Here is a 56,943-nt window from a genome sequence, read left to right on the forward strand (position 1 = left end):
AGAATACTGGAGGGGATTAATGAGTGATCATCAGTACCCACCTGAGCAAGCCTCTGTTACCCTGACCATAAAAATGCAGAGGATGTTAACACATGTTCCTAACACATACCCTCACCTCAAACTGCCAGCTCCTCTAAGTGGTGTTTGATAAGAAGGAACCCCACGAGCTCACAGTAAGATAAAGATCAGCTGCCTCCAACCACAGGAAGCAGACACCTGGCTGTGGTCTGAGCTATTCTCATCCACCCTCCACAAGGCGTGTTGCACAACTCCCAGGGCTGTTCTAGGAAAGCTCTGTGCTCCAGCCTTCCCCAGCACAGCCCAAGTGCTGGCTGAACACCTCAACACACAACCCTGAGGATCCACAGCTCTAGGAGGAAGGAACACTATCAGCACTCCTAAGCAGTATGTAAGAAGGAAGAAGCTGAAAGCCACTCTTGTAGAAGCTTAAGATACTCAAGCAGAGAAAAAACCCAAAATTGGGTAAAGCACTGAAAACACTTGTTTTCTATATGAAGAACCACCCACTGCAGCTTTTGACAGTATACACAGCCTCCAGAAAGAAGCACTTGCAAGTGGGTTTTCCTTCACTTTTCTTCATTACTTTATTTACAAGCACCATAACAACTGACCAAAATACAAATCACTATGTGTATTTGCATATTTTCTTTTGTATTTAAGGAACAGCCTGTTATTAGGACTATGAAAGAAGCTACATTGAATAGGTTCAGTTCTTGCTGACAAGATATTACCTTTTAGTGGTAACAGCATAGCAAGTGTTCACACACAGTCAAATGAAAATGACTGAAAATGGCTTCTCTAGGTATAATCAGGCACTAGGATTTTTGGTAGTTTCTACAAATATACTCTCACTGGTGAATCCTTTAAATATGTAAAGCAACTGTTTCATAGGAATGAGGGTCAATTTAAATTAGGTAAGGAAGAAGTTTTTTATTATGAGGGTGGTAAAACACTGGCACATGTTACCTAGAGATGCCTCATTCCTGGCAACATTCGGGGGGAGCCACACCAAAGGCTGCAGTCTAAATTTAGAGCCAGACCACCCAGTTCAGACTCTTGGTTCTGCTTAGTCCTTGTTACATGAACAATCTCAGTACTGCATTGGGCATTAATTATTCTAAGCAGACCAAGTTTTAGGTTGGGATAGATCATACCACTACAACTGCAAGTAAACTGAAACCTACAGCACTAATCCAGGTTCAAACAACAGCTAGAGCTGTAGGCAGTTCTTTACAAAATAATATAGTGCAGTATTAAGAATTAATCCAGCAAGTAGTTCTCATTTCTGAGGCAAGACAGGAGAATATGTTGAATTAAACTTTCACCGTGCATTGATTTGCCACACTAGAGTATCTAAGCAGTGAGATTCAGAAACCCCATGCTGTAAAATCTAGCAGCAAATCCCCAAATTTGGGGTGAGGGACAATCTTCACCGTATTTTTTTACAAAGCCAGTTGCCTGTTCAAGTGTAAAAGAAATCCTTGGGTTTAGAATGATTTGTATTCAAAGAGACTTTTATAGCTCATCTCAATCCAATGCCCTGCCATGGGCAGGGATACATTCCACTAGACCAGGTTGCTCAACTCTTGCTGAGGGGCCACAGCTCCAGGTATTTGCTATTCCAAAAACCTTACAAAATTGCATGTGGACAGACTTGATGTAGACTGAGGATTACTAGATATCAGTTTAGAGAAAGCATCTAGCAATAGTGGTGTCACTGGACAAATGTCTATGTCCTCCAAAAGAAGCCAAAAATCTTAGAGATGATTTGTGACTCACGATAAAAGCCCAGCTCCATGTAATTTTTTTCTTTCAGCACCCACATTTACACTACCAAACCTCTGTGGCTTCATAAACCAAACACTCCAGCCTTGGATCAGCTAAATCCCTATCCTCTTACCAAAGATAACAGCTGTTTATCCCTCTAGACGAGAATTTGTACTTCAGCATTTTCTACATGTTCGAACAAATTGTAGGCATTGCCTGCCATCCCTGCAAACAGACCAATATTGAGTGGCACAAGTCAACCTGTCAGCTCGTTTTTCGAGCCACATAAAACTCACATTCACTTCCTGCAGGCAGAGGGAAGGCAGTGCTTTGCCAGACAGCTCTAAGCACCTGCCCTTGGACAAATGTCCTGGGTCAGTTATTTGCTGATCAGGTGTCCTAGATTCAAGGCAATGTGTATTCTATTTGCCATCTGGTAGAGGTGGGGCAGTTTCTTCTGTTAATTGGGCAGTTTTCTTGATCTCTTCCACAAACCAATCCTCCCTCTGGAGAGAGGTCTGCTGTTAATGGGCCATTGAGTGTTACTGCATGGCTGATAAAAATTACAGCATCCCCTTGTGAGAATACTCCACCCAGAGGGAGGAGCCAAGCATTCCTAACTGGATGTAATCTGAGATTTTGGGATACCAGAACAGCCTTTCCACTGGATTCCCAAAGCAACAGCTGCCTTTTCCACTGGATCTTCAGAGGAAGACTACACCCTTCTACAGGATCCCTACTCCAACAGAACCACATCTGCCACTGCAGGAGGACTGCAGCCACAATTCCAACTGGACTGCTACCAACACCCTGACCAACAGGGTTGGTCAGGTTGTGTTCTGACTCTGTCAGTGTTGTTTTGTTTTACTGCATTGTTTATTTTATTTTTAATGTCTTCCCTAATAAAGATCTTATTCCTGCTCCCATATCTTTGCCTGAGAGCCCCCCTTAATTTCAAATTTATAAAAATTCAGAGGGAGAGGGTTTACAGTTTCCAGTTCAGGGGAGGCTCCTGCCTTCCTCAGCAGACACTTGTCTTTTCAAACCAAGATAGGAAAGTCAGTAGTTACCATGGCCTGAATATTAGCATTTAATTCCCAGTTAAGAAATGAAAGATGCCCAGTAGCAAAGGAAAGGACCATGAGAATGGTCAGTCAACCTGGCAAGTTCATCAGGTCTACCTTTGCACCAAACCTGCAGGCTCCAGATTAACCCATTTCATCAACCAGGCATTTACAGACTTTAGTGCCAAGACAGTCCTTTCCAGACAGTCCTGAGCTTCTTGTTCATCATGTCTGACTGACACAACTCCCCAGGCAAGCCTTAACTCCTTTCAGCTTCAGTAGCCAGGAGGCATTTTTGCAAAGACCCTCCATGCTCTGGAGAACCAGGCCAGTTACTGGTGACACAGAGTGGAAGAGCTTTGACAAGTCAGCTGAAATGGGGGGAAGGGGGGGAAGGGGGGTGGCACTCAGCCACAGAAGAAAAATCCAACACTGACACTTGAGCTCAGTCCATTAGAGAAAATACTTCCTCCTAATGGCTCACCTGCAGGCCCACTCCAAGCACCTTTCACATATTAGAAAATCTATGCATTTTCTGTAGCTTTCAGGGAACAGATTATCCTTGTAACCTAGTTTAAAAGGGCCCAGTAGACATAACTATAATTTGTATACATTCCTATCAGTCTTCCCCCAAGGAAATATCCTGGATCCTGAAGAAAGCCAAACCCCTGTCTTCTGCCACTGAAGACAGCAGCTTACCCTGTGCTGGCCACACAGCACAGCCCCTGGGGCATTTTCCAGGTACCTGTCCCAGAACTGGAAAGCCTGACTGGGGAGCCTTAACCAGACGATCATTAGGATCCTTTCTAACCCAAGCCATTCCATGACTGTCGGGGTCAGCCTTGGCACACCACATCTACACAAGACATACTTTACCAAAGCTTTCCTGGTCTCAGATGAGCTGGTCTCCAGCTCACACTGCAGCCCATTCCCTGGAGTACTGATGGGATACTCCCTGCACTAAGCCATGCATGGCTCTCAAGGACGTTCCCTGTCACAAGGGACAGAGTAACAACTTCTCCAGGAGACTTCCTTGCTGCTCAGAGATGGCAGTCATCTGCAGCCTTCCAAGGAAGCTCAGGGACATTAGCCTGCTATCCTGCAACTGGTGATGGGCTCAGCATGTTTTTGTAATTTAGTTTCATCTAACATCAAATTCAGGGGGTGCTACCAAGGAGATCCTGGAATCAGCAAATGGTTTGATGAAGCATTCGACTGCTGCATTACGGACTCAGCATCCGGTGCTCCTCTACAACAGTTTATCTCAGATAAATTACACAAACAACATTTATCTAGGCAGGGAAGCAGAATCAAAGATCCCAAGAGTGGAAGCAAACAGGACTTCACACATGGGTATCAGAAAAACCCAACCAACATGAATTAATTAAATGCCAGCAAAGGAAATTAACTGAGAAAAAGTACAAGTGTTACATACAGTTAAAAATACACTGAAACCTTGTTAAAGCCAAGCTTCATCTGCCACCCTTTCCAGACAATTAGCATGTTAATTCTTGGCCAATAATTAACCTGCTGCACATGGCTTATTTAGAGGAAAACCATATTAGATCCATCAAAGCATAAGCTGCAAGTGGACATTTTGAGCCACATATTTTGCGAAGTGGAAATTGGAACAAAGATAGAGAAGAAAAACAGACCAGTACCAGAATATTCAGGAGGACTTAGCCACCCATGCAAGAGCAGGAGCCCACACAGCATTCAGGTGCACCTGTAAAACCCCTTGAGCAACACAAGTTTTTGGGTTGTGTCTTGGGTTTACTTGGGTGCCCCAAGCACAAGCATATTCACTATAGAGTAAACAATTTATTAAGAAAATAGTGAGTAATCAGTGCAGAGTACAGTTATCCTGCCACATACACAGCTTTAGAACAGTTTGCTCCTGTCCCAGGAAGCTACTTAATTACATATAATCTGCAGTACGGTGTGTCTAAACTGGAGATCAACAATATTTTGAACAGGGACGTGCAAATAAAAATTTTTATCAGCTCTTTTAGAAAGGAGCTGGGATTCTCCAGACTCAAGAAACAAATGTGCCATGATGACTTATGTCAGTTCTGGATTTACTCACAGCACTAAACTCAGCCCTCAGTCCCCACACCCACAGCAGTATGTATGTTAAAGTGATGAAACCACAAGACCCCACTGTCCCAGACCAGCCAATAAGCTTAAAGTTAGCAACACTGAAACAGGTCTGGACGAGAGAAAATGACCCATCCTACTGTGTCCAGAGCACATGAGAACTCAAACAGGGGTTTCAGATGAGGAAGCCCAGACCTCCACCTCCCAAGGAGCTCTGTCAAGAGACAACAGCTCCTTGCAGCCAGCTGTGATGCTGTTCTCCCAAAACAGGAGCTCCCAGGCTGCCCGCCCCAGAGCAGAACTCAGCTCTGGTAAACCTCACATGCAGTGTAAGACTAACTCCAAGGTAAAGCTGAGCAAGATCATCTTCCTCATCCCAAACTTCTTGCTGATGAAGTAACATTAGAAAAGACATTTCAGCACAGGACAGCCTTTCAAGGTTCCAGCCACACCAGCATCTTTCCTCAGGGGAGAGGGATGAGACAGACCTCCTTGCTCCTCTGCCAAACACAAGGAGGTGACCTCCTGGGCATCCAATGGCCAAAGTGGGGCAGGTCAAGATGAGGAGATCACAACCCCTCCCACCCAACCAGGTGTATCAGAGCATCATCCAACCCTAGGCCCAAGGTCTGCTCTGATTTTTGCAGCACTGGGTTGGTATCAAAGGACATTCCTCTGCATACATACAGGGATGGATATAGAGGCAGATGCCTGCACCTCTTTTTTTTTATTTTTTTTTTTTCGCTTGTTTTTGAATAGGGTCAGACTTAATTCAGCCAAATTTTACCAGCACCAGAGCAAAATTAGATGCCAGGAAAACAATAAGACTAAAGGATAGTACGAGCCATTCAGATGCTCACCTCAACATCAGCCCTATGCAGAAGCATGATGCTTGGAAAAAAATATTCAGGGACATAGGAAGAAAAATCTAGTGGGCTTGCTCTACACATCTGTACTGAGATTAAGTTGTCCAACATGATCGAGCAGTACATAAGGTCTCATGAATGAACCTCCACACCACATCACCTCTGCCAGTTTTGATCTGCAGGGTCCCACACCACTATCTCCATACCCAGTTCGAGCCAGAGCTCCTCTGGGAGGCACCTGGATTCGGCTTTGAAGCCAATCCTGCGCTCTCCTACCCATGCAGGCTACAGCACTGGCAAGGGGTTGGTAGATGCTGCAGTCACCAAGGCAACATCCCTTGTCTCCCCAGGCAGAAATAAGTTAAATTAAGTTAAAAAGCACAAATACCACTGCAGGATCCCCTCGAGGAGCCTCAGAGGAAAACTGACCTAAGGAGAGTTAAGACAGCTTTCCATCACTAATCAGGATTATCTAGAGATGAGGCCAATCACTGTCCCTAAACCACAGTCCATTTTGAATTATGCATGTGTCCTAGATCCATCATTAACATGCCAGTGCCAACAAGGTGGCTGCTGAGGTCTCAGGTCAACCCTACATATTTTACAGGTTTCCTGAATTATTTAGTCTTTGCACTTAGTTTGCAGTTAACTCTCAATACAACAGTTCAGATAATGCTAATTCCAATAACCTCTCTCAACTGAAAATATAACTTGTCCTCTGTTAGTCATGCAAGCAAGCGAAGTTATTTTAGGAAACAGATCTGAACACAGGAAACACATGCAGGTCTTCTCCCCAGTCAGTTCACAACCGATCCTTCAGATCAATCTAATATCCTGGCAGAGGTGAGCACCAGCAGCTCTGCACCCAGCACTGGACAGGACAGCACAAAATCAAGACTTCAGAGGTTAATTCACCAGGTTCGTGTCCTTACAGCTCTGCTAATGATTTGTTTAATCAATAAAACATTTCACAGGTCTCTTCATCCCAGGACGTATTAGCAGTTTGCTTTTTGAGGACAAAAAGCCTTTCACAACACAGAGCAATCGCTCAAGGATCCTCCACAAATCACAGGTTGTCCAACTGCATTCTCACCCGCTTGCTAATCCTGACCTTTCTCCAGACAAGCACCCTTGCAGAAGGGATACAAAACTCTTATCTAGCAAAACATTTAGAAGTGCTGAATTTATTCCTAGAAGATCCTTTGAGATGCCTTTACAAGCAGGCAAGGTAGCTTGTGGTTTGGGACTTCCTATACTCTCTCCAAAGCCTTTAACCAACATGTCCCGGCGTGCAGGGCAGTGTTCAGTGTCTGCAGCAGCTCTGTCCACGATGGGTGCCAGTCACTGACACCCATCCCACTTCTCCCAACAAGTCACTTCCCAGCACGGAGGGCTCCTAAAGGAAACCCGGCAGGACCGGCTACCACGAAACTCCGGCTGAGCACCCAATCCTCACCTCCTCATTATAAAAATAGCAACATGTTGCTATTTTTCCCCTCTCCCCTTGATGTAGGTGTGGGGAACACAGTATTACGAAACGGTTGGACTCGCTAACGAGGCCTTCTCCAAGCTAAATGAAATTGTACGAACGTGAAGCCGAGACTGAACTTTATCAGTGCGATAAAGCGACACTTCTCTTCCTAGCACGACAGAAGGAGGGGGCTGGGGGGGAAGGGAAGACTCGCTTATAGGCAAGTGCCCCACGCCCACATTTTGCAAAGGTGCAAACACTCACTGCAGTCTGCACCTCGGCAAAACGTACAAGGCCGACTAGAGCAGCTTCCAACAGCCCCAGGAGCGCACCCCGAAACACAAAACCTGCGCAGAGACCTGTAATCCTCAACCCAAGAAAAGCTACAGCTCCTCCCCGCCATTGCACATCGCTCTTCCCCCTCCTTATTCCCCTGCGTTCCTGCAGCCAAAAAAAAAAAAAAAAAAAAAAAAAGGAGGAATATCATAAAGCCGAGTGTTTCGGTGCTGCTCCCACCCCAGCCCCTGAGCCACCGGAAAGCTGCTCCGCACCGCAGCATCCCCCTCCGGGCACGAACACCCATCTCCTGCCCTTCCTTCCCGCCGCCCGTCCCCGCCGGTACCTCGGAGCACGCCGGAGTAGGCGGCGATGATGGTCTTCATGGCGGGGGGCGCGGTCACGACTCGGGCAGGGCCATGGGATGGAGGAGCCCCCCACGCTCCGCAGCCCCAGTGCAGCCAGCGAGCAGGAGAGACGGGAGCCGTGTATCCATATATAGCCCAGGGAGGAGGAGGAGGAGGAGACGGAGGGAGGGTGGAGGGGCGGGCCCGGCCCAGCCCGGCCGGGTTGCCGGGTCCCTCAGCCCAGGCCTGAAGGTGGGGGAAGCGCTTGGTCCCGGCGATGTCGATTTCTGCACGGGATAGGGATAGGAGCGGGGAGACCAAGCAGAGGCCCGCCCCCTGTACAGGCTGTTTCATGCCCTGTTTCATGTTTTACAGAATCACAGAACCATTTGGATTAGCACAGGCGTTAAGACTCATCCGTTTCCAGCCCCCTGCCGTGGGCAGGGACGCCTTCCACAAGACAAGAACCGGCTCTGAGCCGCACTCAACCTGGCCTTGAGCACTTCCAGGCGTGAGGCAGCCCCCTGTGCAGGGCCTCACCACCATCACAGCCAAGAATTCCCTCCCAATATCCCATCTAACCCTGCGCTGTCACAGTGGGAAGCCATTCCTCTTTGTCCTGTACACCCAGGTCCCTGTCCAAAGTCCTTCTCCAGCTCTCTTGCAGCTCCTTTAGGGTCTTGCAGGGGCTCTGAGGTCTCCCCAGAGCCTTCTCTTCTCCAGGCTGAACATCCCCAGCTCTCCCAGCCTGTCTCCAGAGCAGAGGGGCTCCAGCCCTCAGAGCATCTCCATGGCCTCCTCTGGATGCACTCCAGCTGCTGCATGTCACTCTGATGTTGGTCACCAGGGCTGGAAGCAGCTCTGCAGGTGGGGTCTCACCTGAGTGGGGCAGAGGGGCAGAATCCCCCCTCTCCTGCTTCCCACACTGGGATCAGCCCAGCACACAGGGGCTTCTGGGCTGGCAAAGCACACGGCTGGGGAATGTTCAGTTTCTTGTCCACCAGCACACCCAAGTCTTCATTTTCAGGGCTGTTCTCAATCCATTCTCCCCCCTCATTGGTGGGGAGGGGATCACCGCATTCCTCTACTAATGCTGGGCTGTTTAAGACACCATGGCCCTCTTCTTGTTCAAATGCTCTCCCACTCCACTCTTGGCTGATTTTATCCTCCCCAGTTGGCTTTGGGAGTTCTAGGTTCCTGAAAAAAATAATGAAATTAAGATAAAAGGTAGAAAGGAGGAAATTTTAGTCACTTTGATGCATTTTTAAAGGAATTTTAATGAAAATGGAATTAATGAAAACATTAAAACTTAACAGAAGCTCTAATGGTTTCATTAAGTATCATTTTCATTAAGATAACCTACAGGTAATGTCTAAATCACTGACCAAGCCTCCTTTTCTTCTAACAACATGTTTAAGGGTCTATTCAACTCATCCATAAGAAACAATATGTTATTTAGGTTTGCACCAAAGTTTTAATGTAGCTGCACTTGCCACTTGAGATTTCTGAAGACAGATGGGTCTGTCCCAGCTCCTGTGACATTAAACCAGATCCTTTATAACTGCATAATGTCTGGGTAAGTTGGTAAAGGGGGGATTTTGCTATAGCTCTGGACAGAGGATCAGGCCTCTGTCTCTTCCCTAATCTCAGTTTCATCTTCTGTAATTTGGAGAAAATGGAATAATCTGTATTTAAGAAGCACTTCAACATCACTCAAAGAAAAGCCAGTGGAAAACATTGAGTATGTAGAGCTTCTTACGTGCAGAGAACAAGTAGCAATTATAACTGAAACAGACATGAAAATGCTTCAACTTTTGACTAGTTTTTTGGGTGGGAGCAGGATTATGTCTAGCTGTGTCAGCAGTCAGCAGTTTCCAGTTGCTTCTGGAGATGCTGCTGCAATATCCACTTTTTGGCCCAGACGACATGTCTAGCAGTGTGTTTCATTGAAAAAAAAAAAGGTCATATTTTTTGCTGTGGAGAGCTTAAATCTGTGATTCAGAGGTGAAAGAACAGTTTATTTTTCTTCTCGGTCCCGAGGCATTCCCACACCTATCCTTATGAATCAAAATAGCACCAGGACTGGTTTGCTCCCCATTAGGCCATAAGGCTGTGTTCCAACACTTGTAGTGGCCTGTGGAAATCTGCATAATAATGTAAAATTGCAAAAGCCTGCCTGAAGAAAGTGTCTTGACCAACAGGTCTTGGCTAAGACCTCCAAAAGGGAGCCCAGAACCCAAATAAATCACTGTAGCATACTGCTGAATGAAAAGATAATGCTCTCCTGCCTGCCTGTGTTCCCTGTTGAATTAAATAAACTTACCTACAAGCAAAGAAGGGCTGAGGTATCTCTTCTTATTGTAAGTGAAAGAAAAGCCTGCAAAAAAATCACACTGCTAGGTCATGATAGGCATGAGACAGACAAATGGAAAATAGCTCAATTGCTAGGATCACTATCTGTCCGGATCCATCATCTTTCTATTTATATATTCACCTTTTATATATTTTGGTGCAAATTCTCTGAATGCTGAGTATAGAATCACAAAATGGCCTGGGTTGCAAGGAAGTTAAAGCTCATCCATTTCCAAACCCCAGCCATGGGCAGGGAACTTTCCAGCAGACCAGGTTGCTCTGAGCTGCATCCTACCTGCCCTTGAACATTTCCAGGCATGGGGCAGCCACTGCTACACTGGGAAACCTGTGTCAGGGCCTCACCACCCTCACAGCCAAAAATTTCCTCCCAATATCCCATCTAACCCTGCCCTCTGGCAGTGGGAATCCATTCTCCCATATCCTGTCCCTCCAAAACCTTGTCCAATATCTCTCTCCAGCTCTCTTGGAGCCCCTTTAGGCACTGCCAGGGGCTCTGAGGTCTCCAGTAGCTCCACGTCCTTCTGATGTTGGAGGCAGCTCTGCAGGTGGGGTCTCACCTGAGTGGGGCAGAATCAGCTGCTGCCCATGCTGTGGCATCAGCCCAAGCCCAGGACATGGGGGTTTTCAGGGCTGCTTTTCTCGCTCCATATGCTGCAATGGTATCCCAGCCTAGATGGATGCATTAAAATTTAAATAAATAAACTAATAATAATAAAATCCTTTAGTGCTTCATGGATTATTACAGCTGTCAGGAGTAAAGATGCAACCACCATAGACAGCCTCAGCCTCAGCAGCTGCTTTGTGACTTGAAGTCGTAAATTGTGTCACCAAGTTTCTTGTGAGGAAGGAAAACATAAGCCTCAACCTGATGATACAACTGAGCCCCAGAACAGCCTCTACCTTCACCAGGGCATGTAGTGACAAAATCAGGGGAATCTCTTCAAACTGAGAGGGTAGGGTTAGAATGAATTCTTCTCTGTGAGAGTGGTGAGGCTGCCCCATGCCTGGAAGTGTTTAAGGGCAGGTAGGATGGGGCTTGGATCAACCTGGTCTAGCGGAAGGTGACCCTGCCCTTGGCAGGGAGTTGAAACAATATGAGCTTTAAGGAACTTTCCAACCTAAACCATTCTCAGATTCTTTGACTCCCACTACTTGAGCAGTGCAGTGCAATATCTCACTTCTTTGAAGAGTACTTGTCCTGAAATTTTTTTCCTCTCCCATCCCACACACTGAAAATCAGCAAACAGTCATAAGTAATAGATTAGAAATATATTGAGATAAGGGAGAAGAGATGTGTTTCCACATCTCCACACGTCACCTGCTTCTCTACAGAACTTCAAATAAACCCAAAAGCTGTAACCCAAGGGTATGGAGGTAGCTGAGGCACAAGCCTACTGGGGAGCTAAGCTTTTTTTCAAACTAAGCTGTTTGAAAAAACAATGCAGATTTAGGTAGTTAGAATTTCACGCTTGGTCCTTCACCCTGTTCCTTAGTCTTGAATTCCTGAGCTTCAAAGCTCTCCCTGGTCTCTCCTGCTTCTGACTGTGGCTTCTGGTAAGATCCTTCAAGTCCTGTTTGTTCTTGTGGCTGGGTGGAAGTGTTCTATCACCCCAGGTTTACATCACCACCTGTCCATGCGTCTGAACTAGGTGTTATGATTTTAGGAGCCCAGACTGGTACTTTCCAATGCTCCATCACTAGAGAAGTGCCTGCCATATAAGCAGGAACCAGCCACACTTCAGACATGCAAAATAAGTGTCAACCAGGGTATCGCTGAACCCATTAACAAATTGTGCATGGCCATTCTTTGCTGTACAAATGACAACCACTGATCATAGAAATACAGGATCATAAAAACACAGAATGGTTTGAGTTAGAAGGGACATTAAAGATCTTCTAGTCCCAGCCCCCTTGCTATGAAGAGGGGCAACTTCCTAGGTTGTTCCAAGCCCCATCCAGCCTGGCTTTAAACACCTCCAAGAATGGGGCAGCCACAGCCTCTCTGGACAGCCTGTGCCCAGGCCTCATGGGAATTTCTTCTTAATCTTCACTCTAAACCTGTTATTTTTCAGTTTAAAGCCATCATACACTTTCTAACAGCAGCATAACAGGGCAATGTGTTACAGATGCATGAAGTCATTCTGGGCCAGGTCCTCGGCATGGTCCAGTGACATTGGCTTATGTTTTGCCAGGGTGCAAAGATGTCCACTACCATGTCCAGAGCCAGAAAGAGCTGAATGAGGAGGGAGCAATGCCTCCCTCCTCAGGAGACCTCAGTAGAGCCCATGCTGAGGTACCTGTGGACATCTGAGCACCACCATGATCATTGAACTGGTTGACCTTTGCATATGGAGGATCCACATCATATGGCAAAAAATTGTCCAGCCCATGGCTTGATTTTCAGCCAATTAGTGCTTTGCACCCTTCTTGTTCAGAGTTTGTTTGGAAAGGGATGTTTGCATGACAGAGCTTTGCAAACCCTGTTCTCTAGAGGGATTTCTGCAGCTATGGGCACCTTAGGAGTACATTGACACACAAAATCACAGAATCACTGAATGGTTTAGGCTGGACGTGACCTTAAAGATCATCCAGTTCCAACCCTCTGCCCTGGGCAGGGACACTTTCCACTAGACCAGGTTGTTCAAAACCCCTACCAACACACCCCTGGGACTTTTGCATCCTAGGATATCCCCAGGAAAGAAACTAAGGAAGAGCAAGCATTTATTTAGCTGGTGGGGCAAAGCCTGAATTTATCCAGATTGTGTTAAAAGCAAATTTGACTGATGAGCAGACCACTGATGCAAGAAAGGGACAAGCAGAGGGTAAAACCCCAATGAGCATGGAATCACAGAATCATTTGGGATGAAGAAGCTCTCTAAGATCATCAACTGTTAAACCAGCACTGCCAAGGCCACCACGAAACCCTGTTCCCTGTGCCACATCCACATGCCTTTCAAACACTTCCAGAGATGGTGATTCCACCACTTCTCTGGGCAGCCTACTATAATGCCAGACAACTCTCTCAGGGAAGAGATTCTCTTATATTCAACCTAAACCACACCTGGGGCAAATTGATGCTGCTTCCTATCGTCCTGTCACTTATTCCCTGGGAGCAGAGCCTGACCCCCACCTGGCTCCACCCTCCTCTGAGCAAGCTGGGGAGAGTGAAAAGGTCACCCCAGCTCCCTCAGGTGCTCCTGATGCTCCAGACCCTTTCCCAGCTCTGTTCCCTTCTCTGGGTACACTCCAGCCCCAGTCTTTGTTGGAGTGAGGGGCCCAGAACGGCGCCAGGTGCCTCAGCACTGCCCAGCACAGGAGGAAATGCCACATTTCTTCTGTCCACCTGGTGGACACTGGTCCTGTATCCTTTCTGATGCCACACCACCTATTAGGTACTGTCTGGGGTAGGAGCACGAACGCTGCAAACCTCCATGCTCAGTGTACACAGCCACTGTTTTTGTAGTACTGGAGCAAAGAGTATTTCCTCTGCAACTCACTGGTTAATGGTACAACAGCTTCAAAGCCCAAAGCTGGCATCAGCTGTTTTCATAGCACTTGCCTTTTTTGTTCTTGTAGTTAAGTAATTTAACATTTACAGAGGCTTTGAAATGTAGCCATTTCTTCCCCTTCTAAGCTGCACTCACACCTCCTCTTTTTCACAAGTGGAAGCAAACTTCAGGCCAAAACTGCAAGAGAGACACTTCACAGTGAGCTTTGTATTAGAGGGCATTAATTTTTTTTTTTTTAAAGTCTCACCCTCACTTTTCCCCAGCAGACAGATAGGAAGATTGATGCAAGTCAGGGAGCAAAGATTTTGGCTGTTGGCCGCAAGTCACGGTAGAGCTGCCTAGCTGCAGTCTAAAATTAGAGCACCTAAAAATTAACTGTATGTCCAAAGAACTTTGGTCCCTGTGCTGAATGAGCACTACTTCAGCACAGGAGAGAGACCAGGTGGAAAATTACGAATGGACAATTGACCAGCTCCACTTGTAATCCAATTGCAGGGTGTTTTGTAAAACAAGAATTGGCACACACACACCAAAAAAGGTGATTTTAGTGTTTTTCTTAAATAAGTTTGCTTTCTTTGCTAAGAGGGGTGTGGGAGAATGAGACATTGGAAAGTGGTTAAATATTATAGGAAAAAAGTTATTATTGAAGGGCGGGAGATTTTAATGATCTTTTAGGAAGCATCTTGCTATACTTCTTTAAAAATGAGCATTTTCAGCTGTTGCCCGTGATGAAGATTGCATTTTCCTAAAGCCTTCCCTGAGAATGCCACAAACCTCTGTGGTTTTTTTTCTGTGTTTGCAACCAGATAGTTTCCCCATGATGGGGAAACTGAGGCACAAATCTTGGCAGGGTGACCAGCCACACACAGACCATGCATTTCTGGTGAAGCCGAGGCAAGTGCTCCTCTGCACCTCCCTGCCTCCATCCCAGCTCTCAGCCAGACAAATTCCTAGCAAAAGCATCATACACCCTCCATCCCCTGGGCACAGCAAGGGCCAATAAAAAGCTATTAGCCAAGGCTGTCCTTCCCCCCTGGCCTTTCAGCCAGTCACACCTCTCAAGGGCTCTCCACCACCCTGGGCATGACAGGTGTGGCCCCAAACCCTGTGGAGGATCCATCAGTCCCAGGATCATAAGGAAAAAAAGGATTTAAAAAAGTACAAATTTACCCCACAGATCTCTTGCAGGTTGCAAGGACATATCCAAGAATTGCCTCATGGAATTAGCATATCCTGTGCCTTCCAGCTTCCAAGGATTTTACCAATTGCAGCAAACCTCTCTGAGTGCTTTGGGGCCCCTGCAGCACCAGCACCCTTTGCAGAGAAAAGCAGAGACTGGGAAACCCTCCCCTTGCTCCAGATTCCTGCAATCCTCCTCCCTGCAGGTTTCAGCCATGCACAGAGCAGAGGATGACTTAAAGCAGGGAAGAAGGAAAGATGTGCCTCAGCCTTGCAAAGCAGCCTGGTGAGAAGAGACCACCTTGCTATGTGGCAGAGAGACAAGTTCCCCACTGCTCACAGGCACTTGCTTTCTCGAGGTTGTAGCACAACATGTTTTGGGCAGGTCTGCTCCATGAGAAATGGTTGTGGGTTGTTTCTTAGGAGACTGTCTCCCTTAAGCTGGTGTATTTCTGCTCCGTGTTGTCGGCTGCTTGTCTCTTCCCTTCACTGAAGAAAAGCTGTAGGTTTTTAGAAAGGGAGGAAGGATCCCTCCTACGGGGAGGATGCTTGTGGACTTTTTAAGATATTAGGAAGGGGTCCTTAGGACTGCAAACTGGAAGGTGTAGTTTGGAGGCAACAGACTGGTACAAAATTTCAATAGCCAAACCGAATTTCATTTTTATATCTTTTATTGTAAAGAAAGCAAGCAAGCAGCGCTGGGTGGCCGGGGAGTCACCGCTCCACTCACAGCACACACCACTACAAGTTCACCTGAGTGTATATACTGGTTTTAAGTCTACAAAGCATTTTCCAGTGTGCTTGGTTAGTCTGAATCAGCAAATATCAATAAACTGGGATCAGCAATTTGATATCTTTCCAGGTGGTCGTTGGCTTCCTGTCCTTCTTGTGGTCATCTGGAGGGAGGCCTTACACTGGTGTCTGCTACATGATTTTGTCAAGTGCATCAAGCTTTTTATTATACATAAACATTTAGTTGCTTTGTTGCTATTTCTCTTAGCTTTACCACAACTTCCTCTATTTTATTCTAAGCATCAGTCATCTTGCTACCTCATGGTCTTTTACCTTACCAGACTTCTTTTATTTTGAAGCTTTATTTGACTATTCTGTCTGAAAGTTTCAAAACCGTTCTTTGCATATTTTTTTGACACAGCAGATACAAGCATTTGCTGATTCCATCACCAATTGACACAAATCACAAAAACATTTTTCACACAGACATTGGTTTGTTATTAAGTTCATATCTACATCTAGGGATTTGCCTCAGTGGGAGGAGAGGAGGTGAAGACTGGACGTGGATGACCCGCAGCATGTGGATCTCAAAGGAGAAGAGGAAGGGGATATGCATGAGAGCATAGGGATAGGGGAGATCTTCCAGCAGCCTTCCAATACTAAAGGGGACCTACAAGAGAGCTGGAGAGGGACTTTGGCCAAGGGCTTGGAGTAACAGTCGAGGGAATGGCTTCCCACTTGTTGGGGGTTGGGTTTTTTCTTTTCTTTCCTTGTTACTAGTGGAATTTTTTTTTCCCTTTGAGTTGCTAAGAAGCACTGATAGCTGGGTGCTTGAGAAGGCGGAGAGGGGGGAAGGGAGGGAGAACTCCTCGGGTTTTTTGGGAGTTTCTCTCAGGGGGAAGGGGCTATGGGGCGGGAACAGATACTGCAAGAATAGAGGCAGGTAAAAAGATGAGGACTGGAGAGTTGGGAATGCTCTCTCTTTGCCAGGCTTCGAAGGAGGACGGTCAGACCTGCTGCCTGGGGAAAGGAGCTCGCTGTCACCACCATAACCCAGTGGGGAACCTTTCTGCTGCTGCTGGGCCCTGCATCCCCCTGCCCTGCCAGGACATCCTGCTGGTTCCAGCTCTTTGCTCTGGAACTTCTGATACATCTGATACGTCCACCACCCCGGGATTTTCTGCTCATTCCTGCTGTTCCAGCCTGGTGCTTCCCAGAGTCCTGCTGGGGCACCGGGATCACTGCCCCAGGGTTTGTGGATCAAAGCCTCTCCTCCAGCACCGGGACCGGCTGCCCCAGGGTTTGTGGATCAAGGCCTCTCCTCCAGCACCGGGACCGGCTGCCCCAGGGTGTGTGGATCAAGGCCTCTCCTCCAGCACCGGGACCGGCTGCCCCAGGGTTTGTGGATCAAGGCCTCTCCTCCAGCCCTTCCCATTGGGCCCAGCCGCCATTGCCACGCGCTCCCCGAGCCCGCGCCACAGTGGAAAGTGTCCCTGCCCATGTCAGGGGGGTGGAGTCAGATGAGATTTAAAGTCAACTAGTCTATGATTCCATGATTCTTTGATCCTAGCCCTGAAATGTTGAGGCTGAAACTTCCAGTCTGACCTGCCCTAGCCCATCCTTGGTCTGCAGGACCAGAACTTCTGTGAGCTTTGTGCTGGGGAAAGGTGCAAGAGAAAAAATACATGGACATCTGCTGCACCATTTTCCCCATTGTGTGAGATGTGGGTCTGACCACAGGCTTGGGAACACACTGTCACCCACCTACCTGTGCTTTATGGGTGGTGCAGAGGCCCACATTAGTTTGTCCAAGCTGACTTTTGGGGTCTTGAATAAAATGGTTTCTTCTGATGAGGGGCTGGAAGCAAAACAAGGGGACTCAGGAAGGTCTCAGTCTGAGTGAGTCTCCTTCTCAAGAATGCTCTTCCTCTCCAGGCATGTTGGAAGTCTGATTTCACCATTTCTCCCAGAGATTTAACCTTTTCCCCCCTGTATTTTCACCAATTTCCCCCCTTGACTAAGTCTGGCTGCAACTTCCAGCTACAAGACAGAATTGTGATACCAAATCAAAACTTACTGTGGTACTCCTTGGACCACCAATACAAATCAGTAATAATGATATGAGAAATTTAGCAGGACATTCAAAAGAGGCCCCAGATCTGCTGCAGATGCTCATTTAGAAGCCTTCACCTTTGAGAACAGCTGCAATGAAACCCCTGCTTGCTAATTATGCCTTGCAAAGATTATTTTGCCTCCTTTCACTCTGTTTCAGAGCTCTCTCCTCTGAATGCAGGACAGCATCTGTTGGTGGTCTGGGAGACACAAATGGCACAAATGTTCTTGCCCTGAAGTATACCTCTATTTACAAAAAGCTGCATCTTTATGCTACAGAAATGGATGGAGAAAAGTTTTAGGGCTTGTTTGCAATGCTTTAGTGTGCTGTTTTAGAGCAAGTGTGCTCACCAGCCACCACACCAATTAAAATGGAGGGCTATTTTAGCACAGAAAAAAAAATTTAAATGTTCAATTACAAAATTGGAAATGCAGATGCAAAGAGACAAAATATAAAACTCTTAGAGCAAAGTGTCAGGACCTACCTGATTTTCTCCTGATGTTCCTTCTGCAGCCTGGTTTCTTCTTAGAAGAGAGTCATAGAGTTATAGAATGCTTTGGGTTGGAAAAGCCCTCCAAGATTATTGAGTCAAACCAATCCCCTAGCACTGCCAAGTGCAACACTAAACCATGTCCCCAAGTGCCACAACCACACACCTTTCAGTTTCAGGAATGGTGATTCCACCGCCTGTTCCAATGTCTGACCGCCCTTTTGGTGAAGACATTTTGCCTGATATCCAACCTCAACCTCCACAACTTTAAACTGTTTTCTCTTGTGCTGTCACTTGTCCCATGGGAGAGGAGCCCAGCCTCCACTTGGCTCCACTCTCCTTTCAGGGAATTGTAGAGAGTGAGATGGTCCCTCCTGAGCCTCATTTTCTCCAGGCTGAGCCCCCCCAAGGTCCTTCGTACACTCCTCATAGGACTTGTGCTCCAGTTTCTTACCCAGCTCCATTGTCCTTCTCTGGACACCCTCCAGCACCTCTTGCTACTAAAAGAACCCAAAAGAACCTGATTGGCTCTGGTGCCAAAACACCTTTTTCTCTGGGTCTTGCATGGTTGACTCATTCTTTGACTCATGCATGGTTGGATATTCTATGCTGGCTCTTGAATTTCAAAGCACATCTCTAGAGCCTTGCATGGTTGAAAATACCTCCTCATTACAAATGAAAAAGGATCTTGCAATAGGAATTCCTTTCCTTCCCTCAGGAAGGCAGCTAACACACCATGCCCACTGCACTTTGCATGTTGCATGGCTGAAAGGGTTTGTGGGCAACCTGTGGAAGGTTGAATCTTAATTCATCCTGGGCCAGCCAATCTGAGCAATAACCTGAGCCTCCCCACTGTGTTAGAATAGCTTGAAGTGTGGAAAGCATTTAATTTCTATAATATTTTTACAGCCCTGCTACTGCAGGAATTGATGTAGAGGTTACTTGTGATGGACTAGAGCTGCCTGAGTGAGCCATGATGTTAAATTTAGGGGGTTGCATCACAATCAAATATAAAACTATAAAAACCTAAGAATTAACAAAGTCTGCAGGAAGAGGTGCCAGCTTTATTTCACAACTCCTGCAAATCCTCATAGAGTTGCTCCACACATGGATGTGTAGGCACCAGCCAGACTCAGTCTTGCAACCCTTTATTCCCCAGGGAGTCACGCTGACTGCAACCAGACTGTTTCTGCAGATGCTCCCTGTGCACTCCACAGCTGCAGGAACAGGCCAGGAAGTGCAGAGTAAGAGTGGTACTTCTTGGTGCCATCCTAGGGCTGAAGGACAAAAAACGAATCTAGTTCACCTGAGGCTGTCTTTATTCTCCACAGAGCCTTTGAATGACTCTTCATCTCATCCCGCATTTCTTGAATGTTCTAAGAAAAGTTTATTATAAATTCAGAGAATAGTTTGGGTTGGAAGGGACCTTGAAATATCATCTATTCCAACTCCCCTTTCTTCCACGGGCAGAGATATTTTCAACTAGACCACATTGCAGGTCTTTTCAGTGATCTGCCACATGAGAAATTTCTTGGCCAAATATGGACCAGTGTTTTGAGGACACCCAAAACCAGATCAACACCTTTGGGGTATAAATGGGAAGGAGGGAATTCCTCTTTTCACCGGTCATTTTCTATCAGCTCTTTTGTGCTGGAGTACTTTCAGACTCATGGAAATCCTCATAATCCTGTGTTGTCCAATTCCAGAAGTTGAGATGATCATCAAAATATACTAGTCTGTGTGCACTCAAGCAACCATTCTGATAGTGATTATTATGGAGATTTTAGTAGATCCAACTCATAAAATAAACATGGTTTAGCCATGGTTTGGCCTGAAAAATTGTGGATCGAGAAGACATGACATATGACAACAGGAAGACAGGCAGAGAAGGGGATAACCTTATCTTCATTCACATACTGGATGGGGGGTAAAAGCCATGAGCCAAAGTACATCCTTGAGAATTTGAGTTACAATTTGCATTACGTATAAATTCTCTGGGATGGTTGTGGCATCTTTATCATAGAAAGTCTTCAAGAGCATGTTAATATCACATCTGCCTGGTGACATATGACATGGATGGACTTGATCCTGCCTTGAGATAAAGGGCATGCCCCCACTGACCTCTTAATACCCCTTCCCAGCCCTGTTTCTCTGTGACTGCAGTCCTGGGAACAGTAATATCAGCTACATTGTCACCTCCACTGCTCTAAGAGGATTTCCTGCAGGATGTGCCTTAGCTAATAGGCTTCAGAAGATCTTTCGTGAGGCCACTTTTAGCATGACCTGCCAAAGTGATGAATATTTCTTCCTTCTTAACAGACGCCAGTGTCCAGTGGCATTGCTTGTTACTGGGTTTCATTACTTCTAATGCTTCTAACACTCCTAATGCTCTACACTGGTCAATACAAATGAAAGTGAAGTGGTAGATTGCCTCCTTACCCAAATAAAGCTTTCAGCAAAGATTAAACTTCCCTGCTGCTCCAGCCCTAAAGTTTGGCAAGGCAGAACCTGTTATCATCAGCGTGGTGTGCCAGGGCTGCTCTGACCTCTGTGCTGTTGCACACATGCTGTCAGGAGGATGTGAAATCCATTCCATCTCAGTCTTTGGCCAAAGGATGTGGACATCCCAGACACAAAGAGGTCTGGTACAACATGGTTGCAAGAGTTTCTACAAGGAAACTGAGGCCAAAAAGAGTAGCAGGCTAAGAAGAGAGGAGAAGAAAAATAGAGATAACAGAGATGGCCACTGAAAGAGGAGGTGGGGCTGTAGGGACTCCTGAGCCAGGAAGCTAATGTGGAGAGGATTTTTTCTGTGTCATTTGGAGTTTCCAAGGAAGGGAGTAATTTTTGTACCTAAATACCTGTCAAATGTGGTCATCACTTCTTTATTTTGAATTTTTAAATAATTTAGCCATTCTGCTTTGCTTGCTTTAAAATAATTGTAATGTCAACTTGTTTGGCCTCTTTCTTCCCAGACTGATATTCTTCTTTCTTCCCCTCTATATTTAACTATAAGTATTCATAGAAAAGAGGATCACTTCAGATTAGATATAAAGAAGAAGTTTTTTACAATGAGGGTGGTGAACTTTTCTATGATTCAGGAGGATTTGTGTCTCAACTTTGCTATAGTCTTCCTCTGACCAGCCACAAATTATATGGAACTAGATGATCTGGAATCTGGGTCACAGGTCATGCTTATTCTTGCACTCTGGCCTTGTGACATTCATGATCTTGGGTTGACAGTAGCCCAGCATCAATAGAGGGGTTAAAGTAGCTCCTGTTCTACCTCTCCAGGGATTATGTATCCTATTTCCTTGGAAAGTGCTTGGCAGTTCCTGGAAGCAAGGCACACTGTGGGATTTGTAGGTAATGTCAAAAACACAGCATGGAAAAATCTGGCACCCAGCTCATTTCCTCCTCTGAGGGACACACTGATTCTAGCAAGTAAGCATCTCTAGATTTTGGGGTTGCTGATGAGGAAAATGAGATGCTTCACCTTCCTAGAAGATCCTGCCAAATGGCATCTTAGGGGATCTCCCCCTCAGAAGGTACAAGCTCAGCACTTTGTAAATAATTCTGAAAATCCTGACCTCACAGCCTGTTTACATGCTCTTGACAGTGCAACACTGCTCTCCCAGTTCAAAGTACTCTATGATGTGGAGGTGAGTTCCTCAGCATCCACATGCACCCTTGTCCATTGCTTTTGTTTGCAATGAGCAACCAAGTTCTGTCCTTGCTGGCAGTGGTGAAAATATAATCACTGCTTGCTAGCACTTGTTCCCTTTCAATTCTAGGGGATCAGAAAACTTTTTTTACCCAGAATTAAGCATGAAATTTTTTTGTTTGTATTATTTTTCTTCTGTGCATGCACACTTTTCTGTGAATGCATGATATTCTGTGCATTCATACTTTTCTGCAAGCATTTAATAAACCCAGGTGATTTCAAATGCTTCTTGTAGTGCTTTCTGTATGTAATTTCCTGTGGGTCTTGAATTGCTCATTAAAATCATATTTGGGCTGTGTTTTGTTGGCTTCTTATAATCTAATAAAATATGAATCCCTTTAGCTCATAGGAATTATTTTGTATCCTGACACCCAAGATGCTGGCTCACAACTACCTGATTTTATAGGTGCTTTCCCACCTGATAAGTGCATTCTCTGTTTTGAAGGTCACATGTTGCCTGAAACACAAACCCCCTGTGCCCCAGAGATGTGGTGGCTCAGTAGCTTGCCAGCCCAAATTTAATGGCTTAGCATCTCCAAGGGGGCTGGGGTCAGGACATAGGTAGGAGTAAAACCAAGCACAGGCTTGAAAAATTGATAAATCGTACCAAATAATTTCTGAAATCCAATATATACCCTCCTGCCTTGTTGGTCATTGTAGATTATTTCTTCACTGATGGGTTTTTATAATCTGAACAGGGTGGTTTCCCAAAATCCTGCATCAGATGTTTCCTCCAAGAAAGATTGTGTCAAGAGGTGAGCTCACATCATGGGAGATGCAGAAGAGAGTTCATTGGTTACAAATCAGACAGAACTAACAGATTATCCAAAAAAATAAGTGTCAATATTCATGAGGAGACCTGTGCTTTCTAAATGTTTTAAATGTTATTGTTCCAAATGTTTAAACTGAAAAGGAAACAAAAAAAAAAGAGTAATTTCTTGATTTGGTTTTGTGTTTCTTTCTTTGTTTGTTTTTCTAATGCAAAGTGATGGGTTTCAGATGCACTTGCAATTTTATTTCCTTTATTGAAATGTATGCCATAAGGGAGGGATGTTTAGCATACCACAATTAGGGACTTTATTGAACTAAAGGCAGCAAATCTTTCCCTGAGCAGAAACCCACACATTTTTCTGCAACAGCAGAAAACCTTTTAATTTTGTTTGCAACAGCAGGCAATGTTTTAATCCCATTCTCAGGGCAGTAAAATAACTTTGCAGCACTAGAGCTGCAGAAGGGCAAAAAAGCATTTTTTGCTTGGCTTTCCTCCTCTTGGAGAATTAGTCCATATTTTGTATTCATCAGTCATCAGAGGTTTTCTTCTGAGCCTCATGATCTGAACCTGCTAAGTAAGGCAAATCCAGATTAGAGCCTCTTGCAACAGAAATACAGGAGAGATCAGGAGGGAAGAGGTGGGAGGAAGAGACAGGCAGGAGGGGAATACCAAATCACCACACTCTTACTTCTTACTGTATTTTCCAATTCAGAATTTCCACAGAAGTTCCAAAAAGGGTAAAATTTGACATTTCTGCAAGAAAGGCAATTGGATATATCTCTTCTCCTTGGGCTTGTTTCTCAGATCAAAACCAGCTGAGTAAGTAGGGAGTGGACATGCTGGAAGGAAACACACAGTATTGTTTTAGCTTTAAGTAGTCCTTATTTTGAGTGACAGCTTGAAGGTCCCTCAGTTGAGGGTGCCTGGGAGGTAACTCCAATTAAGCCAGTTTCAAGCTGAAGAGTCAAATGTAAACATTGTTTGATTTGGTTGATCTGAGCACTTTTCTTTCCTTTAGGCTTCTCCTGCCTTGTGTAGCATCAGAGGAGTTTTAATCCTCCAGACAGCTCTGTATGAAATATTTACCCCTTTTTGTGCTGAAATAGCAGAAAACCTTCTTGGCTTACACTGTTTTGCTCAGAGACAGCTCTGGCTTCTTGAGATGGGACCTCTCATTGTGCTGAGCTCCCTGAATAGTCCTGGCTGCAAGGATGCCTATGAATTATTGTTCTTGTTGTTATATTTAACACAAGCACAGGCACTGACCTCTCCCTCCTGGGTTATATAGGTCCCTGAGGCAGCAAGGATATTTTCCAGTCTGGGAGATAAAACTGGCCTTGAAGGAAGCCAATTATGCACAGCCAACACTCTCCTCTGACTCCTCCTCTCCAGCACTGTGGTCTTTCTTCACCTCTGGATCTCTCTGACCACCCCAACAACTTCCAGACAACTCCAGCATCCTCCTTCCCATGCTTCCCTGAGATTTTTTCCTAACCACCCCTTTTCTGCCTTTTTTCTCTTTCAGAATGGTATTACATGCCAGGAAGGTGATGGGCCAGCCCACCTCTCAAGTAGGTGTGTCTCTGGCACAAGGGGCATCACTTTGACAGCCCCAAAAGGGTAAGACCGAGGCCTCTGTGGACAATTGGGAACACACCCTCTAACATGGCTTCTCAGTGGGGTAGAAGTCTCTCCTACTGACCAAACCCCTCTTGTCAGTACCAATACCTGCCATGCTTGTCTGTGACCTTGCATCCTCCCCTCTCCATTTCCTACAACCCCAAAATATCACCACATCTCCACAAATCCTCTCCCTCTCCTCACTGCTGATTTCCACCTCAACAGCAACACCTTCGCTCTTTTTCCCCTTGCACTGAGATCTCAGCTCCTCATCCTCACCTCTGGAGACCTCCCCCATCCCCACAGCACACCATGCTGTGACTCTGGAGACATCCCCACTGCTCCCCTCTGGCACTGATCTCCACTGGGATGTTTCCATAAGGTCATGGCAACATTCCTGAGGTCTCTGGGTGGATGGCCATGTAAAAGGAAAGGCAGAAGAAAGGACAGAGGAAAAAAACTGGAGCTAGGGTAAAGCTTGGATGGTGATGAACTCCAAGAGAAAAGGGTGGGAGATACATTTCTTTTTGTTTCTCGTGCAGAAAATCTTCCTCTTTCTTGGGCACCTCTGTCCTTAACTAAGAACAAAAAAAGAAAAATAGAAATCATAGCATGTGACCTGTTTTATTGGACTGGATTAAGTGTGGGATTACAGGAGTGTTTAGAATGTTGAGCAGGGCTCCATTAAATTCTTCCTTGCTGCTGCTTTTTTTCTGGGAATAAGATTTGCAGGGGGTTATTGAGATTAAGAATGCGGTGGCATCCTTGCAGCCTTGGTCAGGACAGGAGACAGGAAAAGGAAATAAACCCAAATGATGACCTGGTATTGTCAGTTGAGACAGAGTTTTCAATTTTTAAACAAGTTTTTCTTGTTAAATGTATTTCTTGCAATTTCAAGAACAAAACTGAAGTGCATGGGATCTGTAGGATTTTTGGTGGCTCCTCACAAGTGGGGAGTAGGATGTGAGGAAAAGAAAGAAATGAAGGGAGAGAGAAAGAAGAAAATTAAAGTATCAGGGCTCTGTAAGGGTGAACTGAGCAGATGGTTTCCTGCCACCTGAAACTTCCACTCTGCAAAATCCCATTAAGTGCAAAGTTTAATGAAGTTCTGGATATCAAAAAGAAGCAGCTATTTAGAGCCTTGATCACCTGCCAAATGTGCCTCCCCCAAACCTGAATGGATATTTCTGGCCCAAATCACATTTTCCTTCCCCATGTCATGCTCCTCCTTCCTAAGAAAAAGGTCTCATTTGTGAAACAAAGTGCACAGTGACCCTGCTACCATAGCTGCTGACTGGTCACGTTGCTGTGCAGGGATATCTGGGATTAAACTAACCAAACTGGAAGCAGGACTCCTAGAGCCCAGGTATGGTGAACCCTTTGGATGAGTCCCTAGACATTACAAATTTATTTCTAATTTCTATTTCTCAACTAATTATTAAAGAACATATTCAGAGCAGGCAGCAAGCAGCTGAGAGGCAGCTGCAGTGCCAGGTGTAACTGGAGCTCTGGTGGCAAGGGCTGGAGGCAAGAGGCAACTGCAGCCCCTTTGCAGAACAAAAGGGCACAGGGACCTGTGGCACAGCCAGGTGAATGGACTTGCTGAGACACAGCAGGAGCCGAGCACTCAGCAAGAAGAGCCCAGACTTTCCCACGCACTCAGATAATAAGGGCACGTTAGCCAAGGGTTTATTTTCTTGGAGATTCCTTGTCCCTTCTGGAGGCTCTCACCCCAAGCTGTTATTTTGGTTTTGTATGATTAAATTATTTGAAGGATAATTTGTATGATTAAATATTTTGGAGGATCTGAGACTGTGCTATGGGACATTAGGGGTTGAGCCAGTAAGGAAGCCCAGTCTGACTGAGTGTGGAGTGTGGAGCTGCTAAGGCTTAATCCCAGCTCTGGTGGGGTGAGTGTGACTGCCAGAGTGGCTCCTGTTTTCTTTATAATAATTAGAAATATTTTATAGTTCCAGTACATGTTTCTAATGGAATTTATTTGATTACTTTTGTGTGAGTGGGCTATGGCATCATGCTGCTGAGGGTGCTTGGCATCATGCTGGACCATTCTGATAAACTCTGCTTTAGGTGGTGAGAAAAGAGCCCAAAGCAATTAAAAACATGAAGAGCACCAAACAATGTTCATTTATTGATCTAGATGAATTATATTTTTAAAAACATATGCCTTCATCAAAAATTATAGCTCATTGTCCCATTTCGAAATAAAAATAATGCAAAGGAAATAATTTCAAAAATTCAGAACTTCCTGGAAATATCTGTATAAACTGGCATCCATGCCAGACTGGAAGTGTTATTTTTGTGCTGAGGAGTTTCAATTGAGCTGACCACAGATGGGATGTTTTTCTTCTCTTTTTTATCTTATATGTGTTCTACATGGAGAAAAAAATGAAAAACTGGCTCTACACCCATGCAAATACTGGGAAAATCAAGTTCTTTTCCCTATGCTATACAGACTATGTGTTAAGTGTGACTATGTTGAGGTTGTGAAGTGGTTCCAGAGAAGAAGAAAACTTGGAGCTTGATCACCATGGTTTCACCTCGCTTAGGCACTCTATATAAATTCCAGGTGGCTGTCTTCTGGGACATTGTATTTAGCTTTGTGCTTCTCAAAGAGCTCGGACAACGCATTTAGGTATTTTTGATGGACTTCATCAACTTCTTCATCAGAGGGTCTGTGCTTCTTCTGCACTGGAATTGGCTTCCCAACTGGAAAAGAAGTACAGGTGTTAAGAGGAGCCAGTGTCAGGTGTCTCTGAACACTTTGCTCACCCTAGCACAGAGCTGAGGTCAGCCTATCTAGGATGGCCAGGTCAGCAGGACCAGTTATTTCCTGGAGCCTGGGAGATAGCACAACCAAGGAGGGATGGTGGCTCAGATCCTGACCAAGCTCTTTGTCTCTAGGATCACACTGGTCCTTGCCTCAGTTTACTCATCTGCAAAGCTGGCTAATGTCAAAGAACCTCTGTGTAGCCTTTTGAAGTAAGAAGTGCTGTATCCCAATGCAGTCCCAAGAGCTGCTTCTCAGCTATCAGATGTGCTGCAGATAAACATAATATAAAGACAGGATAATATTTGGGTTGGGTTTTCCAAGTTGTTTCCACATGTGCCTGGGAATCTGCATTGCAAATGGGGAAAGTGAGGAACAGGGGAGCCCCACACTATTTAAATACACTTGCATTGAAGGTGCTTCCACTTAGCTCAGATTAAAGATTCTGTGAAATATCTGATTTTTATTAGGAATCAAGTACTTAATATCTTTTAAAAATCACATTTTATTCAACAGAAAATCTAGTTATTTTGATTCCTGTCTTTAGAAGAGCCTTTCCATCTCCCAGAGCTACCAGGAGCAGGGGACAGAGAAGATCCATGAGGTACTTCTTTTGCTCTGGTCTCTTACTCAAATTGTTTTTGTCAAGTGACGGAGGGTTTCAACATGTTATAAGGCTATTCTTCATCCAATTAGTGAAGAGCCCATGTGATACTATACAGCTTATAAAACCATTGAGACAATCCAAACAAGTTGTAATACAATTAGAAGTAATTGCTGGTTGTCAAACTTAATCAGTGGTATAAGCTCTAACCATTCCAAACAACATCTTAAATTAAATTCATTCACAGAGCATCAAGCCACACTGGTGGACCAAGCATGGAGATTTTGGAAAACTTATTCAAAACCAAAGATTTTCTTGAAATTTGGTCTCCCGTGGACATGGTCTCTGGTCAAAATGGTTCATCTTCCTCACAGGCAAATAGGTTTGGATTTGCACATGTGTCTGCACAGGACAGTGAGCAAAGCTGCAAACTGCTTGAGTGTTCGGAGAATCACAGAATGGTTTGGCTTGGGAGTGACATAAAGATCATGTCATTCCATCCCCCTAGCTTGAATAGAGACACTCTCCACTAGACCAGGTTGCTCTAGCCCTGTCCCAGCTGCCATTGAATATTTCCAGAGAAGAGGGGCAGCCACAGCTTCTCTGGGCAACCTGTGCCAGGGCCTCACAGCCAAGAATTTCTTCCCAATATCCATCTAACCCTGCTATCCTGTTACTCCATGACCTTTTCCAAAATCCCCCTTCAAATTCCCTTCAAATTTGTCCTTCAAATTCCCTCTTTCTTGGAGGACCTTTAGGCACTGACAGGGGCTCTAAAGTCTCCCCAGAGCCTTCTCTTCTCCAGGCTGAATGTCCCCAGCTCTCCCAGCCTGTCTCCCAGATGCTCCAAAGGCTTGGAGCTTTCCAGCAGCTCCCCATCCTTCTGATGTTCGTGCCCTAGAGCTGGAGGCAGCACTGCATGAGGGGGTCTCACCTGACTGGGGAAGAGGAGCAGAATCCTCTCCCTTGACCTGCTGGTCCTACTTGTGTTTGTAAAACTGCCTTGGAAGATGTTTAATGCAACCCTATTGCAGTGTTTTTTGTCACCACATTGTGGTGCTGGGGTTGTCTGCATCTCACAGGAGTGATGAGCTTGGCCCCATTTGCTCTGGGGCTTTTCACAGCACAGCCCAGATGGGCTGGGATCTGTCATGACATTAAACCAGATTGCCAAAACAGTGAGACACACGAACAGTTTGGAATGCTGCTTTGCAGCACATTTCTAGCCTACCACTGCTTGTGCTCTCTGGCATGAGGCTTCAGCCTGGCAGGAGGATGACACAACCCAGGGACTGTCCCTGATTCCCCAGTTTGGCCAGCCTGAGTGTGTCTGGCATCATGTCAGAGTCTGTGGACTGACTCACCCACAGTGCAGATGGGCCGTCGGTAGGGTATCACCCCAAAGCTGTACTGGAAGATGCCTCGTGCATGGAAGAGGGGAAGGGAGATGCCCATGATCTGCTGGAGGCAATGCTGAATCTTCCGCAGCCAGGAGCCCTTGGGATTCTTCACCTGATCAAAGACATCATTCTCCCCAAAGGAAAAGGCAGGGACCAGGGGCGTGCTGCAGGGAATCAAAATCAATGGGGTGTCATGATTAGCAAACCCCATTCCAAAACCCCTTAATTCCTCCCCAAAACAGAACCACCCCATTAACCAGCCACAGAGCTGAGCACCCCTCCCTCAGCACCCCTGGAGCCCACCCCCTGCATCACCCATGCTGGATGGCCAGGCGCACAAATCCCTTCCTGTTCTTCAGCAGCAAGGTGTAGGATCCTGGACGGGCATCCAGGGCCTCCTGTGCCCCACCAACAATGATGACCAGCAAGTTCCCACCCTCTGGCTTCTGCAGCACGTAGGATGCACTCTCCTTGTCAGAGGGGATGAGGCCTGGAGAGCAGAGAGAAATTAAAAGTAAAACCCACCTGTCTGTGGTTTGCTCGGCACTTTTTTCCCCCCATAGTCCGTCTCTGGAGAGGTGCTAAAAACTTTATTTTCAGAGCTGAAAACCTCAGGTCAACTCCCTTAAAAGGTGCTAGATTTTCACACAGCTCTGCTGGGTGAGTACACAATTATCTATCTGCTTTCTGGCTCAGAACTGAGGGAAAAATTTAAGAAAAAAAATAAACACAAAACTACCTGCACTTGAGTACTAGAAAAAAATCTGTTTCAATTTGTTTTCAAGTGAGACTGTGTCCAATTCTGAATAATTCTGACATCAGAGAAACATTTGCTTTAGGTCAAAACACACATATGTTTCAGTGGATGGTACTAATTGAAAATGGAATTTGATTAAGGATTTGGTCCTCTGGTGTTGTTTACTCGAATAAGATAGACATCTTTAATTCAGAAATGACAAATCAACATTGTTTTAACAATATTTTTTTAGTTTAAAAAATCCTTTTTTCAGGGGTTGAAATAATTTGCACATTTAAACCTCATTGCAAAATGGATTCAATTGACCTGAAAATTAGTTATGCACCCAACTCTGACATTACAGTGACTAAACCTTCCTTCACTTGGGTCATAAGTGTCTCATATATCTCACTGTTTGGATTTGTCATTCTCCATGTAAATACTCTGGCAGCAGGAGCCAGAGTTTATGTGGAAAACAGGGTAATGGATGCCCTGGGGTACATCAGATTGAACTGGATACCTATGTTTAGCCTACTGAATTCTGCCCACATTCAGCTGGAGAAGAGACCATTGCCAAGCCCACTGCTGAGAGATGGAGGTCATCCTGCCGGTGTCCAAAAATCTCTCAAAACTCCCTGTCACCTCTCTCAGTTTAATTTTTACCTGTCCCTTTTCCTATTCCTGTTCACTACATCTTCCCCACTGCCACATTCTATTGCAGCAGGATGAGCTAGTATTTTCATCCTCTGTCCCTGGCTGCTGCTTCCAGGGAAGCAGCAGATATTTCAGAAAAAGCATCTTTTTCTTCACAATTTCAAGCCTGAATGTAATTTTTATGGAAAGAAATACAGGAACATCCTGGCCTGTAGCTCCCAGCATTTCTGTTCACTATTTGCTCTGCATTTTGCTGTTACACAGCACCTGCACAGTGATGCCCTGAGCACAGAGACCATTTATGGAGTTGAACAACAGAGATAACAGCAAGGAGCGCAATTTTTAACTTCAGAGGTTTTGGGTTGCCATCTTAAACAGCTGTGTCCATGAATGGGATCCAATTGGCCCCAGATGAGGGAAAACAGACCCTTGACTCCTCTTCCCCATGTATTTTCACTCTATGTTCCTCAAACATACCACTGCTTGCCAGAGGCCCTTGCTCCTTACCTCCACTCATCACATAGTCCCTGAAGAACGGGAAGCGAAACCACAGGGAAAGCATCATCAGGTGAGGAGTGATGCCTGGGAAGAGTATGGAAAAGCCAGATGCCTCTGTGCAGAAATTGATAAAGGCTCCAGTTGCCAGGACTCCGTGGGGATGAAATCCCACCAGGTAGTTCTGCCGAGGGTCCAGCTCTGCTGTCTTCACCAACTAGGCACAGAGATGAAGCCAAAAAGCAGTCAGAGTTAATGCTGTAACCTCAGCCGGGTGGAACACGGGCTATGAAGATAAGGTATTCCTGGAGGGGAGTGTCTTGCACCCACCAGGCCTTTCTATTGGAAAAGGTTAACTGGAACAACTCCCCCATTTTTCACTGAGATGTATTTCATTGCCCATATTTACATCCCCTCCTACCCACTGGCCTAAAATGACTTTTCTAATGGCACAGTTCATTATGTTGCCTTGAACTGGTCTAGGTGCTACTGGGAACCAATTTTGTTTAAAATGTCCTCCAATAAATTTTCTGATATTGGGGGGAAGTGAGAAAAGGGTGATTTCTTCCACACAGTACCTCTTGATCCACCAGATAACAGAGAAACAACCAGAACAAGAGAGTGAGTACATAATCACTCTGGTAGACCTACTACACAACACAATCATGTGTCCCACACAACAACTTGGTATGGATCAAAGGTTTATCCCGTCCTGAAGCATGTGCCAGGTGATTCCAGGATGTTTTCAGATAGGGTAAACTGAAATCTAATTCTAAAGACATCTAACAGAGAAGCTGATGGTTTCCTTGCCACTGGGGAAAGCCTGAAGGATGCCAGATGTTTGTGCCTGTGTTGGGTGCCCAAGTCCATCAAAGAGCAGTGGATGTCTGCCCAAGGCTGCTGCATCTTTGGCAGGAGGGAACGGAGAATGCCCATGCCCAGCATTTTAGAGATGGGCAGCATGGATTGCAGACACAGTGCAGCTCATGGCCAGCCCTTGAGGGCTGACTAAGCAGCTTGTTAAAATCCTCAGCCAACCTGAAAGTGATATTCAAGCCTGGTATATGCTGCATGAGAGAAAGGGTACCACAGAACAAGAGGGGATGGTTAAAGGGAGATAAGGGACAATGGGATTTGATCTCCATTGCACTTGTTATGGACTGCACAGGGGAGAGGAGCTGGTGTGACAAACCCACCCTCCAACTCTAGCACCAAGAAAACCTTGCCATGCCAACATCAGCCAGCATGTGCATAGCCCAGGCAGAAGCAGGCAAAACTGAATGCTGAAATCTCTGCACCATTTCTGTGGATGCTGAGGACACTCACAGCAGCAGGGAAGGATGAATCTTTCCAAGATTAGTCATCACATCATTTCGTTACTGAAAGGGTGGTCAGACATTGAAATGAGGTGACTGGGGAAGTGGTGGGACCACAGTCCCTGAAATTGTTCAAAAATATGTAGATGTGGCACTTGGGGACATGATTAAGTGGCATTTGCAATTGTGCTGGAGAACAGTTGGACTCAATGGTCTTAGAGGGCTTTTCCAACCTGAACAATTCTGTGATTATAATAGAGCCACCATGCCTTTCTAGACAACTCAAAGGCATTTGTGCTCAAGAACAACCAAAGCCCTAGGCATTTAAGTGCCACTCCTCCAAGTACCCTGATTCCATCTGCACTCAGGGTGCAGTTAATGGTGCATGTGTTTTCCTAGAAGCTGCTAGAACTGCAGGGTAATAATGAGAGTATATTTTACTTTCTTTCATCATGACTCATTTTCCGCCTGTCTGAAAGCGCTGTTGACTGTACATGTGCCCATTCAAGCTGCTCCTAATGAGGGGAATGGACAAACCAAGTCCCACTACTGCCCAGGTGCAGAGGTCTCTAGGCAGGCAGAGAGGCAGATGGCTGAGTCACTAAGTGCCCAAGGCCTCTGCCACCGTTTGCTCTTTTTTGAGTAATCTCAGCTTGCATCAATGTTTCCTGCATTCATCTTCAGCTTCCAAACAACGTTTCATCTCCAAGTGATTTATAAGCAGGGAGACAAGAAGGGGGAAGGGTGACGCAAGAGGGCAGCCACTGAGTGGTCAAATTGCCTTGATGGGAGAGTTTGCCTTGTGCTAAGACACCATACATCTGTAAAAACACTCTCTAAGAAACACCCAGCTGCTGTCTTGGTGCTCATCCCAATGAAAGAGGAGGGAGGACAGAAAGGAAAGAACAAAGGATTGTGCTTGGAGTGGTAAGATAAGGGAGAATGGTTTTAAACGAAGAGAGGGATTATTAAAACTAGCTATGAGGAAGAAATTTTTTATGATAAGCATAGTGAGGCCCTGGCACAGGTTGCCCAGAGAAGCTGTGGCTTCCCCATTCTTGGAGGTGTTCAGGCCAGGCTGGATGGGGCTTACAGCAACTTGGTCTAGTGGAAGTGTCCTTGTAAAACTGATCCAACAAGGATCAGTTTTAAGGCCACTTCCAACCCAAACCATTTTGTGATTCTGTGGTAAGATACAGTCCTTGGCAACTGGCTCTGGGTGGCCCTGGTTGAGCAGTGGGTTGGGCATGTTGACCTCTACAGCTCCCTTCCAATGTCACCCAGTCTTTGAATCTGTGATTTTTGACACCCTGCTCTAAGCCATGGGCAGCTGGAAGGTAGCAGTTGAGTCCCTCAAGTTTTGGTGGATCTGGGTAATGTTTCTGTAATTGCTGTCCCTGCAGTAGCCCTGAGGAAAGAAGGTCCTCGTTTTGTCACAGAGCCTGCTCACATCTGGATGATTTGGCCAAAACTCACAGAGAAACCAGAGAGCTTGTACAAGACTGAGAAGGAAAGCTGCTTTCAGCACTCCTCTGTAGCAGAGGAGAGACTTGGGCAAAATCTCTAGACACTGTAGGTCTAGACTCTACCCTTTTCCCTCTGGAAGCTCTTCAATACAGAAACTCCATCTTCCCTTCTGGATTGTTCCCACTGTCTCACTCCTTCCCCCTCCACCTGGCAGAGGTCAGTCTCCATTCCCAAACTTCCAGGAAAGTTAATAATATGACTCTGCACAGCCTCCCCTTCCTGCTAGGGGAGGAGACCTGACCAGCAAGCTCCTGGCTTCTTCATTTAAAGTCTCCCAAACTGAGTTGCTACTGCTTTTCTACCCTACTCTGGTCCCAAACTCTGTTTCCATGGATGTCATGGTCAGTAATCTGCTCTTAAGTAGGATAAACCTTTCAACTTTGTACTAAACAAATCCTCTTGTCTCTACTTCTCCATGGACACCTCCCAAAATCATCTCTTGCAGGATGGAACATGCAGTCAGTTTCTCTGTGGGAAGAAGCCCAACAAAGATATCCAAGAAACCCAACCAGAAGAAGACAAATTGTGCCAAACTGAGAAGAAGCAGGTCACCCACCCAAGAGTGTCTGGATGGGAGACAAAAGGAAGGGCAAGTATCTGAGTATCACCAGCAGCTGCTGAGGAGGATGGATTTCAGGTCCCAGCAATGGTGAGAGTTTGAGAGGCACAGTTGGAAACAGTGAGATCTTTGAGCCCTGAGGTTTCCTCCTGGTGCCACAATGTCAGGTCAGAGCTGCATTTGCAGCAAATATTGGAGAATATTTGCAGCAAATATTGGAGAATCCACCAGCCAGGTGGATTTAAATTGAGTTTGGATGGGACTTCACCACCCTCACTCCCAAAGCTGGGTAAATGCCCAAGTTCTCCCTTCCTCTTGTAGAACTTCCTTTATCCACTGGATTAGTAGTACAGATGGTGGGACACAGTTATCCAATTGATCTCAGACATGGTCCCCCTTGTAGTGGTTTTGGTTCACCAGTTTCAGATTTCCCCAATTTTGAGATTTTCCCGGCCAATGCACCAAAGAGTATGGTGGGCTTGGTGCTGATCAATTACCAGTGCACTGACTTCCTGCTGTGAGACAGGATTAGGAGAAAAGCAAAGCAGGCTCAAAACCTTAAAAGGGTATAAAGAAAATTTTATTAAAAGTAACTAAAAGAAAAAAGGTAGTAAGAATCAAAACAAGCCTTTCAGAACACTTTTTGTCTCCCTACCTTTTCTTTCCCACTGACAATGTAAAGAAACAAAATCTAAAATTTCCAGTCAGTTTACTGCCTCTAAAATAATGTCTTTCTTCAGTTCACTTAGGGAAAGAAGTCCCTCTTGTTAATGTTATGGGGATTTTCCACAAGAGGAAAGAAAACAGTCCTCTCGTGGCTCTCAATTTCCTCACAAATAGCAGCCACCTGGGGAATCCTGCCATCATGAAGTCCTTCCCATTTCCACAAGCCTTCCCACAGCTTGTCAATGGGCCATGTCGACTTATGGGGTATTGTTTTAAAGATGAGCTGTTCAAAGGGAAAAGTTCTCATCACCTATCTTTAAAATCATCTTTATCCCTGAGAACAGAGATCTTCTTTTCCTGGGGCACCAGACTACTCTTATCTCTTTCTCTGTTCAAACTTCTCATGGGATCACAACTACTTTCACATCTGCTTACTTTAGCATGGAGGCCTTTGCCCAATATCCATTTGAACCCTTCATCTCCCCATAGTTTCATGCATTATAGGGGAAAAGAGCATTTTTCTCCATAGCTTACAAGAGGATTTCAGCCCCAAGACCAAGGCGTCTCCCCATCCCTCCCATCTGGGACTTGACTTCTTCTTCTTCACTGACCTTGATGTCTTCATGTTGTTCCTTTACATGCTTGTATCTTGTTCCTTTCTCTCACTCGGGGGAGGATTGAAGCACTGAAAGGGTTAACATGTCTCCTGGGCCCTACAAATGGTTACACGACCCCAGTGCTACAGACGGGTGGGAGCTGTGGCTGGGGAAGCGGCTGGGATCTAATAAGCCAGGCCAAAACTCCTTGAAAACAGGGAACCAACAATGGCACCTAAATTTAAATTATGACACCCCTCTTACTTAAGGACACTCCAGAACAGAAAGGAGAGGGCCAACACACGGGACAGAGAAGTTCCTCAAAAAATGATAGCATGGGGACTTTGGGCCATTTGACCATGATTTTCTTTTTCCCTGACAATCCCTCTTCCAGCCAAGAGAAGGAAGCAAAGGGAATAGTCAAGACCTCTGGAAATCAGAAATTATATTTGATGTCATGGGCAGTGCACAAGTCCTCAGTTGCAAATAGTACCACTCTTCTGTGAAAAGAAAGGAAACATTCCTGGCCGGGATTGGTTTACATGAACTGGAAGTGTCCCCTCTACAGTGCCTTGCAATACCCGAGAACTGCAGCACACTCAAATAACCTCCGTCAGCAGCACAAACAAACACAAACCTCCGTTTGTGCCGTGATGAGAATGAATGAGCCATGGGATGAAGTCTTCCCAAATTACAGCTTCAAGGGTTCAGCGAATTCTCCAACAACTCATTTTAGTTGAGCTAACAAAAACCAGTAACACCGGCAACACCACAAGCACAATGACAGAGGTTTCTGCATTCAACAAGATCCACCTGGCACTTAGATATAATCTTGTAAGAAATGTCAAGGAGAAAACAGTGTGGCAACGACCACAGGGACCTTCCCTGTACAGCATGTTCTTTCCAGGCTGCCCTGAATAAAGCTGGCATGATTATCCCTGCTGGGGTGCTCTGAGTGGTGACAGTAATTGAAAACAAAATACGTCCCTGTCGTGATTTAAAAGACAAACGTCTGAACCTTACTGGAACGGGAGGGAAGAAAACACCCCTCTCTCCAAATTAATGTAATTTCAAAATTACACGGCTTTCAGAGGAAATAAAAAAAAAAAAAAAAAAGCGGTGTAGTAATGACCACGGCCGGCAGGGGGCCCGGGCCGCCCTGGAGGGGCGGGGAGCGCCTCCGCCACGATCCCCTCAGGCGCCGGGAGGGAAGGGAGGAAATCGCTCCTTTTGCAAACTCAGGGGCAGCGTTCGATCGGAGCATCTGGCAGAAGCAGGGGAAGCCGGCAGATTCGACCGTAGTGCCGAACTGCAGCGCAGCAAAGTCCTGGAGCCGAGGACGCAAACTCTCGGCACCCCGCGGCCGCTGTCCTCGGTCCCCTCATGGAAGAAGGAGGGCAGGAAGGTCAGACCCACCGCCACCAAGTCTCGGGTCCGAGATCACAGCTTGTGGTGGGGGGCATCACGCCACAACTCCCGGAAAATGCTGAACGGAAAAGCCCACGCCCCCAGCCAGAAACTCCCCATCCCCACAAAAATTCCACTGGAATGGCAGGAGACTTCCTTTTGTGTCTTGATCCCTAACTATTCACCCAAAAAGCCACCCTCTACCCCTTCCAGCGTCTCCCTGATAACAAAGGGGGAAAAAAAATCACTGAGAAACCTAAAACACCACAACAGTCCTCAAAATTATCTGAGACCTTAATTTGGTAGAAGGGACTCATAACCCACATGGTGTGATCCAAAGCGGAGATGGCTTGCCTAAGCCAAGCACCAATTTTCAGTCAGCAAGATGGTGACTGCTGTTTGAGGACCGTGGTAAAAATAGATATTGTCAAGCCTGTGCTCACACTTTCCCCATTTCACCTTCCACATCTGAGGTTACCAAAGCACCATGGCTGTATGAGGGAGGATGGGATGGGGCTGGGGAGAAAAAGCAGCAATGTCCACTCACTTGGCTTGGGGACAGAATTTGTTTTTTCTGTGAAGCTGGGTGTATCCTTCATTGTAAAGATGCACTGATAAATGATGAGGAAGGGATTATGAAAATGGAGATAGGGTTTGGGCAGCAGCAGACAGATTACTGACTGCTTTTTGAACATAGCATAGATAAAGCAATCCACAGCATCCAAAATTATTCTCTAGGCAACATCAACACAGCAGGCATCGCAGGTTATCTGTTCAGACATACTCTAGCACAAACAGATTACTTTTAAACCCTTTGGTATATCTTCCACAACATTATAATGCAGCTGAGCTCGGTCATATATTGGAATTGAAGAATCATAGATTCATTTAGGTCATAAAGGCCCTCTGAGACCATCAAGTCCAACCACTACCCCAGCACTGCCAAGGCCAGCACTAAACCATGTTCCCAAGTGCCACATCTACACTATTTTGAAACAATTCCAGGCCAATTGGATGACTATAATGAGGGTATATTTAAAAATAAATAAATTAATAATTAAATAAACAGATTGGAATATGTTTAAAATGCAGGGAAATTAAGCAGAAATAACTTCCCTGGGCAATGCATTGGACCCTGACTTGATTTCTTACTCATCCCACTTTTCAAAACACTCAAGCTCATTTGGGTCCTGCCTAACTCTGATTCTCAAATCATTAATTAAAATGCAGTCAGTTCCAAGGGAGATAAATCCAACAGCAAAATAGTACTTGTGCAAAGTTGGTATCAGCAGAAGGTGTGCCTTGTACACACTGCAGTGGCCTGGCTCAGCTCAGCACTGGCATGCTCCATGTACTGCAGCACACTGCAAATTCACACTTCACAAGCCCAGATGCTCATCCAAACCTCTCTTTGCTTCCTAGACAGCAAACATGCACAGGGATCCCTTAAAAGCAATGTTTAAAGCTGTTTCCTAAAATAAGACAGCAGGCAGCACTTGCTGCCTCCAAACACTTGACCATGCTAAGTTTGCTGCTGGGATCTGGTAGGATTAGGAGTCATACTTAATCTTCCCAGAATGCCTAATTCTCCAGGGCTTAACAAACTCCAGCTACACACAAATACAGTCCAGAGTCCTGAATACCAACGCAGTCTGTGTCCCCAGATGTCACTTCCTCGTGTCTCTTGTACTGGGACTTTGGGCAAGTGGGGTTGTTCAGCCTGAGGAAGGTGAGACCTTAGAGCCCCTGCCAGTGGCTCTAGCCCCATGCTAAAGGGGCTTAAAGAGAGCTGGAGAACGATTTTGGACAAGGGCCTGGAGGAACAGAACAATGGGAATGGCTTCCCACTGACAGAGAACAGGGTTAGATGGGATATTGGGCAGAAACTCTTGGTTGTGTGGATGCTGAAGCCCTGGCACAGGTTGTCCAGAGAAGCTGTGGCTGTCCCATGCCTGGATGTTTTCAAAACCAAGTTGATCAGGGCTGGAGCAACCTGGTCTAGTGGAAGGTGTCCCTGCTCATGGTAGGGGGGTTAGAATTGCATGATCATTGAGGTCTCCTCCAACCCAAAACATTTAATGATTCCATAATTCTATGACTGAGAAAATATTTTTGAGAAATAGTATTATGTGATTGCTTGGTTATAATGCTCTCTATATTATATCTCTTTTAAATTTTTCTGCTGTCCTTTTGTGTTACTTCCTCTGTTTTCTCCCAGAGAAGTGGGGAGAAAGGCTCCATGGAGTCTTCTGGGCGCTCACCCAGGGAGCTACAGCCAAACCCCATACCATGCTCCCTCTACTGGTGTTAGTGGTCCTCCTGCAAGAAAGGACAGACACGGAACACAGTGGGGCATTCAGGAGTGTTCTTTGGAAAGGGACAGGAGAAGGGTCATTGCTGGGCTGAGCTGGCAGCTGAATTTCAGCAGAAAGGTCGGTCCAACACTTCACAAGTGGTGGCTTACAGCCACAAATAATTACAGAATATATACTGCATATAATTACTGCAGTCACATATATCGTTGAGTTATTTTATGGTTTGGGTTTCAATGTGATAAATAACATAGAGAATAGAAATTTTCAGTTCCTCTGAAGTTGCTGAATAGAGCTTAAAGACTAACTAGCAAACAAAGATAAAAGGATGTAAAGGTATGCGCACTGGATGATAAATGTCGCTTACCAGTGCAAGAACAGATAAAGAGAGCTACAGTGGGGTTTTTTTGCAAGTTAGGTAACAAGAAGCAACAGCACATGCCCAAATAAAAAGTTCACGGAAAGGTCACGTTTAAAATTGAAATATTCACTGAAGTGGACCACCAGAGATCCTTTTAGAGGACCCTCCAGGATCATAAAATGTTTTCCAGTAGGAGGCAGTTGCATGCAAATTAGTTCTAGAAAAAGTGATGTTTATGTATTAGCTAGGAGACACACTTTAATGAATATATATGATTATAATGTTGTAATGCCTCGTCACAGACATTAAATAAGTCATCCTTGCAATATGTCCTGCACAGATAAAGAATGCCTGCTTTCTAACACTTCAAATTGTGTTAGAAAGTTTATTTTCTTGCTGATTTCAGTATCAAAGGTACCTTAAAATTCCATTCCCTGCCATGGGAATGGACACCTTCCACTAGACTGGGTTGCTCCAAGCCCTGTCCAGCCTGGCCCTTGACACTTTCAGGGATGGGGCACCCAAAGCTTCTCTGGGCCTCACCACTCTCACGGCCAAGATTTTTTTCCCAATATCCCATCTAAATCTGCTTTCTTACAGTTTGAACCCATTCCCCCTTGTTCCATCGTTATAGTTCCTGATGAACCGTGTCTCTCCATCTTCCCTGTAGGGTCCTTCAGATATTGGAAGGTGCATGTTTGGTATCCACACAACATTCTCCAGGGTAAACAGCCCCAACTTCCTCATCTGTTTCCATATGGCAGGTGCTTCAGTCCCCTTGCTGACTTTGTGTTCTCCTCTGGACTTGGCCCAGAAGTGCCATTTAACCTTCTTCTGATGGGGGCTCCAGAACTGTGCACAGTATTCCAGGTGTGATCTTATGAGGACAGAAAAGAGGGTTATTTCTGTTTGAGCAGCAAAGTTGATGGGCATGCCATCTCTGGTCCTCATTTTGCTCTGGCTCCCCCATATCCTTATCCCAGGCCTTACTCCATGCAGGATGGACTCTCAGGCTGGGTTCCTATTTTTTTCCTTTAGGCTGGTGGGTTCTTTGGTGTTTTGGGCTCCCAACTTCTTTATCCTGGACTGCAGCACTCAGCTTCTGATTCCAGGTGATCTCTGACCAGCAGGGTGCATCCCATCTGAGTTCTCTCAACAGGCAATGTATTCCTAAAGGAATTATTTTAGACATTCCCATTGCCTGGTCTATCCTTGAAGCTTTCTTCCTTGCACAACCCATGAGCTCTTCTCCTGCATTGCTCAGCCAACTTGTGATGGCTCTGAGGCAGGACTTGCTGGTTCTCCATGAATCCATACCATGCCAAGGGGACACCAGATAAAAGAGTAAGGGCAAAGGCCAGCCACACGCATTAAGTAAATCAGGGAATGTCACAGAAGTCCCTCTCAAGAGAACAGCAGCTCTCTGAGACTGCCCAGTGCACCCCCAGCTTTACCCATCCATCCCCCTCCTCAGCAGAACAGGGTACTGACATTGCAGACCACCCAGGAGCTCTTGGATTTTGGTTAAAACTTGGCCCTATGCCCACTGGGTTAATTCTGAGCAACCTGAAGGGCAGCAATGTTGCAATATAGACATGGAAAGCAAAGGTGAGATTTCCCTAACAGCTGGAATGCAGCAATATTAAATAGGCATGGAAAAGCCAGGTGATTGAAGCATGCGGTTTGTAAAAATGGTAATCCCCATTTGTTACTGTGCCTTTGAGTAATCTGGGAGCTGGGAAGATTGTCCTTCAACACCAGGCTCCCAGCACCCCATGCTATGACTGCTGGCTGCAGACTGTATCCAGACTCCAAAGAAAAAGCTGGTCCCTAAAATACTGAAGAGCCAATGGACCAGTGGCACTTACCGTGACAGGGAAATAGTCCCTCATGTACCTCCAAACGATGCAGTTCCGGAAGACGGGGATCCGTCGCCCACCCTTTCTGGGTTTCTCCCTGTCTATTAACCACCATGCAGCATAGAGGGCACTGACCAGCCAAAAACGAGTGAAGAAGAGGGCGATGAAGGCAGCAGTACAGCACTGTGCTGAAAGAAAAGCCAGCAGTGACTTGACAGTTGGATTAGGTGGACTTTGGGAGGAGTGGTTCATTTGGGAGGAATTTTGGTCGTGGGATGGAGCCTCCACTGGGCTTGCTGCTGATTTTATCAGTGTAAAGGCACCTCTGATGCAGAGGTAGTTTCTTTTCTATCTGCCCCAGGAGCCTGAAAAGGCACCAAGCACCTCCCTTGTAGCAACCACCAATTTCTCCAAAGGCCACCATGTCCCCCTCTTCCCAAAAGACTGATGAATCTCACTCCAATCTCAGTGTTCTCATGGATCAGCTCTCTATCCCTTTGCTGTCTTGCTTTTCTCTGGAGTCAGACTGATCTCTGCAACAATAATGGCCTTGTTTTACCCCAAAACTCCTGCTAATACCCCCTGATGACACCTGATATTTTGCAATGGCAGCAAAAAGGGTCCTATGTCCAGTCTGTACAGTCCCCAGTAGCTTTATCTTGAGCTAATGATTCTCCATTTTAATTGTGTCCATGATATATACGCATTGATAAGATTTAACTCTTTAGTGAGTTTTTTATTATTGATTTTGGACCCTTTCCTCCACTTCTAATCTTGGATTCCAGAGGATTTTCAGTTCTTTCAACTTGGTGTCATAATGGATTTTATAAGAATGCTCTATTTTATTCTCTATGACTTCCATGACTTGGGACTTTATCCAGTTAGTGCCAGCTTTGACCTCTACCTCCCATCTCCCTTATACCCTGTGTTTTGGCATAGAAACAAGAGAACAAAAGTATCTGTGTAAACAAACATCACTTGATACATAAAATCCTACCCAAGCCCAACACTGTGTGTCTGCAGATGCTGGAAAGTGATGATGGCCACCAAGCTGCCACCTGGCAGAGCAGATGTGTGCCTGGGAAGAGCTGTGTCCTCTCCATCTGTCCCTCTGGAACCCTTGGTATTGCTTTTGCAGGGAAGGACTGAGCTGAAGAAAACCCAAAGATTCATCCAAGTCCTTTGCCTTCCCCAGCTGATGGATTACATAACTTTTTGTATATTTTGTTCTACTTTGGGTCTTCATTTCAGATCTTCCCAAGGCTGGAAGATATGAGGATGGCAATGCCCTGCTCAGCTTCAGCTGTGATATAGATGCATCCACATCCTCATGCTCTGAGATGTCTTTTCCACCTTTGGGAGTCACCTGATACCTGCTCTCTCCACCTCCTCTCAGCTAAGGCCAGTCAGAGACATGGAATAGAATGCTCTCATCTAAGACCTTCATGTACCTCCTGTTTGCTTTCACTTAAGGATAAATAAGTAGATCATGTTTGTAGCTTTTTTTTTTTTTTTGTGATAAGTCACCCTGATTACGAAGCTTTGCATGAAAAAGCAAATCCTTGCCCTTTTTTAGAACACCCTCATGATGGTACCAATAATTCCTATGGGTGAAAAAAGTGCAATAATCTAACAAGACCCTAAATCCCCTTAAAGCTGAAATGGGACTGCATGTCTTCCTATAAGTAGAGACACTGCAGCAAGCACCAGGGTAGGCATTAAGAATTTTGCAGTGCGAAAAAACCTGTAGCTCTCGGCAAAGCAACAGGTCTAACCTGTAATGCATCATGCAGGTCAGAAAGAACCACTGCTCACACCTGGTGCTGCACTTTTAATGGAATCATAAAAGTCCTCTCAAATCTGGTTTGGACACTTCCAAGGATGTGGCAGTCACAGTTTCTCTGAGCAACCTGTGCCAGGGCCTCACCACCCTCACAGCCAAGAATTTCTCCCCAATACCCCACCTAACCCTGCCCTCTGGCAGCGGGAAGCCATTCCCCCTTGTCCTGTCCCTCCAGGCCCTTGTCCAAAATCCCTCTCCAGCTCCCTTGGAGCCCCTATAGCACTGGAGGAGACTCTAAGGTCGGCCTGGTGCCTTCCCTTCTCCAGGCTGAACACTCCCAGCTCTCCCAGCCTGTCTCCAGAAGAGAGGGGCTCCAGCCCTTGAAGCATCTCCGAGGCCTCCTCTGGACCCACTCCAACTGGAGTCCCAGAAAAGTGGAACAGAGCAAGATAATCCCCTCCCTCAACCTGCTGCTCACACTTCGTTTTCAAATGCCACAGACACAGACTTTGTAACTCTCAAGAACTGCATAGAACATGAGCTGCAGCTCCAGGGTCCACATGATAAACACAATTTTACTTCACCTAGGAACCCAGTCATAAGATCTGCTGCAAAAGTGCAGTGCCTAATTCTCTTTTTATCATACTGTGCAAAGCTCAAAGTACATTCTACAAAGTGAAGGAGTAGTTCTGGACCAAATCCATGCTTTATCTCACAATTATATAATTATTAATTTCTTCCTCAATTCATTTGCAATTCAAATTTTTTTTTTCCCCAGAGCAAAATTTGCATTCAGTGACCTTCAGTCAATTTCAAGATTTGGGGTGGGGGGAGGTTTGTCCTTTTGAAACCTTTTGATGCTCTGTGGGAAAGGGACCCATTCCTGTCCGAGAATGGACTGTCAGTCTGAAAGTTACTGTGGATGGGAACAAAGAGACAGGAAGGTTCCAGAAAATGTACAATTAAATCTGCATCCAAACAAATTCCAGCCTTAGGCAGGCACCTGATTATTTATGATCTGTAATTTGGTGGGGAGGAAAAACTCCATACCACTGTCTGGACATTAACACTTTGTGCACTACCAGTGGCCAGAAATTTTCCACAGAGCTCTATTAGTGTGTTCCAAAAGTCATGTCAGGTCCCCAGACTAAGTCCATCACCACGGGTCTCACTGCTCAGAAGAAATGGGCAGGTTTGAGTTGCAAACAGGTTTGAGGTTGCAAACAGACAAGATCCTCATCTCTTCCTTCTGCAGGTCTGGATATAGCTCCTCCAGAACTTTACACTAATATTGACACAAAAAATTTTGAAAGCAAATCAAATCACATCAAATTTGATCCCTTACCCTCCTGAAACACCCTTGGAACCCCAAGAATTAGAGTTCCTGGGTTCTGTGAAATTAGATTTTTGTGTTGATTTTAAATTAGATTTTTGTGTTGATTTTAAATGCACAGATAGGAATCTAAAAATGTTTCTCCTTATCACCCTGTGTGTAAAAGAATCAAACCTTTTGCTGCAACTATACTTCTGGCAGCCTTTCTAAATCCAGTATTGTCTCCGCCCCTGCGGCTGCCATCAGGAATATTTTAATTTATAAAGATCAAGCCTGAGCCTTTTGGGGTTGGAGTTTTTTAACTAAAAGATTCTTTTTAAGACAGGTATGTATATTATAATTTTGATAGTAATTCTGTTAATCATGATACCTTTCAATTTGTGCATAGATTAATTATTATGGCCATTAAAGGAGTGGTTTTGGTTGAAAGGAAAGGGGGAGATGTTGGGATGTTGGGAGACACAAAACAGATGATGGACTTTGGACCTGGTTAGCACAAGAGATTTGATAACAGGATGCCTTGTCAAAAGCAAATGGAACTTTGAAAATTTGACCTAGATTGCAAGAAGATTCAATCAGAAAGGTTTACTGGAAAAAGAAAATTTCATTAAACTCTGCAAGCAAGAGATGTTGTGATATGCATAAGTGTGTGTATGTGATTTTAACCTAATCATTGTAGTACACATTACTAGGCTCCCTAAAATAGTACACAAGCATTTGTATCCCACAGTAAATTTGGATTCTGATCACTGATTCACTCTTCCCCATCTCTCTCCATTGCTGACATTTGGACTCCTGTGCTATAGCCCAATGGTATATGCTAAATTGCTATAAAATGGCTTAAGCCTTTACACAGAGCTCTTTCAAGGCAGACAAGAGCTGTAAGAGCAGGGTTAAGGGCATCATGGAGATCATTGAAGATGCATCTTATCTGAAAACAGATAATTCTAGGCTGGGCTGAGATTAGCTGCTGCACTGTCTACACTGTCATGGAAAGTGGAGACTGCTTCAAACCAAAACTAAAACCAAAGGGTCCCTGGCAAGAAGAAATGCAATATGCAGGCCCTAAATCTTGCACTTTCTCATGAGTCTAGATTCAGGAAGGTTTCTCTATAGTTGTCCATGGTGAGGTTTGGCTCTGGATGACGCATTCATAGGATGGTTCTGGACTCTGCAGTGCACCTGTTGAGCAGGAGTTCAGCAACCTTTCATGGTCACGGACCCAGCATCTCACATCTCCATGGCTGTATGAGACTCAGCAAAGACACATCAATGTGTATTTGATGGTTTGGTTTTGTTTGTTGGTTTTTTTTTCCCCCACAGGTCTATTGGTTTCCTTGGCTGGATTCCTTCAAAGAAGCTCAGAGCTTCTTTGCTTCAAAGAAGCAAAAACTAAGTGGTGGATTTCTTATGCTGAGTTTTGCTGTGAGCTGTAAATTCCTCTCTGGACAAGAAAATGGCCATATCACAGGGAGCACAAATATGCCATGGGCTCCAAGTAAGCCATGGGTTCCAAAGGAGCTGAAGGTTTCAAAGCACATGGAGAACTTCTCTGGCCAGGTCTAAGCAGGGACCATGTCCCATCAAAGTGCTCTTAACCCAAAATTTGTTAGTTCAGCCTGAAATAGGGAAAACTGCAGCCCACAGAAAGAGATTTTTTTTACCACATCAGCCCCAAAATGAGTCAGATTCATACTGCACTTGCCAGGAGGGTTTGCAAGATCATTGCAGAATCACAGAATGCATTGGGTTAGAGGGGTCTTAAAGACCATCCAGTTCCAACTGCCCTGCCATGGGAAGGGATACCTCCCACTAAACCAGGTTGTTCAAAGTCCCATCCAAACTGGCCTTGATTGCCTCCAAGACGCATGTTGCTGAGGTCCTCAGTGCCAGCCTGGAGTCCCTGATTGTGGCCACCTACACAGATAGTGCACCCTTGGGCACAGCTGATGTGGGCAGGCTGTGGACTACACTCAGCTGCCAAGGAAGCCTGATCGTGCTGGTACCACATACATGCCCTTTGAGCCACCCCTGATGACTCGAAGGTTCAGAGTCTGGGTGTGGTATGCTGGGTCTGCAGAGGCAGCATGCCCAGATCTACTGCCCTGCACTCATAGTTCTGCATGGTGTGTCTGCATGGGTGTCCATGCCCAGTGGAGAGTGGGAATGAGAGAGGCAGAAGGAAGCAGTGCAGCAGGCTTGGGCATCAGCCTGCTGGTTTGTTTTCTGCAGTAGCCTGGTTCCACTCCATTACAAGGAGGCACTGGTCAGTACTCAGATCATGTACTGGGAAGGCAATTAGGGTCCCCACTCCATGCCCTGCAGCCCATTAGCCTCTGAAATAAATAGAACCTTTTGTCTCCATGCTCTTGTCAGGAGCATCCTCAAGAAAACTGGCAGTATGGACAATGCCTGCCTGTTGCAAGGGATGCTGGAGCAGAGCTCCTTGCCAGCACTGGGACCAAGCTGCTGCCCTCACCCAGCATCCTGCAGGAATAAATTAGTCCCTCCCACAGTGCTTGGCTTCTTAGGGGATGCATTTGCACAACCATAGCAACAGCTGCCTGCTGTCAGTGCTGCTGTGATCTCTGGCCAAGGGCTGTGCAGCAGCCAAATGGGTGTTTCAGAAGCCCTCTTCTGGCAGCAGAAGCACAGCTTGTCTCCCAAACAAAGGAGCAGCCGACAGCTAAATCCTGCCCACAGAAAGTCTGAGCTCGGTGCCTGAGGATTATAACAGTGCAACAAAGGGTGTTTGGCAGGTGATGGGATGAAAATAAGGGTATCTCTTAGCATCTAGCTTATGCAGTTGTTAAACTGGGATATTTTAGGTGGAAAGCTCCAGGCTTAAAGAAGCTTTGTAAAATGAACCAAACCTGCTGGAATTGCTTCATAAGGTTTTGTTATCACCTTTCCAATGACCCTCTTAAGAGCATTTCTTAGCTGCTTTTGGTTTCAGATTGTATCACCAAAAGAAACCAAACAAACCAAACCCCAAAATAAACCAAACAAAACATGCAAAAACCCAAACCAACCAACAAACAAAAAACCCAAAAAACCACACAAAAAACCCTAAACAACAAATCAAGTTCTTCCCAGGAAAGATGATAAGCTCTTGAAGGTCAGCCATAGGAGGAGGAGTGGGTTGGGTCTCATCCTCATTCAGAGCAAGCTGCATTTCCCTGCTGGAGATAGAGCCTGTGTTTGCAAGTAACTCCTACAAGTGCAGAGGATTCCTCCTTCCTGGCCATTGCTGTCATTCTGCTGGCTCTAGAAATTATTTCCATCCCTAAGTCAAGTGCCAGCTTGCTCCCAATACCAAGAAGGGAAAAATCTCCAGTACAAATTGTTTTATTGGAAAACATTGTTGAAGCTCCATAAGCCCCAACTGCATCCATGCTGAAAATGGGGATGTGCTGTTGGATCGCCTGTTAACACTGTGACCACATCTCTACCAACTGAATCATGTACTATGGAAGGAAATGCAGATGCAGGGACAGAGAGGGAATCATGGAGCACTCCAAAATGTCCCATTTTGGCCAGCTGTGTCCAAGACTGCATGGCTCTTGCCAGATTTTCATCTCTCTTGCCAGAATACATTGGTGTCTCCTCCTGCCAGTTGTTCTCTGGTGTCAGAAGGTTGTTCACATGTGGGATCTCTTCTTCACTAGAATATTGATCACAGGTGGAACCTCTTCTGCCCAGGGAGACTCCTCAGGGTTTATAACACAAGTACACAATAGCACCAAGAATGGCTGTTTGGTGCTTCTCTTCCAAAAAAAAGGTAGCTTAATCCATCCTGGTGACCAGGAATGGCCCCTGGCCTCTTGTATTACACAAAGTGGGATAAGTTGTAGTTCAGAAGAGTAATACTTATGAAAGGAATGAGGGATTTGTCTTCACAAAGAAATGGTGATTCTGCTAGTAGATCAAACTAGCACTGAGAGAGCTAAAAGAAACAATGGGAAAGATTCCACTGATTGATAATTGGAATGATATTTGTCTTCACAAATAAACTGTTCGTCTGCTGATAAAGAAAACTGGATACTGAGAGATGAAAGAAACAATGGGAACAACCGTAAATTCCATAGGAATTCCACTGATTGACACACAGAAAAAAAAGGGCTGGGGGAGAATACATTAGAAGGGTGTCTTAGGTATTAGGCATTTCAGGAAGTCTGTACCTCTCAAGTACCTCAACCAATGGGGAAAGCGAGAGGGAAATGTGCCCAGGAAATCAGGATAAAAAGGAGGCTGTGTCCTCTAAAATTTTGAGAGACACCGGGAAATCCCCCATGGCTTCTCCCTTTATTTGAATAAAGTTACAGGACTCCTCTGTGTCCTTTTTGGACATAAACCTCTGGTGTTTGTGTAGTAATTTTCCTGATACTTAGCATGAGCCAATCCTACACCAAAAAACATGTAAAGCACTACCCTGTCTGGACCAGTATTGCACAGTCCTCCAGTCCATCAGATACTGGTGCAAAGGCGGCCATCCAGGCTCAGGTCTGCAGCAGATTTTGGAAGGGTCCATCCCAGAAACTGAGTGGGAGTCTGAAGCACAGCCTGTGCTTTCTGTGCAGGTATAGTTCTGGAGATGTTTGTGTATCAGAACACAGATACAAACAGAGATCTGCTGGGCTAGCCAGCAACTGTCTTGCCACAGCAAAGGAGGAGCTTTACACACATCCCATCTGAGATTCACAACTGGCCTAACAATGGGGAGCTCTCTGATGTTACCTTTCAGCTTGGCTGCTGATAGGCTGTAAATGGCCCCAGACATTTTACACTGATAACCTACCTCTGATATTTTATTTCCATAAAACTAGGAAACCCTGCGATGTCACCTTCCAGCGTGATGGGCTGTAAATGTCCCCAGGCAGTTAGCACTCCCTGAGTAGGTGCCTCTGTATCTCCCATCATCATTTCCCTATGCAATCTATCCAAAACAGCATGTGTGTCATTTCCATCAGCACCTGATGCCCTGCACCAAGCAGTGACTTTGTCTGCATCTCAGTTTGCTAATGTGTCTTTTCCTCAAACTGTTTGGGTTTTCTTGGAAAAATGACCTTCTGGAATGTGCAGGGGCATTTGTAAAAAGTGAAGTGTCTGTTCCCAGGGCTACAAAAGCAGAGTCACCAATACTCCTACTAAGGTACCATTCCTCAAGCATGGTAATTCTACTTCTCATTCCTAACACCAAGCAGAGCAACAGCTTAAAACATGAAAACTCTAAACCTAAAGAGCAACAGAAGCAGAAAACCCCAGTCCAGTTTAGATGCTGCATAAGACCTGTAAATATTCCCATGCACAGGTAATCAGCCATACACTTAGTGCCATCCTGCTCTGATCAGGTGGTGAGAAGAAGCCAAAAACACTGGCACAGATTTCTCAAAGAAGCTGTGGCTGCCCCATCCCTGGGGCCCTGTTCCAGGCCATGGTGGACAGGGCTTGGAGCAAACCAGTCTAGTGGAAGGGGTATTTGCCCGTGGCAGGAGGTGGAACAGGATGATCTTCAAGGTCTCTGTCAACCCAAACCAGGCTGTGATTGTATGATTATGCTAAAGGCACCATGGTGTGGTACAAACCAGAGCAAGACCAGCATTCTGCAGCCCCCAAAATCACCACTGACTTTGAGCAGAGCCCCAAGCAGTGGTTCCTTGTCAAGCACCCCCTGTGTAATGATAACCATGCCATGATAAGCATGTCTTGGAAGCTGATTAATGAGGTACGTGACAAACCTCCTTCTCCTGGCATCCCCACGTGAAGCCAGGACACCTTTCAGTCAAACTTAAGCTATTGAAGACTATCCAGGGACATTTTTGATAGTTTCTCCTGCACTTTCTGATGGCATGAAGAGCAAGATGACTGGCAATGACGAGGGGAGCAGATGTTTCTATCTCTGCAGGATCTGATGACAAAGGTGGACTGGCTTCTTTTCTCAGACCACCAGCTGATATCTCATCACATGCTGTCTGTCCACATTCTCCCCCACACCCTGTACACACATATCCACCACTTCTTTTAGGAAATAATGCTATGGCATTGTGAGAACAGCATGGCAAAGCTCAGGGCAAGACCTCATAGGAGTGGACGGAGTGGACCGTGGGTTTATTCAGGGAAAACACACCCTACAGTGGTAGCCATCACAAAGGTAGGCACCTAACTCCTTGTTAATCACTGACAGGAGTCAGGGGAAGGGAATGGCAGCTCATCCCATTGCTCCCAGGAGATCACTGACAAAAGCTGGAATGAAGTGAAAATGAAGCAAAAAATCAGCTAGGAGCCCCACATCTTCTTAGGAGCCTTTTTCCTGAATTACAGGAATGGAGATGCCCTGGGCTAAAGGTAGGTGAGACTCCATCTCCAAAGCCAGATCCGGACCACACTTGCAGCTCCCTCTGTGGAGAGTGTTCAGCTCCACACTACCCCAGTAGATGCAGGAAAGCTCCATTGACTCTGGCTCCCCCAGGCCCTCCCTCTGCTTTGCAGGAGATGTCCTGGCACCAATCGCTCCCATCCCTAACATCTATCACCAGGGGCAAGAGAATATGACAGCACTGCAGGTGACAACCTAAAGGGGAGTTTTAGTGGCCTCTCACATCTTAAATCATTTTGTGATCATGCACAGCTTCTGCCTGGTGGGTTCACAAGGTTCAGCCTGGGGTGTTCTCGTTTTCCTTGCCAAATGTGCTTATGATTCATGTATGTTGTGAGAGTGTTTTGAGGCCAAATGGGACAGGAGCCAAAACAAATCCATATCAGAGTGCTGCATAAAGAAAATAATTGAAATGCATAAAAATGTAGGGGATTGTGACTGGATGATCTTTAAGGTCCCTTCCAACCCAAACCATACTGCAATTCTATGGAAAGCTTCTCCCGCTTCTCAGAAAAAGGAAAAAGAGATGTCTCTTACCTAGACCTAGGAAGCTGAAGACCCATTGAACCACTGATGCTGTCTGAAGCCTTCTCTGAAGTGGCACAGACAGCGGAGCAAACTCAACTTTCATCTTGGGCTCTGCATGCACGTCTCGCAAGGAGAAGGAAGCAAGTGGTGAATGCAAAGTGCAAAGTCGCCCGTCAATATCTACCCAGTGCTACAGTAGAAGGGATTATGCAACTTGCAGTCACAGTGGTGGCTGCACACAGCACCATTCCATACAGGGAGGAGAGGGAGGTGTCATGGACTTTATACCATCATGACTCACAACGTTGTTAGTTGGTGATAATTTCATGCTTCTTCCACCCAAATCTGGAAAGTAAACTCCATTCAGGACCCAATCCTGCTTTCAAAAGATCCTGTCTCTTTAAGATTTTTACAATATTTGGATATTGGCAGAGACAATGAGGCATTCATGCTTGTAAACCAGTTTTATTTTCCCTCTTCCCCTGCAAATCACTCTGTGCACAGCAGGAAGGGACAAGCAGAAGGGATGAGCACAGGCAGGTCACTTTTGTTCACAAGTGATGTGATGTGGATGGGTTTCAGTCTCAGCCAAGGAGGTGGGGAGACAACACAAGGGTGTTTCACTGCCGAGCACAGGGTGCATGAGCCAAGACATGGATGGATGGTGGATGGATGGCGCATATGTGCATCGTTGCACACATTTATACAGGTATAAAGAAGGGAAATACTACTCCTGATTTGCATTTGTATCTCCAAGCATGTGTGCAGTCTGAGTCTCTGCCTTGTCACGTGCAAAGAGATGCAATTGACTATGTGGGGAAAAAAATTAGAAATTTGGGGGAAAAAAATCCTCAAGGAACTGACAAGCTCCTCAGGTAAGTAAGAAAATCATCTCATCGGAGGGCTGGGAAAACCAAAGGTCTCATTGTAACCAGGATACAGAATAATACTGTGAACAGATTGCACTGAACAATGAGCGCTGTGAAAGCGCTGGCCATGTACAAAGGCTTCACTCACATGTCTAAGGGGCATTTCAAATCCCTAGGTCACTGCAGCCAAGAATTACAGAATAAAACTAAAAGCAACCTTTGGCAGAAGCAAATCAGAGATGTTAGCAGGAAAATAATCCCTCCCCTTTGTCAGGCCTAGGAAGATGCTGGGCTACGAGGGACCTGTTAGACTCAGTTTCCCCAAATCATTAGGATAACAGGGCCCTGGTGAAACCCCAAGAGATCTCTTCCTAAAGGCATTGGTTGCTTTAATTGAGCTAAAACTGGTTTAGATTTCACTCAAATCTCTCCCCATCCTTTTCTACTGCAAATGTCAGCAGCCTGACTGCGTCAAGAAAGTAAAAGAGGTTTTTAATTCTTTCAGCACTGTTACCTGGAGACAGGATGTTTCCTGTTGAGAAACCATCAGTGATTTCCAAAATTCTGTGAGGAGATCTGTGGGCCCTCCTGGTCTTCCTGGACTGTGTAACACCAGCATTGTCAGAGAGGTGGGTGGTGGGTGGTGGGACCAAGAAGGGGTTACGTTGGTTATTAGGGAAAATTCCTTCGCTAAAACAGTTTTCAAGCCCTGGAACACGCTGCCCAGGGCAGTGGTGGAGTCCCCTGGCAGAATTTAACACATATGTGGCACTTGTTAGGCTTGGCATGCTGAGGGAATGGTCAGAATTAATGGTCTCAGAGGACTTTTCCAACTGTAACAATTCTATGACTCTGTGAAAAGTCGCTGCAGGGACATCTCTGGTGATGATGTTTCAATGTGTTTTCTGTCCAGCACTCTTGTTCTTTCTGGAGACTAGCCATGCCAAGGAACTCTTGATTTTCACTAGTTAAAAAAGACGCACCTGTGCCCTGGGGACACCCAGACATGTGGGAAGCATTTTCTGCCCCCAGAAATTTCAGGCTAAGCCCTAGAGCAGTTGTATTGCTTAATTCCAAAGCAGTACTATTGCAGAGAGTCACAGGTCTTTGCTTGTGGCTTATTATGACCAGGAAGCCTCATCCTCTGGATTTATGAGCAAGTCAGGTGCTTGGAAGACCTGACCAAGGAGTTAAACAATGCTCAGCTAGGTAATAAATATTTATGTCCTACTTTGCTGTGGTTATGTAATTTGCTTTTTGTCTTTCTACTTTTTTAATTAAGGAGAGAAAAAGAAATACTTAGGGAGGACTAGCTGTGTCTCTGAACTCGCTAACCATTCAGACGTGCCCAAACGCTGAGCTCTGATCTCTGTATCTTATTTCCTGATACCTTAATCAGTCTTGCTTCCTAACCCACTCAGGCATTTGCACACGTATGGGCCATGACAAAGATCCAACTACATACCCCTTGGCTTTTCCCTTTTCAGTTAAATACAGTAATTTGTTCAATCTCCTACGGCTTGCATTTAGTTTGGGAAAATTAAGTTCCTTTAATCTCTCAGTAATCCATCTTCTGTAATACCTCTGCCAGTGGTGATTGTTACTCAGTGGAGCAATGCCCTTCTCAGAGTATGAGCAGGAACCTGTAAGCCCAGAGTCATGGAACTGTGGGTTTTTCAAGTCACCAAGTCTTGGTGAGACTTCACAGGTTGCACATGGACACTGGCCAGGATCCAGGATCAGGGTTGGGAAAGCCTAACACAGAGGATCTGCAGGAAGAAATGCAAGGAACAATGCAGTGGTTCATAGAGGATGCCAGGATACTGCATGGCTGGCAGGAGGAGCTGGCCATGAAGTGGACCTGTGGAGTTCCTTGTTGAAGCCCCATCACATCTAGACCCTATGGAACTTAGTGCTCCAGCAGAAGAGCTATAAGCACTCTTCAGATCACTGCTCCTCTCTTCCAGTCATAGATAATCCCCTTTTATTTACCCTAAAGCCTCTCAGCCATTCATATGTACTCCTAGAGCTAATTAAAACTCCAGTGGCAAGAATTATCAGAAGGAAACTGAACGTACCATCGTGGTAGTTGCACACTGGATTATCTAAGTCCCATTCTTTTCTGACACATCACTTCTTCAGTAATAAGTGTTCCTCCCTTGGGAAATTCCCCTCCTTTCTACCACCCCAAACCTATGTGATACCATTTCACCAAGCTTGGTCATTGTCCCTCTTCAGCTCTGAGTGAGGGCATGGGTGTGAGAGAAGCTCACTCCTGTCTGGTGGGTTTTTTGGTATGGGTTTTTTTTAATGCAAATTCTTTCAAAATTTACTCCCCCTTCAACCTGTTACAAAATAACTTCTTCTTATTCTGGCTGTGTTATGCCAGTGATTTCCATTAAAGAATTGGATGTCTTTTAGAGCACTTGATTTATTGGTCAAACTTTCTTTTCATGCATTTCAATTATTTTCTTTATGCAGCACTCTGATATGGATTTGTTTTGGCTCCTGTACCATTTGGCCTCAAAACACTCTCACAACATACATGAATCATAAGCACATTTGGCAAGGAAAACGAGAACACCCCAGGCTGAACCTTGTGAACCCACCAGGCAGAAGCTGTGCATGATCACAAAATGATTTAAGATGTGAGAGGCCACTAAAACTCCCCTTTAGGTTGTCACCTGCAGTGCTGTCATATTCTCTTGCCCCTGGTGATAGATGTTAGGGATGGGAGCGATTGGTGCCAGGACATCTCCTGCAAAGCAGAGGGAGGGCCTGGGGGAGCCAGAGTCAATGGAGCTTTCCTGCATCTACTGGGGTAGTGTGGAGCTGAACACTCTCCACAGAGGGAGCTGCAAGTGTGGTCCGGATCTGGCTTTGGAGATGGAGTCTCACCTACCTTTAGCCCAGGGCATCTCCATTCCTGTAATTCAGGAAAAAGGCTCCTAAGAAGATGTGGGGCTCCTAGCTGATTTTTTGCTTCATTTTCACTTCATTCCAGCTTTTGTCAGTGATCTCCTGGGAGCAATGGGATGAGCTGCCATTCCCTTCCCCTGACTCCTGTCAGTGATTAACAAGGAGTTAGGTGCCTACCTTTGTGATGGCTACCACTGTAGGGTGTGTTTTCTCTGAATAAACCCACGGTCCACTCCTATGAGGTTTTGCCCTGAGCTTTGCCATGCTGTTCTCACAATGCCATAGCATTATTTCCTAAAAGAAGTGGTGGATATGTGTGTACAGGGTGTGGGGGAGAATGTGGACAGACAGCATGTGATGAGATGTCAGCTGGTGGTCTGAGAAAAGAAGCCAGTCCACCTTTGTCATCAGATCCTGCAGAGATAGAAACATCTGCTCCCATCGTCATTGCCAGTCATCTTGCTCTCCATGCCATCAGAAAGTGCAGGAGAAACTATCAAAAATGTCCCTGGATGGTCTCCAATAGCTTAAGTTTGACTGAAAGGTGTCCTGGCTTCAGGTGAGGATGCCAGGAGAAGGAGGTTTGTCAGGTACCTCTTTAGTCAGCTTCCAAGACATGCTGGTTATCATTGCACAGGGGGTGCTTGACAAGGAACCACTGCTTGGGGCTCTGCTCAAAGTCGGTGGTGATTTTGGGGGCTGCAGAATGCTGGTCTTGCTCTGGTTTGTACCACACCATGGTGCCTTTAGCATAATCATACAATCACAGACTGGTTTGGGTTGACAGAGACCTTGAAGATCATCCTGTTCCACTTCCTGCCACAGGCAAGGACCCCTTCCACTAGACTGGTTTGTTCCAAGCCCTGTCCAATACTTCCAGGGATGGATTAGTCACAGCTTCTCTGGGGAATCTGTGCCAGTGCCTCACCACTCTCAGAGGGAGGAATTTCTTCCTGATAATAACCTTTTTGGTAGAATTGTGCCCCAGATTGATGCAGTCTGATGCTATATGACACATATGTCTTTGGCCACCCCCTGTCCTACAACGTGGCATCACACTTGGCCACATCCTTTTCCCAGAGGAGGCTGGAGAAGGAATTCCTCCTTCCTGGTATGGTGTCTGTAATCTAAAAACAGTTTGTTTGGTTTTTTTTTAATTTTACTCTCATCCTCTCTCAAGAGATGTTTGCAGCCAGCACATCAATTCCGCTGATTAGAGCTAATGGATTTTACTTGATGATGCTTTTCCATAGTTGATTCCTGAATGAGGATTGTCTTCGGTTGCAAATGCAGGATGTGGCGGGGGTTGTGTATTCTATTGCCATCTGTTAGACTGGGGCAGTTTCTTCTGTTAATTGGGCCACCTGTTAAAACCAGGTGGAACAGTTTTCTTTATCTCACAAACCAATGCTCCTGCTTAGCTGTTTCTCCTGT

General features: G+C 45.6%; 2 protein-coding genes and 2 long non-coding RNA genes across 4 annotated transcripts in view; 1 reads left to right on the forward strand and 3 right to left on the reverse strand.

Annotated features, from left to right (window-relative positions):
* The window catches only part of DGAT2 (diacylglycerol O-acyltransferase 2), a 23,564-nt gene extending 15,250 nt beyond the window's left edge, over positions 1 to 8,314 (reverse strand). Inside the window, exon 1 of the mRNA XM_064410846.1 lies at positions 7,909 to 8,314. Coding sequence (XP_064266916.1) covers positions 7,909 to 8,275 — 367 coding nt within the window. The 5' untranslated portion in view covers positions 8,276 to 8,314. The remainder of the gene's footprint in view (positions 1 to 7,908) is intronic.
* Positions 8,315 to 19,354: 11,040 nt separating this feature from the next.
* Positions 19,355 to 22,295, reverse strand: LOC135294909 (uncharacterized). The gene is made up of 2 exons (XR_010356894.1): positions 20,745 to 22,295; positions 19,355 to 19,582 (listed from the first exon to the last, which is right to left on the reverse strand). It is a non-coding gene; the product is annotated as an uncharacterized LOC135294909 (long non-coding RNA).
* Positions 22,296 to 22,500: 205 nt separating this feature from the next.
* Positions 22,501 to 27,812, forward strand: LOC135294910 (uncharacterized). The gene is made up of 3 exons (XR_010356895.1): positions 22,501 to 22,784; positions 24,327 to 24,421; positions 27,726 to 27,812. It is a non-coding gene; the product is annotated as an uncharacterized LOC135294910 (long non-coding RNA).
* Positions 26,544 to 51,908, reverse strand: MOGAT2 (monoacylglycerol O-acyltransferase 2). The gene is made up of 6 exons (XM_064410847.1): positions 51,731 to 51,908; positions 41,711 to 41,889; positions 31,111 to 31,315; positions 29,529 to 29,703; positions 29,178 to 29,377; positions 26,544 to 27,148 (listed from the first exon to the last, which is right to left on the reverse strand). Exons 1-6 carry the CDS (start codon positions 51,822 to 51,824, stop codon positions 26,994 to 26,996), a joined length of 1,008 nt encoding a protein of 335 aa, XP_064266917.1. The 5' UTR covers positions 51,825 to 51,908; the 3' UTR covers positions 26,544 to 26,993.
* Positions 51,909 to 56,943: the final 5,035 nt, after the last annotated feature.

This window comes from Passer domesticus, chromosome 2, assembly GCF_036417665.1.
Source record: "Passer domesticus isolate bPasDom1 chromosome 2, bPasDom1.hap1, whole genome shotgun sequence".
NCBI lineage: Eukaryota > Metazoa > Chordata > Aves > Passeriformes > Passeridae > Passer > Passer domesticus.

What these genes read in the sequence shown, in the direction of transcription:
- MOGAT2 (XM_064410847.1), bottom strand. Translation starts at nt 51,824, where the DNA reads ATGAAAGTTGAGTTTGCTCCGCTGTCTGTGCCACTTCAGAGAAGGCTT. An exon ending in GGGACTATTTCCCTGTCACG is followed by an intron (nt 31,316 to 41,710) that starts GTAAGTGCCACT and finishes CTCTGTGCCTAG; the next exon opens with TTGGTGAAGACAGCAGAGCT. An exon ending in GGACTATGTGATGAGTGGAG is followed by an intron (nt 29,704 to 31,110) that starts GTAAGGAGCAAG and finishes TCTGCTCTCCAG; the next exon opens with GCCTCATCCCCTCTGACAAG.